At 46.7% G+C, this 72,089-nt stretch overlaps 2 protein-coding genes and 1 non-coding gene across 9 annotated transcripts in view; 1 reads left to right on the forward strand and 2 right to left on the reverse strand.

The window, feature by feature from the left end:
• Positions 1-4,659: 4,659 nt before the first annotated feature.
• LOC144169407 (amine oxidase [flavin-containing] A-like) lies at positions 4,660-36,145 on the reverse strand. Its single transcript, XM_077698530.1, has 15 exons — positions 35,913-36,145; positions 30,971-31,065; positions 29,926-30,063; positions 27,435-27,545; positions 20,324-20,415; positions 18,379-18,520; positions 16,322-16,382; positions 15,273-15,361; positions 14,654-14,813; positions 12,496-12,592; positions 10,799-10,910; positions 10,249-10,346; positions 6,049-6,160; positions 5,204-5,266; positions 4,660-5,011 (listed from the first exon to the last, which is right to left on the reverse strand). Exons 1-15 carry the CDS (start codon positions 35,974-35,976, stop codon positions 4,850-4,852), a joined length of 1,596 nt encoding a protein of 531 aa, XP_077554656.1. The 5' UTR covers positions 35,977-36,145; the 3' UTR covers positions 4,660-4,849.
• Positions 23,803-23,875, reverse strand: Trnat-agu (transfer RNA threonine (anticodon AGU)). Its single transcript has one exon. It is a non-coding gene; the product is annotated as a tRNA-Thr (tRNA).
• Positions 36,146-62,880: 26,735 nt separating the features above from the next.
• Positions 62,881-72,089, forward strand: part of LOC144169408 (carbohydrate sulfotransferase 8-like) — a 64,823-nt gene continuing 55,614 nt past the window's right edge. For 4 of the 7 annotated variants that reach the window (XM_077698533.1, XM_077698532.1, XM_077698531.1 and 1 more), the window contains exon 1: positions 69,246-69,477. In XM_077698533.1, the coding sequence (XP_077554659.1) occupies positions 69,383-69,477 (95 nt within the window). In that variant the 5' untranslated portion in view covers positions 69,246-69,382. Of the gene's footprint in view, positions 63,157-69,097; positions 69,478-72,089 lie in introns of those variants that run through there. The other 3 variants (XM_077698537.1, XM_077698535.1, XM_077698536.1) reach the window with 2 other exon arrangements.

A 72,089-nucleotide genomic window follows, 5' to 3' on the forward strand; every position in this document is an offset into this window, starting at 1 on the left:
ATAGATACCTGTTAAGTGGGGGAACACCACACCGAAACGAAGTGTGTACAGGTGACTATGATGATGATGATGATGATGATTATGATGATAGGGGTAGTGTCAGAAAGACATAGATTGTGGGTCGTACTAAGTAAAATGAGATGGGCCTTGAGTAATATACCCAACAAGGGAAACAATACGGTAACACTAAAGAGGTGCAGCAAGTAAACCGGAACCATTGAACAAAATTATAAAACGATGTAAATCGATCTGTGTTTAAGAAAACGTACCCATCAATCGATAGAACAATTGTATCAAGTTGTCAGTAAACACTTCAAAGGGAGTGATGGCTATACCGCTTTTTACCAACGTCGTTCTACTTCCTCTCGAGTTGTGGAAGCACCGCTTTTTCCCAGAATACAACAATGCTAGGTCACCTTTTATCAGTACCGGGAGGAGTCATGGAGGATGAAGTTATTATTTTACCTGACTGAAGATGGCGACGACAAAGATATACGACATTAATGTTAAACGTCCCCCCAACGTCTTTTATCACGGCTGTTAGTTATCGCGGGATGCTACAGCTACAAGGACAGTAGTAATCAGTTTTATTGTCTTTGAGAGATCAAGGCCACCATAAAGTCAATTCAAGTGAGTTCAGTTTGTTGAAGCAGTGCTTTCTGGCAGCTTTGCTGGGACTAAAGCAGCAGTAACAGCTTGACGAGGCCCAGAAAAATTCTACAAGGCAGCAACGTCAACGGCAACATCAACGCGTCATGGGGTCTAATGATTTAACCGAACAGAAAAATGTACATATCCAATAATTCAAAATTTTTGTATAACGAAAACATAGATCTCGTTACAACGTTCTTCAATACAATGGCAACCCATATTTTGTTGAAACCATTTGACTCGACAGGTACATTATGCAACATAAGTACCAAATATCACAAAATCACAAAGGATAACCCATCAAGCAGCACAAACCATCGCCATCTTGAAAAAAAAGGCGCACATAGTTTTCAAAATATTTGCGAATTCATGTACAAGGTCATCAAATATTCTAGCAGTTCTAGAAAATTAAAGTTTGCCGCTTGCTCATGGCTGTTCAAAAGGTATGTGAGATAGTATTGTATTGATGGAGTTCATAATTATGGCGGAAAAGCAGGATTAACCAAGGATCATAACTGCGGGTTCTATTCAAGCTTTCGCTCTGTGGTAAAGGAGCGTTGCTAGTTATAAAATCTTTTTTATTGCGGTGATGAACGCCGAAAAACCTGCAGAAATTCAGAAAATTGTCCACTAATGCGTTCAATTCCTATGCTGCTTGTGTACAGTGTGAGTTTTTACAGCAACATTTGCGGGTTTTCTCAATTCCACACGTCCAATTATCTCCAATTACGCTGTTGTAGCGATTAAAAGTGTTACTTACGCCAAATCTGCATTTGTGTGTAAATGCAGGGCGTTACATGGTCCGCCATTTTCGCTAGCTTTTATTTCATTTTTTTTTCAATATTCTGTTTCACCAAATATCGCCATTTATTATAACGATTAAAGGTGTTACTTACGCAAAATTTGCACTTTGGGAAAATTCAGGGCCTTACACAGTTCACCATTCGCGCTATTTTTTCTATTTCTCTCATTTTTTCTTTCTTCAAAAATTTATAGCGATTAAATGTGTTACTTCGGCCAAAGCTGCATTTTCGTGGAACATCAAAGGTTACACGGTTGGCCATTCTCGATATGTCTTTCTATTTTCTTATTTATGGTTTTGCAAAATTCTGTTCGACCAATTATCTCTACACTATAAGGTGTTACTTCCGCCAATTCTGCATTTTTGTGGAAATGCATGGCGTTACACGGTTCGCCATATTCTCTGTTGTTTCTCATTTCTCAATTTTTTGTTTTCAGAATTATGTTCGATCAATTATCTCCATTTACGATATTATAACGATTACAGGTGTTACTTCCGCCAAATATGCAATTTTTTTTGGAAATGTAGGGTGTTACACGGCCTGGCTGTGGGGGTACAAGCACAGCAAGCTATGCATTAGAAGTTCTCCTGGAAATCCGAATGGTGGCCTTCAAGCAGCCTAGAGGGTATTCAGGGCCCCTTCGCTGTCGAGTACGCGAGTCTGGTCTGGCTATAACACCACAGTGTAGCGATTGCAGTGAAGATGAGTCCTTTCACCGTTACCTGTTATCCTGTCGACGTTTTACTAGACTCGGCTTCCACCTCCTCGAGATGCCGTTTCAGAGCCTTCGGTTTTCAATATCAGTGCCGGCATTACTTTTATTCTGGGATTCTGGGACGGGGTTCTGCTTGCGGCGGGACGTTTGCTCTGCTCTCCGAAACGTCATTGAAGTACTAATTATTTTTATTGGAATTTGCATTACTTACTTTCAGTCTCAATTTCTCAGTTTTTTCACTTATTTGTAAATCCCGAATGATTCTCAACCGCCCAAAATTACTTTATACACGGGCTCGTAATTTGATATACTCTTATTGCTCTTCAATTACTGATTTTGACCGATCCTCAGATTCGGTACTGCTATGCCGGAAGAAACAACAACAACAACAACAACGAGTAGCAGCATGCGTGTTGATACTGAAAGAATCGTCAGAAAACTGGACAAGGACTGAAGAAACAAACTCACTCCTATAATATTCATTCTCACGTAATGTACATAAAAGTCCCAATAGAAGCACCCTCATACTTTATGTGAAATTAACATTTAAACAAAAACCTACGCCATCTACAATGACCCGGAACTTGTGTTCAGGAACGGAAAATTGCGCGCATAATCACTGTTCTCCTGATAGTTTAAAGTAGACACTCTAAGGGCCGTGAACATAAATTTGAATCACCTGGACGACCCTTGCTCCCCTATTCCGCAACAGACCTTCTGGCCCCCTTGCTATAATTGAGGACAGCCATTCCATTCCTAGTGAAATGTACAGCAGAATAAAAGAAAAACACAGTGGTTGCGCTATCTATAGCTTACCACCGGCGCCTTTTATAAAGGGACTGTGAACACAACCTCCTGCTTAAGTTTTATTTAAAATATTCGATGTTTTCTAGTATCCTCAGCCCTTGTGCAACAGCAAACCATGTTTTGTTTATCGCACTAAGACGAAGTATTAACGCCACAATTTCTATTATTTTGCTGCACACAGGTTTTGTGAGATCAGTAGTGGTATATTAGAAGAGGCACCTAAAACGTAAAGTTTTTATGTTGACTCTATTTCTTGTATTCATTGGCGATGCACGCATGCAGACAACCATGAGAGTGCGCCGTCACTGGTTACGTCGGACTCCGCGAGATGGCGGTACTTGTCAGTGCTAAGCGGGTTGGACGTTCCAAACTCTACACCACCGAACGCAAAGTAATGCCTCCACTCCAATGTGAGGGCGAGTAATAACATCTTTGTTGACACCACCGTTGAGAATCGGGTTGCGACGGAGCAGACGACGCACGCCGGTGTTTTTTTCTTTTCTTCGGCGTGCCGGCGCAGTTGCACAAGCCGCGCCATGTCTGTGGTGCTTCGGCCATGTCCATGGCCGTTTCTAGTATTGCCAAGCGAACAAATTGACAGCTAAACTTTTCATTGCATACCACCTATAGCACGTAGAAACGCTGTAATCTAACAGGGACCGCAAGTGAGCTAAAGAAGATGTCATGAAAAAACGCTCTTTGTTACCTACCGCCTTCCTAGATGGCGCAACGATGCCGCTCAAAAACAGCTTTCCTCACTCGGTATGCTTAGGTACAGACCTATACCTGGCATATTTTTGTTACGGTTCATATTAATCGCTTCGTGAAGCATTGGGTGGGACTCGACAAACAGGGTCACGGCCGCCGGAAGTTGCAGTGTCCCTTGTGCCAGTTTGCCGGTGTCCTGGCAGACATTCACAGCCCGTCCCCGAATCATCTGCAGGATATCGATGTTCCGCAGTGTTTGGCGGCTGCAGTTCTGTAGGCGATGCATATATGTATGCGTATGTATCCAGATTTTTTGTTGTTCATCCAACCACTCTGAATGGTATGGGAAGGTTATGCACTAAATCTTGGGATCACCTAGGAGCTTATAATCCCTGTTCCACTTCCGTTTATTTTCTCAGCTTTCGCCAGACGCACCAGTGTGTGCTGAAATGCGTCATAACGAAGAACGGCAATGTTGTTGGTGAGTAACCTGCCTAGTCTGTTTTCATCGAAATACTTTATTTGAGCGAAGTTTGCATTACATGGGTTATATGAGTGTTTCTCCAACAAGGCAACGGCGCAGCCCGCAACGAGCTGATGTGGTGCGGAGGTTACACGGTAGGCTTACACTCGATTCCTATTCGAACTCCAATGTGCCTATTTTATAAAGGAACCTGATTTAGTTTATACAAGTTAATCCACGAATGTGATTTGGCGCAAATTCTAACATTTGCGTGAGAGGTTTAAACTGTTTTTTTACAGTAACAGATGTTTTCCCCACACGATTGCAACGCCGCTGTTTTTGCACAACCCCTTCGCTCATAGGCCCATTCGCCATTCGTATAAAAGGAATTTATCAATGGTTTTATATACGGCCAAACCGTATTTATCTTGCACAAGCTCCGGATGGTTGAGAGCTCTCGGATATATTTAGTGTGGGGCAAGCGGGCTCGAGATAAATGAATCCGTCATACGTCAAGAAATGGTTATAGCTTCATTTCGAAATACCAGCATCGTGTGAAGAATACCTTCCAGGATGAGGAACTAGATACACATCTTTGTTGTTGGCAAAATTTAAATGGATTCTTCAGGAGGTAGAGTCCTGAGTCCAGGACCAGCCGCAACAGCCCACTCCAGTAGCCAAGGCCGAATCACCAAGGCCGAATCACGGGCTTGGTGAGGCGAGAGCTCCGACAGCCTTCCAGATGCCGTAGGCAGTGGCGCTGACCACGGCGCCAAGGGCGGCTGTGCCGACGATGGCGACAGTCAGCACGTGAGGGGGATGGCGCTCTAAGAAGGTCAGCTCGAAGGGTGTTCCCTTGGCGCCCTGCATCACGAATACCATTAGTATGCAGCCGAACCGGTCGCTGGACACGTATAACGAGGTCCCCTCTCGACCCACGATGGTCGAGGCTGACGCGTAAACAATCATTATATTGAAGCTTCAGCGTATGTAATCCATACGGCAAGTCCTTAAAACTTCTGAAGGAGCACCACGTCAAGAACGAATTTCACCTACCGTGAACTCTGGTTCTTCGATCCAGACTTGGTCTTTTTGCAGCAGCTTCAGGGCATGTAGCGCCTTGGGTGTAGCAGAGAGAACGAAGAACCAGCGAAAATAATGCAAAGATTAGAAGGTAATTTCTTGGCGCACTGCTTTAAAATATATCTACTTCCGATCACAAGTACAACTTACTGGTGTGGAACAAATTATTGAAGTAGCCACCAGCTTGCTATTCAGCTCGTGTACCAAATAAACGGAAGACGCGTAGCATAGGGCGAGCAAAGACTGACTTGTTCTTCGCCGTTGCTGCTGACAGGACCGAGAAATCCGATCCACCACACAACACCGCTGATGTAGTCAGCCCGGACATGGCGCCGCAGCTTATTGGCGCCATTTTGGCAGTGCAAACAGAATTAACGCCGCACTGCTGGGATAACTAGTTCTACCTGCAGCCCGACCCACTTCTGAAGGTCTGAAGCGAACATAGAAAACTTATACGTTATAAAACATATAAAACTTATATAACATATAAAAAACCCAATGCCAGCTTCTGCAGGGCGTAATGAGGGAATCAAGAATATTTTATATGATCAGAAGACTAGCGCTGACATGAGCGCAACTCACAAACCGACCTTGACGCACATTCGTCCGGCGGTGCAATAGGGCTGTACTGGTAATGATGGGCTGTGCACTTGTGTTGCACAAAATCTTACGTACCGCGAAGCACGCTGTGTGTTGAACATATTGTTAGGTTTTAATGAAAGTAATGCATCTGTGTAGGTTGGATCCTACAACGGAAGAGATCAAGTCAGCTTCGCATTCGTCCGGGATCGCACCGGGGCTGCTTCGAGTGCACTCACCTCCCTCGCTGCTCGTTCTCCGGCTTGCACTGCGCCGTTCATGTATCCTGGCCACGAAGTGGCCGTCTCGGTGCCCGCAAAGTACACCCTGCCAAATGGCTCCCGGATCGTCCTGTACCGTGAAAGGTGCCAGGGTGCGGCTTTGAAGTGCCCCTAACAACATGAACGATGTCTACAACTGTTCACCGGTTTGCACTGAAGCTGCGTACGTTGCTTCCCCTGAATGAGTCTAGAACGGTGCCGTCTTTCCTGCTCCCATTGCGATTCAGTACGATATTTTCCACACCCTCCTGCTCCTCCTCCTCCTACGTTGTGGGCTTGGCTGGCCTCGGGCCTTCTGTCATTCTCGACGCTTAAGGTTGTGTTGTAAAAATATTTCTAACTCCTCCTTCCAACTAACGAAGGCTTTATATCCGTCATGGACAAGCAGTGCGGGATGGCAAAGCGAATTTGAAAACAAAATCGCTGGTAACTTTTGCTTTAGCGCACATATCTTAGCAGACAAAAAGAAAGCGATAGCACATTCAAGCGCTGAGACAGCTCTGCATGTGTAAAAATCAAATCCCCTCCGTATAATAAGGACGATGGCGGAAATGGGGAAATTTCTTGCGTGCGAAAATTAAATGGCCAAGTTCCAAAGTCAAACTAAGCGCTGCAATAAAGTAAAAGCGCAAACAATCAAAATGCAAACTACCTAAGAGTCAAAGCCCACGCGTCAATGATCAATGTACAGACTGCCTGCAAATCAAAGCCCGAACTTAGACGACAGCAAACGCATCCCTCACGAAAAAGCGTAGCGCCCTCGTCCCCCCCTCCCCCCCCCCCCCCCCCCCCCCGCCGTCGTCAGATTTGAGTTGGGATTTTCACCCATGCAACCTGCATCAAAGTCAAAGCCCAAAATACAAGCTGCGTCGACCGTATCAGAATGGCGAAATCGGATAGACGTCGGCTTCACAACGCGAGGGTCCCAGGTTCGATTCCGGCCACCGGAAGTGTTTTTCTCAACCGGGGTCATCATCATCATCGTCATCATCATGTGCCTTGCAATTGTGTAAGGTTGGCTTTCCTGCAGTACGTTTTTGTTATGACACAGCCATCACCGAAGCGAGGAAAGCTCCGCGTTCGCAAGGTGCAAACCAGTTTTAATCATTAGTTAATTCAATGGGGAGTTGCAAATGATAGGGAAATTTCTGCCCGCTGTCAAGCACTTCTACGATGCTATAGACAGGTCATAGAACTTCTTAACACACGAAATTATCATCTCGGTCGATGGCATAGGTGATCACCAGTCACAGCTGTGAGGTAAATAACATCACACCACCGCGTGTCCTTCCAGCGGCCTTGACGTGTTTTGTAAAGCATCTGCCAAACAAATTCTAACAGCCCCTTGTTTCTTCACTAGGATAAGACAGTATTGACCCCAAGTAACTTTAGTCTGACGGTTTAGAAGCATGCTAATTCACAAACTCGCAACATTAGCACTAATTGCCCGTGCTCAAACTGTCAGTGGGGCAAGAGAACGGAAAGCGTCGTAGCCATTTAGTGCGGCAACAGAATGTCCCCAGGTCATTCCAATTTAATAGAAAATGAAGATTTGTGTACGTGGACTCCTCGGCGTCAATGGTAATTTATCTTTTGATGACAATAGCCTGCCCAACTATTCTCGGTTACAGGCAAGCTGTGCTTGTAGACTGTGTTCGCGTTGCTTAAAGGAGCCATGAAGACAAAATACAAGTTGGGTTTATTAGAAAGACTGCTTAGTCCCGATAACAATTATACCAATATAATCGCAATCTTCGAACAAATAACGGAGATATTACAGAAAACGTGTGAAGCAGTCGCGACCCCTTAGCCAATTTCCCGCAACTTTTCTATGACGTCATGGAACCTTGTTTGTGCGATTGGCGGCGGCCTAACTGACCTGTCGCGACTACACATGACTCGACGTCTGTAATGGGGCCTCTAGTTCCATTTGACCGCATCACTTAAATGCTAACGTGTAGTTAACGCACTAAAAATTACATTTTGTTGTTGGCCCGTATGACGTCATTCTTGCTCATAACACGCCACTGTGGCGCGAAATTTGAAAAATTTTAAATACTTCCTGCTTTTTTTCCGTTAAAAAAACATCTTTTGTGGCTCTAATGGAACTGAGTGAGGTACTAAATCCTAGTTCTTTCAAATTAAACCAAGTTGCATTTTCTCTTCATGGCTCCTTTAAGGTGGGCTAAAAAGTGTGAATCCGACTGGCTTACATAATTGCAGGCTCTTTCAGCCAACCAAAATAGCGTGTGAGTAATTTGAGGAATTTAAATGAGGAAAAGGTCTCTGGAAAGAGACAAATCAGCGTGGCGGACAGGACTATTCGCCCTCCCAGAGCAGCGCGGGGTTTGCACTGCGGCAAGATAAACTAACGTCGATTCTGGCTCAACTTTTACGATAACCAGTAAGTAGGAGGCAATTGATTGGGGATGTTTATTTTTGTTAACTAGGTGATCCGTGTGCAACCAAGTGGTTAGCGGATTTGTAGGCCCGTAAGCGGGAGCCTCCCAGTCGAAAATGACGACAACAAAAAATTCTGCAGTTTGTTGTATTTTCGCGTGCCCTGCTGTCGTGTTGTCGTATTCTTGTATGTCCTGATTCTGATGTTCTGTCGTGTGTCGTATTCCTGTCCTGGTTTTGATGCTCCTTCGGGCCGAATTCCAGTCCTGTCGCGATCCTGATATTCCATCAGTAGTTGCACATGGTTTGAATGTAATTGCCCATTGTGAAAAGTAGCGTAAATGCCAGTTCTGTTATGACTACAGGAATGTTTATCGTAAGAGAAAATTGACTCGGTCATTACTACATAAATGTGTATCGTAACAACAGCTGGCTTTGTCGTAACAACAGCACTTCTGTTGTCACAACAAAGTTTTTTCGTACGACGGGAATTCTTGTTTGGCTTTCGCGGTATTCTTGGGATTTTAGAGTGGGATATTACATCAACATCAACATAGTCATAATCACCATCATCAACACAACAACCACAATAACATCAGCAGCAATCTGCGTCCATTGCAGGAAGAAGGCCTCTCCCATGTTAATCCTGTCGTTCCTGTCTCATTACAGGAGCCCACAGACAACCAAATTAACAAAACGCGTGATTTTAACACGAATCATTGTATGGAACGGTTCAAACAACCAAATTTATTTGGAGGACTGGCGATGAGGATGAAGAAAACAAACGAAAGTGTCTACTCGCCAGCAGCTTCCGACCGCTCACTGTTTTGTCGCAGGGATAAGATCTGCAATTGTCTGCTACCGACAAAAGGTAATGCAAAAATAAAGGATTTGGCAGCATTAGTGGGTTCTATTATTTTGTGTCATCGCACTGCTTTACCACGTAGATTATTCTCTTTCATGCCCTCTCAGTGACGTTACTGCTGGCCATCTGTGGCGGTAAATTTGAAAGTTTGTGAATTTTAGCATTCTTGTTATGTCCAAAACTGGTCTGCGGGACAGGAGTAAAGTTGGGAGAGTTATTAAAGGCTACTTCTTAAAAAGTAATGTAGGTTATCTTCATGGTGTAGTATTGTCCTCCGCTTTAGGATGCCTCGCTGATGCGGGCATTTGGTACCAGGCGTGGCAACCGTAAGCCTGTGATGAGAACATACAGGTGCAGGGAATGTATTCATTCCAGATTACGAGATGCATTTACCGTGTATTGGAATTGCCGTGACGGCTGATTATAACTGATGTTGCTATGACCATGGTGAATTATTTTTAGTCTAAAAAACACAAATGGCTGCTACATGATACCAGCACGACGGGTGGGACCCCTATCACGTTTACAGCGGCGATGGGTGTTCGCAAGGGCACAAGTTCTGCCCCACACGTCTCAAGCAACGGGCGTTGCATGCGGACTTCGCGCCGCCGGAAGCATAACAGAAAATCGAAGTTGGCGCCAATCGCCCCTTACTTGCTGTAGCTCCTACACCGGCTTTCTTACGTAGCTGTTCCCACTTTTCACACCATTGACGCTATTACGGGAAACCTGTACTCTGTTCATCACGTTTGTGCCTACTCCAGTATTGTGATCATCATCACCATAATCATACGGAGGCAGTCCTGAAGTAGTCTTCCCACTAGCCTGCTTATAGCGAAGCACACCCTACCCGCTACCCCTTCTTTCCCCCCGGAGACTTAAAGAGTGCTTACTTGCCGTACTTGCTGAGGACTCCCGTAGGGAATGTGCAGACGTAACAGCCGCCCGAGTACTGCTCTTCCAGCCAGTTTTTCTCCTCGTAGTGAACCGGCTGAACAACATTCGGGCAGAATTTACTGAAAGCTGCAAAACTATCAATGCACAATGAATAGGTCACCACATGCTATAATGTCGGCTCTTCATGTCAACGCACACTCCACCAAATAAGAGACGGTTTGCACCAACAGTCACTGTGAGCGGAGCTAGCCAACTGTGTATATGTAGCAGTTGCTAACTTTCGTCACAAGTTACATGCTGTTTAATTACCAATTTGTGTACCAAAATCACATGGCAAGAGCATTCCGTACTACTAGAAACTCGATAATCCGTGCACTGATTGCTCCTGATGGCCGAAGATTACAAACAAACGAGAACAGAACCCTATTACTCAGCGCTCCCGCTGACGCGGAGCAATTAATAATCGAGCACGGGAACACTCGTAAATATTTTGTCGCCAGGAAACTAGCATGGTAGGATGCTCATAAATGGTGCAGATATTCTTACGTGATTCGCTGCTTCGTGTCCAAAGGCTTTTGCCAGGTCTGCTGCAATAACCTTGGGTCGAATGTTCTTGGGAAGTTCTTGCAGTCTCAAGGCGTTGTCTCCGATGGCGAACCTGTTCGTCGTTGGTAGAATAAAGCTCGTTTTACATGGTGCGAATTTCTCTGGCAAAATCGCAGATACGGCGCTGCCCATGCGGCAAAATGTTCGGTTTTCGTTGCTGTGACAAATTTACAAATGTTTGAAATAGTCAAAGTTCTCGTGTGAACGCCGCTTGGCATTTTCAAATTTTTCGCAGAAATGAAAATACTAAAATATATTGTTTTGCCACACTTCTGGTGCCACATCTGCGAATTGACAGGCGGAATTCGCACCATCTAGAACGGGCTTAAGAGAATGCCCAGCAGCGTGTCTCCTTATTCGGAGAGCATCAATCGCCGACTACGCGTACACCGTTATGTGCCGTATAGATAACGTATGTACACTGACCACGTAACGTTTATATTCCGACTGTAGGTCTGTGAGGTAAGGTGAAGACAGGCCGACGTGACGAATCACAATTGGATGTCTCGCATTACCACGGTTTCATATATCGCACTGAAATGTTTCTTGATTTGCAACCATAAAAAGGAAGCTTTACTGAGCGGGACTAGGTTCCAGCTTGGCGACGTAGAGGGTCCCCGAAGACAAATTACGGGTATAGAAAATGTAAAAGACCTGTTTCCATTAATAAATATACAAATTTTGCTGCAAACTCCAAAAAAATAATATAGTTATTAATGAAAATAGATATAGGAGTGGCGACACCGTAGCCACTTTCTGCCGAACTCTTTATGACGTCACAAAATCTTGTTGGTGTGCTTGGCGGCCGCCGAGAAAAGCCGCCACCAATAAATATGACTGGGCGATTGTAGTGAGGCACCTAGTTCCGTTTGGCCGCATCACTTGAATGTTAATGTGCAGTCAACAAACTGATCCTTACGTTCAAGTGCGGGCCTGTATTGCGTCACTGCGGCCCATATTGCATCAATTTTGTGCGAAATTTGAACGTTGCCTAGCATGTTTTGCGTTTTTGCGGTTCATAACCCTTGTATAAAGGATGGAATAGAGCTGGGTGAGTTGCCAAAGGGTAGTTCTATCAAGGCCAACAAGGATGTGTTTTATCTTCATGGTTTCTTTAAGTTGCCGCCATGCAGTCTGTGTTGACACCTCAAAAATGTTGGCTGGGAGTCGCAACCCTAAGCAAAGGCTGCAAATATCGCGCGAAGAAAACACCGTGGGGAATCTTGTCTCATTATTTGAGGCAAACCAATGTCACCGAACGTGCCTTCGAAGAAAATACCCGCTCGCGCGTGTGAGGTGGGTTCCAGGAACAGGGACGTTTAAGGGCTTCCGCCGCACGCAACGTTTGCTTATTTGTCTTCATATACGCGTAGTCATGGCTGTGTGAACGCCTCTAACCTAGCACGCAGCAGTGTAGACCACTTTTAGACTCTGAATAAATGCTTTACTGTCTACTGTTTCATGTGGAGGCCACGGACGGTGCTCGCAAGGCCTAGCCATGCCGATTTTCACAGAGAGGCTACCACGGACATTCTAACAGTACTTATTCAAGGAAATGCAATTATAGCAGTCCCGAAGATGCCGAGAAAATGCGTTCGGAGCCATCATTACATCCCCAAGAGAAAGTTCGGCCTTACAGCGTGAGAGCTGCCAGTGAGGCTCCTGGTTTGCAGTCGTCCGTGCTGTTGTTGAAGGCCAGTTGTTGATCGCAGCACGTGACACATCCGTTGTACCCTGCAGCGTGCACCGGTGACAAGTGGCTGTCATGTGGGGCTACGTCTTTCAGAAGAAGGGCATATCTGTGACCGTATTGGCGCCATTCTAAGAAATACAAAACTTACCTTTCCGGATGTAAACAAACAAAAAAACTGAAAAGAGCTTCGGGGGATTACACCCATTGAGCAGGCCGTATTTATTTCGTGTTTTTTTTTCTTTTTGATGCCCCGTCGCCTTATAATAAAGCTCACAAAAGGTTAATTTCTGGAGCAGTGTTTCCAATTCTGTGCAGAAATCAAAGTATGACGAAAAAAAAAGGTAATTTACGTTTGGTAAATTTTGGCTTTTTTTTTTTTTTGATGTGGCAGCATGGGCTGTTTTAGCCGTTGCTCATATTTTGAAATAGTGGCGGAACCTTGAGCATTTTTCTGAGGTGGTATACGGCATCACAAAAAAAGAGGGACGAGACTGCGACTAACAATATCATGAGCGTCAAGTTTTGAACAAATGTTTTTTAAAGCCGAAGGGTTAGTGGTTCTATTTAATGAAATAACGACATGAAAACACGAGTGCACATTATTTTTGTCGCGAACCATTTCTTTTTAACAGTTCAACACTATGGTTATTTTCTTTTTGGCATTTTATGGATCAATGCCGTGTATAAATAAAACGGGCAAAAATAAGCCAAAAGGAGGGAGAATGAGAGAAGCAGAACTCAGACAATTTCTGGTAAAACACCGGAACATGACCCGGCCAAATGGTAGCATGTAGTGTACGCTTACAGGTGATAGTTTAGAGGTCTCTCAAAATTATTCGCTGGTCGATACTCCTGCGCACGTTAAACACACTCATGTGCTTAAAGGAGCCATGAAGACAAAATACAAGTTGGGTTTATTAGAAAGACCGCTTAGTCCCGATAACAATGATACCAATATCATCGCCATCTTCGAACAAATAACGGAGATATGAAAGAAAACGTGTGAAGCAGTCGCGACCCCCTAGGCAATTTCCCGCAACTTTTCTATGACGTCACGGAACCTTGTTTGTGCAATTGGCGGCCGCCTAACTGACCTGTCGCGACGACACAAGACTGGACGTCTGTAAAGGGGCCTCTAGTTCCATTTCACCGAATCACTTGAATGCTAACGTGCAGTTAACGCTCTGAAAATTATGATTTATTGTTGGCCCGTGTGACGTCATTCTTGCTCATAACACGTCACTGTGGCGGAAAATTTGAAAGTTTTTAAATACTTCTGGCTTTTTTTTCGTTAAAAAGCATCTTTTGTGGCTCTAATGGAGCTGAGTGAGATACTGAGTCCTAGTTCTTTCAAATTAAACGAAGTTCTATTTTCTCTTCATGGCTCCTTTAAAATTAACCTTGTCGCCGAAGGCCCCAGCGTGTCTCATAGCGCAGGTGTTACTTCGGCATGTTAAACTACACCTAAACTTTTCAAAACAGGTGTAAGCCACGGGTGATTGTCTTTCTTCCCCTGTTGCATCAGCTAGTGTACGCGCTTTAGAGTGTCACTGGTAATAGAGCGTTTTAGTATAGCGGAAAGCACCACATTAGCGCGCCCATAGCGTTAGCGGGCACGCTAACCGTCGCGTAACGAGGCGCTATCCGTTTGCGATTGCGGCGCGCAAACGTTAACGCCACAGATAGAACGCTATACAAAAACTCGCTAATATAACACCTTCAAAATAATAACCGCGGCATGCGCGCTTGCAATTTTGTCAGTCACCTGCAGCCGCGTTATTCATTCTTCTGCCTGCCCACAGGAGATAACTAGAGCTTTTGCACACGAACAGACGTAATTCAACATTCTATGCAAATTTTCAACACAGAGATACAACTTGATCGCAACCGTAATGGTGCAAACATGCCAATTTTAACATAGCAAGTGTGGCCTCCACTAGATGGCTATTTACTTTCGTATATTACCGCGAGATTCATAGGCAAGATTCGCCAAGTGGGACGTTTGTGTCTTCTGAGGCTATTTTCAAGTGAAATGTCGCGCACGACGGCCAGGAAACGTCAACCTCGAATCCCCTATACCACCATGGCAAGCAAGCTTTTACCTATCTCCCTCCAGAAGGGCCTTGCATAGTATATGTTCGCCTTGATAGCGCAACCGACGGGCGTCCGCTGGATGAGCTGATTTCGCAAAGGTGGCAGTGGGGGATCGTAGTGAATCTTCAGTTGCAGCGAAAGGGGGATGGCCATGATGACGTAATCAGCCTGCGTTAAGAAACGGGGACACGTGTTGAGTCATCACCGTTGGGTTTGTAATCAGGACATCCGGTTCAAACCCGCTGCTTGGCTTGCGCATGCAACCTGGCTTACTGATAATCACCGTAGTGGGAGTTCAAATGGCAAAATAGAAGGGCATAATGCCACCGCGCAGATTAACCGCCACATTCGTCTGAGGAAAGCACGTATAATGGACTTCCTACTATTTGTACCTAGCTACAGTCGTCTCATATCTGTTTCCGCGTAGTTCTGTAAGGCACTCCTTTGATCGAAAGTGGTCGTCCGCATATGAAACCTTCCTCCAGGTCCAAAGACTCGCTTTAACCCAACATAGTCGATGTTTGTGTGTTCTGAATTCAGTTGAACTTAGTGGGTTTGTGGATATCCTGGCACTACAGTGGAATAAGACATTCTAAAAAAGCGAAATTTGTAGTATGTTTTACTTGCCTGGAACTCCCTGCCATCGATCGTGCCAACGACGATGGCTTCGTCGTCCTGCTGAAGCTTGCACACTTGGGCATCAAACTCAACCTTGCCTGCAATCAGCCGTCGGCAAAAGAAGGAACGTCCGAAGAAACCTCCACCAAACACATTTGCAGTGGGACATATTCCGGGTGATTTCTGAGGAAAAGATGCTGAGGCCAGATTTACTGTACCCGTCCTCATTGAGCAGAACATTGCATAAGTGTGAGCCCGAGAGAAAGTAATCGGCGATGGTGGAGGAGAATTTTGTACCCCTCCTAACAACTCTAATATTAAATTTAGGGCACAAACTCCGACGGAAATGTGTTGCCTAAGGACTTTAAGTAATTTTCCGACGCAGTGTTTAATGGCCCTATTAATAGTCACGTGCTCGCAACCGACAGGACTGAAATACCTTTTCAGCTTCTACAGTCACGCTAATCGGCATTTATAAACGCAAATAGCGGACTTCAAATGAAATATAGAGAAATTCCTTCCTCCCTGTGTTTTATGACAATGCTTTACTCACTTCACGACTCCCAGGAAATTTTTTAATAGGCCGGCAAAAACTGGCTATACTCAAGACCACCGTTAGTCTTTTGATTAAATTTGTTGTTATTATAAGTCATAATGACAACTCTGGATTCTGCGAATACCGATAACTGGCCGATGCAAACATTAATTGCAAGTTTCCTCTTTTCGCGGTGGCTCAGTCGCTAAGGCGTTGCGCTGCTGAGCACGAGGACGCGGGTACGAATCCCGGCCACGGCGGCCGCTTTTCTGATGGAGACGAAAACCAAAAATGCCCGTGTGTACGAGATTTCGATGCACGTTAAAGATCCCCAGGTGGTCGAAATTAATCCGGAGCCCTCAACTACGATACGCCTCATCGCCTGCGTTGCGTCGGCACGTTAACCCTACAATCAATCAAAAATAAAGTTTCCTCTTTTGAACAAGGTGAAACCAAACGAGGAAGCACCCCGCCTAAAAGAATACCCGCGCTAACCTTGCGTTGCTGGGCCAGGTACACATACCTTTCAGCCGCTGCAGAAGCTTTTTGCTGACAGTCATGGAGCCGTTCTCAAACTTCCGCTCCTGCACACAGTGAGCGCAATGAACATTCAGGCAGCACACTCCGCGATGTCGCCCTTGTTGTAAAGCGAATGGCGCTGTGTCAGGTGTAGGTACAAATGGTTCCGGAAAAAATGGTCCCGGACAAAATGGCCCCGGAACTTATGGTCCCGGAACAAATGGTCCCAACTCCAAAGTAGGAACAAATGGCCCCGGAACCTATGGTCCCGGAACTTATGGTCCCTGAACAAATGGTCCCGGAACAAATGTTCCCAACTCCAAAGTAGGAACAAATGGTCCCGGAACTAATGGTCCCGGAAGTAATGGTCCCAGGCACCTCTTCGGGCAGAATGATTCTATGAAACTCCACGTGGGTTCTCCATTTAAATTTGTATGTTCTAGCTCATATTTTCGTGTTAGCGTTTGGTTTGTTTATGACTGTATGTTCGCTAGGGAAGTGTATAAAATTTATAATTTTGATCCTGTAAGTTCACGTTTATAATTTATTAAGCTTCTTTATTTTTCTTTTATTCGTTTTTTTAGATGCTGTTAATTAAACCGATTATCTGAATTTACGCTATTCTAACGATTAAACGCGTTATTTCTGCCAACCATGCATTTTTGTGCAAGTGAAGGTCGTTACAGGATTGGCCCGTTATCGAAATTTTTTAATTCGTATTTCTGCCTTTCTTCTCCAGCCTCTTTTATTTGTCTTCGCGTGTTTATACGTTGAAGAGGAATATTCTCTATATTCCTTTTCTGTATGTTTTTTATAAGATTCTTGTTATATTTTCATTGTTTCTGTTTTTGACTTCTTGGTTTATCAAAATATTGTTATTCCATTTATCTGCCTTGTCAGTACATAACGAAAGAATGTGCTACTTGCAAATGCATGGGGTAACATGGTTGGCACGTTTTCAGTATTTCTTATCTGTTTCCGCCCTTCTTTTCCGTGTTTTTATTTTATTCTTCATTTGCTGGAGATGCTTGAAGATGCATATTTATTTGTCCAGTCGTTTTTGTTATATTCATGTTTTTTTATTTCTTTCGTAGTTCTGATTTATCAAAATTCCGCTCCCCAAATTCTCTCTTATTCAATCTTCACATCCGCAACTTTATTTTGTGCAAATGCAGTGCGTTACAAGGTCTCGGTTACGGGGGTTGTAGGCCCGTTCGTCACATGGCGTTTCGTCATAGGCCGGTTCGTAATAGGCCGTTTGTCGAACCGGCCTATGACGAATGACCCTATGTGACCAAACGGCCTATTACGAACTGGCCCATCACGAAACGCCGTGTGACGAACGTGTCGTAACCCCTCAGAAAGAAGCGCCATCAGTTTCTTGTGAGCAAGGACTTCACGGGTGCGTGCCTAGTGAGTTCGCTCCCCCCCCCCCCCCCCCCCCTCCCTCTTCCTCGGAAGTTTACTAAGTCACCACAAATATTTCCAGGCAAGGCCAGACTTAGCGCTCCCTTCCCGTTTAAGAAGATAGTTTGTGAGTCCGGCCATGTTCCAGGAAGCCGCACCTGTCGCGAGACGCCTCTAGTACGCGAGGTTGGTGACAGGCAGTCTCGAGACATACGGACGTCTGATCGCGAGCGTCGGCTGAGCCGCTGGTCAAGCCAGGCTGTCGCGACAGTCAGCACCATGGCTAAGGCGGCTAGAATTGCTAGCCACCTTTCCATGGCCAATTTCTTCTAAAGAGGACAATACGGCCACCTCATGCAAAGAAATGTGCTACGGAAGTGAGTGCGCTACACCACCCCCTCCTTCCTGTTTTGACCTTCACGAAACAGAAACACAGTGACCCCCTTCCCTCTCTTATGCAGGCGCTCGTGCATAGGTGCAGTAGCGGTGGGCCCATTTTTTTCCTAGTTTGAAGTTGGGGCCATTTGTTCCGGGACCATTAGTTCCGGGATCATAAGTTCCGGCGCCATTTGTTCAGGGACCATTTGTTCCGGGACCATTTTTCCGTGTCAGGGGACATGTGCCTCCGCGGCATGCAGGTGGAGCTCATGTTACCTCTCCGCCGTTCGCCACACTCCACATCCTGCGCAATCCTCCGCAGCCCTTGATGTACCACAGCGCCCACAGCAGGGACACTTGGCTGGGTTCGCTGGACAGGTTGATCTGCGCCAAGACACTCAAGTAGTCCCGGCAGCTCCTGCGTCGACGGAATTCCCAAATAAATTCAACTAGTCTCTGCACGCCTCTCTATACGTACAAGGGAAAGAGGGATATAACTCGTTGTGGAAGGCGGAGTGACTGCGGCAGCTACGAAGTATTAACATGATGATGAGGGTCAGCTAAGTAGGTGGTGAAAGGGATTGCATGAGAACAAAAAATGCCGCGCCATCTCCACTAACGTGAAACCTGGGGAGGGGTGAAGCATGCTGTGTATAGATGTATTCTTAGTGCCTTAGCGTTTCTGCCAACGGAAATCGAACCGTTGTGGGGGTAGAGGTATACAACTTTGGTGTAAAAGTCTCGCGTTTTTGAAGCACGAAGCGTTCCAGCGCGAGGCGTAAACGAGTGACCCGCTGTATTTTAGGACGTGCTACGAAGCGTTCCAGCGCAAGGCGTAAAAGAGTGTCCCAGTGTTTTTAAAGACGATAGTCTTTCTTGGGCTACTTAAACCCAGAAATTTTGGTCTGCCTGTATGTCTGTCTGTCCGTCTGTCTATCTGTCTGTGACTCGATTCAGCCACCCGGCCAAAGTGAAACAATGCCTGCGCAATAGTCTTATATAGTCACAGCTAAATGCACCCGTCTAAGTCCGGTGTAATGCTAATACTTGTCAACATTGTTGAAGAGGAACAAGACATTACGCAAATATGAGACAACAAATTAATATAGAAGTGATATCTGCAGTGTTCCTTTATAAAAAAATTATACAAAGCTTGACTTTTGCGAAATTAAATACTTCATAAACTGCAGAAAAAAAATTCACTCCGCCGTCGCCTGCTGTCGCTCGCGCCACTATAGCTTCTGGCGGCATTTTAAGAAATCAACCAGCAACAGTTACGAAAAATTCCACTAGATAGGTTCCACGTTCTGCTTGCAACGCACGTGGAATAGGGAAACGCGGTTCTATAAACGTTGAAGTAGCGCGCCTCGATTCACGCGCGTCTTCGCCGTACGGCAGCGTTGGCATCGAGACACCCGGTTTTGAGCAGTGGAACGCGGGCAATTTAAAATGATTTAAGCAAACCTTTGGCGTCTTTACCCTAGGGGGAGCGCGACGCAAGAGGAACAACATGAGAGGTGATCGGGAAAGCGAAGGGAGGCATTTACTTGGCAAAAGTGAATAAAGACTCTCGTCTTTTGACGACATTTGACCCGGAAGGAGCAGATACGCGGCCAATTTTTTAGTATGCGTTACGTTCTAACGCGAAGCGTCAACAAGTGTCCCGGTGTTTTAGTATCGTGACTACATGAGACGATGGTTATGACGACAACATTTAACGCTGACAGCCTGAGCCCCTAAGGGGTTTTGCCCCTAAAATAACGCTAACTAAAAATGTAGGTCGAGAATGTTGAATTGCGACAGAGAATGTGAACCCCATGGTGTTCATATACACGCAAATACGCGTTCCTCGCGTGTGAAGGAGAGGGTGCAAGTGGGGTGGGTTGAGGAAAAGCTGTCCTTTAGGCTGCTAAGCCAGAGGATACGGGTTTGGTGTCCATCCCAGCTCCTGCTTTTCTGATGAGGCGAAACACGGAAACAGCAATATGTCCTGATTGCGGCGTACGTTAAATATCTCTAGGTGGTCTAATTTGTCCCGGAGATATGAACAACGGCGCAGCTCATATTCCAAATGTAAGTTCGGCGAGTAAATTTAACATAAATATAAGCCCCATTTACCTGCTGTTATACTGGTTTAATAAGTGAAAACGCGCTGTTCCAAAACAGGGCAGAAAACTACAAGTTCTGTCAATGAATCATGTGCGGCCGTCTCCACACGTACCTTGTCCACGACTCCTTTTCGAAGAAGTGTTGCAGTGTCACGGCGTCCCACTCATCAGCATGAGGACTGTTCCACGGATCGACGACAGGAATCTGCACGCGCGCATCAAGGCATGTCTGGTAGGTGCTTCGCATTGTTACGCGCGATTGCAGCACAGAGATGTTGAAACCATGTGTGTAGCTGCAATAAATATGTCGGTGCAGATCCCGTTCCTATCCATTGATATGGTGTGGTGCCTTTCTGGCACTAAGGTTGTACGAAGGATTCATGCTGCGCAAGTAACATATATATATATATATATATATATATATATATATATATATATATATATATATATAGAAATAAGGGTTGGCAGTCAAGAAAACCTCGGAAAGCAAAGAGGAGGATATGGTAGGTCATTGAAACAGATAAAGAATTCGGAAAGACAGAAAGAAAGTGGAGAAAAATGCCCGCCAGGTGGCATCAAACCAACGACCTCCAGAATACCGGTCTGGTGCGACAATCACTACGCGTAGTGGTTGTCGCGTACGCATAGTGGTTGTCGCACCAAACCAGTATTCTGGAGGTCGTGGGTTCGGATCCCACCTGGCGGGCATTTTTTCTCTACTTTCTTTCTTTCCAAATTCTTTATCTGTTTCAATGACCTACCATATCCTCCCATTTGCTTTCCGAGGTTTCCTTGACTGCCAATCCTTATTTCTGTCTTATTTCAATGAGCCCCTTATTTCCTATTCTGATTCGCTACATATATATATAACGTCATTAACCATGCTTCCTTTGGCATTGTAGACTGCCGATCTATCTTTCCGTATATATATATAGTTGAGAAAATGGTTGACTCCCGATTAAAACCAAAAAAATTTCTCCCACCTCCCCTCGCGGGAACCCCTGTGTAGATGCGACGCATAGGGGGTTCCGTTGTTGTTTCCGTTAGGTTGATTTTCCCATCGCGTGAAACGTGCCGTGAACCCCCTGCCGCGGCTATGGCGCAACGTGGCGCGGGTATCACGCAACACAATCCAACACAATCCACTTTAATCCAATCCAATCCATATCCAATGCAATCCAAGCCAAGCCAATCCAATCGAATCCAATCCAATGCCCCTCGCGAGAGAGTGTTTGCTATCGGAGAGGAGAGGGGGTGAGCGGCGGAGAGCGCAGCTCGCGCGGCGAGAAGAATGGGGGAGGGGTGTGGACGGACAACAACAACGCCGTATGGAGGGACAAGGCGAGTGAATGAGATGCAGTCGCATCTAAAACAGTGGGTTACTGACGTTTCGACTGGAGGACCAGTCTTGCGTCATCTGACTAACATACAACCTAGAAGCACGCACGCTTATATAGGTGCAGAAGGTGTGCTACAGTGCACCCTTGTTAAGGACATTGGCGGTTTGTGGCTCCAATGTTCTTAACAAGGGTTGCGTACGAACACATGCGACCTGGCTTCAGCCCTTCAGCCGCCGCGGCTTCACGCTTTGCTAGCTCGTTCTCACAGAATATTGTTTCCTCTATGCTCCTTCGTCTTTTATGAATTGGATTGGAAGCGGTCTTGGATGCTTGTGGCTTGCGGTAACACGACTGCGGAAATTTGAACACAAATCCGAGAATCTGTTAAGGGAAATTAAAGAAAGCAACAAAGTAATAAATGATGCGAGGTCCGGTTTACTGACATTACTCTTTTTTTAACAGCGGAGCTGTTGTTACTAACCCTAAGTTCGGGGCTCGTGCGCGCCGAAAACTTTCCGCAAGGAACGTTATCACCTAGGCGCCGCGCAGCTGTCGCATTACCCACTCTACAGAAAAAAAAGACACGTGATAGCGGCAGCCGCAACAGTCGAGAGGAGCCTTGCGCATGCGCTCAGTATCGTAGGAGAGCCCTTCGTGCTAGAGCTCGCATCATCGTCCGCATGCGCTCAGTATAGTACAAAAGACCTCGCGCGCAACGACTTCGCAGTTCTCGGCATGGCCCAGCCGCGGATAGTTCCCATGGCCGCGGAAGTGGCCGTGAACCAAAAGGCAGAGCGTGCTACTGAAAGTACCTATGTATCCGTCAATGCTCACCTACAACAGCTTCGCGATTAAAGTCTTGCGCATGAGTGCAAGCTTCCCTAGTATGTTACTCTCCGACTCATAAAATTCCCGGAATCTATTAAAGATTCCCTATTTTCCCTTTTTGGCAAAATTATAGCAGGAAATTCCCCGAAAAAGGGAAAATTCCCCGCACGGAACATCACTGCCCGCTAGCAGCCAAATCTCAAGCCCTCTTTCCCAAATAAATATTTTAGATGCAAGGCATCTCTTACACTCGGCCTGTCCCGCGTTGACCGGCGTAGTCCGCACTCCTCATTACGCATGCGCAAACTCCTCTCCGTTCTTCTCTCCGACAGCTGTGCGTTATGCGCTCTCTCCGGCTCATTATCATAACAACAGCTGGCGCGCCTCGCCTACTTTCGCATGTGCTCCGGCGCGCTTGTGCGGGCATGTGTGCGCATGCGCATCTTTCGTCCGCTGTCTCCTCTCCTTCAAGCGCGCATATATAAAGCGGTGAGCGCTCGGCACCCGTTCAGTTAAGCGCGCGCTTTCGCTTGACGCAGTTGCTCGACTCCGCTCGACTTTGCTCGTGCTTCGCTTGACGATGACGACTACGTTGAATCTTCCGATGAAGACGGTCTTTACATACTTGGAACTCTACGTGTGATTGATCATCATTTAAGGTTGACTACACTTCAACCACATTTGGGTAACCAACATAACGGAAACGTCAATTGAACCCCGTCAGATGCCTTGCCAGGGTTCCCCTCGTGGGAAGGTGGCGGAATTTTTTTTTTCTATCTGTCTCTCTCTCTCTCTCACACTAAGTTTGGGAGAGAAAGTGGCGGGTACGTCGTCATCTGTTTTCTCTAATATAAGGCACAGTTGTGTAAAATTGCCTTCAAAATTGCGCCACTGCTATCGGAAAAACGCATTATTTAGAATTTCTGTTTGTATTTAGTCTTTATAGTGTCGCTTTATATACTGCTAATTTTCTAATTTTTTTTCACATCGCTGACACCTAAACTGCTCGAACTGGTTAGGGAACCGGTTCGGCACGTGATTTAGTCGAACCATAACTGAACCGTAACGCAATAAATTCACCTGAACCCGAACCGTAACCAAACCGGAATATTTCTCAGCTGGAAGGCCACACACACACACACATACACACGCACATGTATATATATATATATATATATATATATATATATATATATATATATATATATATATATATATATATATATATATATATATATATATATATATATATATATACACATACATACCGATTCAGAACGGGAAACGGGAAATGAGGGGCTCGCCGAAAATAAGTCAGAAATAAGGGTTGGCAGTCAAGAAAACCTCGGAAAACAAAGGGGAGGATATAGTAGGTCATTGAAACAGATAAAGAATTTGGAAAGCAAGAAAGTGAAGAAAAAATGCCCGCCAGGTGGGATCCGAACCCACGACCTCCAGAATACTGGTCTGGTGCGATAACCACTACACTACCGGCGGGGCTATTTTCCCCCCTCACTTTCTGGGGTATTTATTTCAATGTAATTTTTTCCTGTGCTTGGGGGTGATAGCCAGCGCCACTCTGACTTCTCGGGGTGAAGGGGACCTTCTTTTTTTTTTAACCCCCGGGCCGTGACTCGAGTGTCTACGACATGTCGAGAGTGGTCGACGAGCATTGAACCCTCCTAAGCTCCCTATGGCACCAAGACTGCCAGAACAGAGGCCCTCGCTATGCATGTAGCGAATCAGAACAGGAAATGAGGGGCTCGCCGAAAATAAGACAGAAATAAGGGTTGCCAGTCAAGAAAACCTCCGAAAACAAAGGGAAGGATATAGTAGGTCATTGAAACAGATAAAGAATTTGGAAAGAAAGAAAGTGAAGAAAAAATGCCCGCCAGGTGGGATCCGAACCCACGACCTCCAGTATACCAGTCTGGTGCGTTAACCACTACGCTACCGGCGGGGCTGTTTCCCCACCACCTTATGGAGTATTTATGTGAAGGTATTTTTTGTTTCCTGCACTTGGGGGCGGTAGCCAGCGCCACTCGGACTACTTGGGGTGAAGGGGACCTTCTTTTTAACCCCCGGGCCGTGACTGGAGTGTCTACGACATGTCGAGAGTGGTCGACCAGCGTTGAACCCTCTTAAGCTACCTTTGGTACCAAGACTGACAGAACAGAGGCCCTCGCTAAGCATGTAGCGAATCAGAAAATTGGAAATGAGGGGCTCGGAGAAATAAGACAGAAAATAAGGGTTGGGAGTTAAGAAAACCCCGGAAAGCAAAGGAGAGGTTGTGGTGGGTCATAGAAACAGATGAAGAATTTTTTGAGTCAGAAAGAAAGTGGTGAAAAAGTGCCCGCCGTGTGGGATCCGAACCCAGGACCTCCAGAATACCGGTCTGGTGCGATAACCACTACGGTACCGGCGGGGCTGTTCCCCCACAACTTTCTCGGGTATTTATGTTAAGGTATTTTTTGTTTCCTGCACTTCGGGGTGCTAAGCAAAAGCAAAGTAAGCCAAAGGCGCCCAGAGAACAACAGCGAGTACAAACACGGATGCTCATTTCAATAATAAAGGTAACACTTTACGACGTCCTATAGGTCTCTGCAGTGAAGACCAACCTCTAACAATTCTGCAAAGCAAAGTAAATCCCTACGAGCTTAAACCTGCCTCCAACTTTTTACTCACCATCATCAGCATATTTATGACCGCTGCAGCACAAATGCTTCTCCCATAGACGTCCCCCTTATCCTATCAAGCGAGGTCCGAATCCATTGTTTGCAACCGAATTTTCGGAGCTCATAAATCCATCGACTTATCCATCTTCTGCCCTTAGCCGCGACTTTCTCTAGCCACTCCTCCTGCCTGGTGACCGACCGGTTGAGCTGTGCCCATTAGATGACCAACCGAATTCCCACACTTCCTCTAAATTAAGCTCGCATGCGTTCTCCCCAATATTGCTCCTGAATCCAAGACGCTCGCTTTCTAGACCAAAGGACTACTACTATCATCCTTCTTTATATGGCTCATTGGGACGGCATCAGTGTTTTTGAAGGTTCTTAGTAGGTCCCAGTTCTTTTCGCTTAAACGGGCCATGCAAACAAAACACAAGTTTGATTAATTGGAAAGATTGCCTCGTTAGAAACATACTGACACCACTTTTAATGTAAACATCGCTCGAATGAGGTATATAATTAGGAAAAAAGGGGATGACCGTGCGACCCACTAGCTCATTCCCTGCCACAGAACCTATGATGTCATACGTTTCAGCTCTGAGATTAACTGAGGCCGGCAAAAGCAAACGCAAATTAGGCGGAGCTTATAGGCTTCCCCAACAAGCTATCGGCGCTTAAATTTGGGCACATTCTTTTTATTGCAGTAAGAATGGTGATATCAACATTGTAAGTTACGAAAGTGCACATAAACATACAAGTACTGATGCGTACTGCTATTGGTACCGGAACTTATGCTTTATTTAGCTGCACAGCACTGCGGCGCTTTGGGGATGTCTCAGACGACACTGGCCGATGACCATATTTGTTCAGCGAACACCATGTTTCACGAAACGATTATTTTCTACCACCCAGGTACAAATACGGTCAAATACTAAGCAAAGGCAGAAAATGGCCCGCCGTGGTATGGTGGCGCCATCTAGGTTGACAAAGGGTAAACCAGGCTCGCAGCACACCAAGTTTAGCTTGAAGACCTGCCCTGGTGATGTCAGGGAAGACGTCGTGAAAACCCCCGATTTGGAGGGAGAATCAATATTTTAACTTAAATTGATAAATTTCTCAGTGAATGAAGCATCGTTTGCTTCCGGAAAAACGCTGGGCGCCCTATAAAACATGAAATCTTTCGAATAAAACAAACTTGTGTTTTGTCTGCATGGCCCCTTTAAGTCATTACGCGAGTACGGATTGGTTGTATGCCTTTCTGTTTAGTGGCAGAATATGCCAACCACCTATTATTACCTCCAATTGTATACCGAGCTCTGTCAAATCCCCAACAACTCTTCACCTGATTAATAGTTCCGACCGGCCTTCATAACTCGTCCAGGGTAGTTATATTCATTTACCTATTCTGGTATTTTATTGTTTAGGCTGAAGGGAGGGCTTTGAGGGTGTATATTTAATATCACTTTCGATTTGCGCGTAATAATCGCTAATACTACGGTACAGGGTTCAGTTCGTGAAGCATCCCTTGCAGGGCTTATACCGAATCGCTGAATAAGGCCGTGTCAACCGCAAATCTGTAGAGGCAAATCTGTAAATCTGCAAATCTGTAGTCTATACTCGTATCCCTGGCATCTGAAAATCAGCTTTCCAAAATGTTTCTTGTAGGAAGTCTGTAAATAATTTTTTTGAAATGGTGTCCCCTTGTCTGACGTTCGGTGTAATGGAAAGTCCCCGCAGCGTTGTGCTTCGCTGCAGAAGGTATTCCAGCAAGTGCGGTGAAAACGTGCCACTATTCTTATACATTTGCGGCTGGGATATTCTGTGACACGCTTTTGCTGGGGTCTAATGCTTGCTGCTGAGCTGAAAACTGAAAGGAAGAATATTATGTCAAGTGATGCTCCGAAACGTCGTCGCCGGAGACATCGTGGTAAATGGCTGAAGCCATCTATTGAAGGGACAGGTGCGTCTTATATCGTTGTTGGCATAGCTTACAGTAAACGTGAGTGAAGAAAACTTTACGTTTTCTGTCGTGGAATGTAGGCTGGATTTCAATCAACCGACCTATTATTAGAGGCTAGCTCATTTATGTTTGAATGCGAAGGCTTCCTTTGTTGCAATCATCGTGCCTCAAGTGTCTCTCATGAGTTATTCCAGGCTTGCAAAAAACGAAACCTTACCGTGAGCGGCCGGATTATTAGTGCAGGGATCTCGTAACCCTTGTTCTTAACTCACAAAGAACTGCTTATCATGCCAACAATCAAGAGTAATAATTTGACTTTGAATTTGAGAACTTTTACGCTTTCTAGCATTATGAACAATTGATTGACTACCCATTTATACGTATCTGTGCAATCGCATAAAAAGGGCGTGGGTTGTTCACATACCTCCTTCATCATCTTTTCCATCTTGTGCATGATGCAGTTGATGTCGAACCAGGCCAACGGGTCGCTTAGGCCGAAGTGGGCCCAGCAGCTCTTGTACGCGTATGGTTTACCCTGGAAGGAACGGGTGTGTGACGGTAGCACCAGGACGCGGATTACAAAGCGGTAAATGGCAATCTGTGTGAGGCATCCTTGTTTGGTGAGGCACTAAACATCTGATAGGACTGGGAACTAAGATTAAATACTTTGGCTTTCCGCACCTAATATGCTAAAGACTGCGGGAACCTGTGTGGTATTTTGGCCTTCTCCGAGTAAGAAACCTGAAGCCACTGACTTCCTTTTTGAGCGAAAGCGCCATTACTCCAGGCACACACAGCCATAAGCTCCTCTTTCCGTCAATCCGACATTAAGGCTCAGCTAGGGGGGCTAACTCAGCTAAGCTGAAGCCAGCGCCTTGCATATAAATAGAGGCAGAGGCTATGGATGTAGTCAACAATGGCCAACAAAGGGCGGTGACTGTGAGCACACGACGCTGGAAGATCTGTAGTTGTGGACTGGAAGTAATTCAAGGCGTCGACCACTGTGTAATGGCACTTGTATTTTTTTGTTCTGGCATAACCTTGGCTTCGTTGTGTCTTAATTTTGTTGCCTGCGTTCTTAAGTGCGTTTTTTGTTATAATAACTACTATGCACGATGCCTACACAAGCGCAACCTTTATTTCTTTTCTTCTTTTAAGATTGCGCTATGAAATACAGGGACGCTGCCTGAGTGGCCAGAATTGCGACATGTTGGCAAACTTCTACGGCGTAAGCTTGACCTGAGCCATTCAGTTGCACCGCCTTCATCTTACCTTCATAGCCCAATACTCGATGAATAGCGGTTTGGCGCTAGCAGCCTACAGCTGCGTGTCTCCTCCCCACGCCAACTTAGCCCACACACCCGGCCCATGCTCTGGTCATAGAACCACTCCACTTGAACAGTCTCTAGCTTAGGCTGAATCGACGAAAACATGGAAGCATGCCCCTTGAATGCGGATGCCTACACCTTCGTGGACACATACAAGGTTCTTGCTTTATATTACCACAGAGCTCCACTCCCACATGCCACCACACCTCTCTACAAATGGACCTCGAGTCTATCCTCCCAATAAAATTGTTCCTCTCCCTCTCCCTCCTCCTCCTGCTCCTCCTCCTCCTCCTACTTCGGATGTCGGCAAGTGAACAGGAGGAAGAAAACGTAGGACGCATGTTTGTCAGAAGTGTGGCCATTGACTACCTCATCCACGAAGCATGCGCTGCCTTCATAATAACAACTCTGGTAGAACATTACTTTGAATATGTGCTTGAAAATGACTGGTTAAGTTAACACAGCTAGAAAAACAGGGACAAGTGTGAACAAAGTCCATAACAGCGCTCGTGTCGCGCGTTCCTCTGCTTTTGTCCGCGTTTTCCTCGCAGTTTTAATCAAGGCCGTGATGAACCAAGTAGCCCAAAATTTAACTTTGCTGTTAAAACTGATTCCAATTCGGTACCTCCAGCCCGTTTGGGCATGCGCAGATGATAGCACACCGGAAATTCCGCGTTAATTTGGGAAATGGGATGAAGGCCCGCGCTGTGCAGTGCCCACGGAGTGCGCAAAGTATAAAGTTTCACTACAGGCCACTTTCACATATGCACGCATAGGCTTTGGGGAGCTTTTTACTGGTTGCCGGAAATAAAACTCGCCTCTTGAACTTTTTTTCAAGCCGTATCACAGTATTATTCCAGGTACAAACTCCGGAAACGCTTTGTTTGTCAATCTGGCCTACAAGCTCGGTCAAGGTAAAGCCAGCGCTTCGTAAGCTGGCGCATACCGATAGGGTCTCGTCATTCGTTCGTTCTAGGCGAAGGGGGGGTGGAGAGGAAGATAAGAAAGAGAGTAAGGTTGTGTGCTACCAGAAAATGTGCGCGTTCAGCGCGGGCTCTTGGCTTGTTGATAGAGGTATGGCTCGACAAACATAACTTCGCACTCGTCGCGTTTATTGGGCAGTTAATTGCGCGTTGGTGTCCACGGCGCCGAGCAGCTTATATAGCTTATGTGTGTTGCCTGTGGTGCAATTGCAGATGCGGTAGTTGCTGCTGCAAAAGCGGCTCTTTGGCAGTCACTTCGCCAAAACCGAGCCACGGCCGCTCGATGGAAACTAGGTCTAGTTTCCATCGAGCGGCCGTGACCGAGCTAAGGCCGGGCTCAGGCTGTGGCCGCAACTTCGTCATGTCTTTAAAGAATGACGTCATTTGAGTTTAGACTACCGACGTAACAGCCATATCGTGCGCTATGGACGTAAAAAAACGGCGTTTCACGCAGTTCGGTTGGCTCAGACGTGAAATGATGTCATTCTTTAAAAACATTACGAAAGTTGCGGCAACAGCCTGAACCCAGCCTAACGCTCGACAAACTGTTTTCACTGCGTTCAACCACAACACTTCTTTTGTGCTGCCCACCGAGCGCGAGTACCTGTCCGAAGTGGATGCGCTTGAGTCCGTCGAAGACCTTGTAGGTGTCCACTCCGAGCTCGTGAGCCAGGCGTAGAATGTAGTTCTGCGTGGGGCCCACGTACGCGCCGCCAAGGTCAACCCAGCCGACCGTGTCATTCTGTGTGTGGAGAACAGGTGGCAGAGAAGGCGAGGGAAAAAATGATGGTTGTTTTACAAGTCCTCGCAGAACTGTCATTTTGCCGGTCGCGGAAGGCTCTGCACTCTCCTTATTAAGAGGACTGCAGTCGGTATGCAGGCGGCTGCTCCAGATAAAAACGCTTTTGACAATAACAGACCCCCCCCCCCCCCCTAGACCTTACCCCCCCCCTACCACCACCAACCCCAACGATGATTCTTATTTACCGTTGGCAAATAGAAAGGGGGGGGGGGGGTAAAGTGAGATCGCAAAAACTCGTAGTCTTTACAACCAATGCCGATAACATGATGAGTGAAGCTGTCGAATGCACACATAACTAAAATGTGAGCCGGAAGCCCGCGAAAAATTTTGAGATTTCATCTGAAAAGATGGATTCACGGATCATTTTACGAGTCCGTGATACCAGCTCATGCGTATTCTCCATCATTAACTGAGTTATAATCATTTTTCATGTGGCTGCATCGAAAGTGAGAATCGTAAACAGTTCCGTGCATCTCCACGTCGACAACGCGGCCGCGAACATATTGCGCTCCAAAATTGGGACCGGCGCTGCAGATGCACTGCGGGGCTCTTCCGTGGGGGTTTTTCGCACGCATTGTCGCTCATGGGCACAATCTTTTGGAATTTAGAGTGAAGGCTTGACTACACTATGGATCGCAAGGTCATTCATGCAGCCGAAATGACCTTGAGCCGCCAGAGCGCCAGTGTGCCAGCTGTGACGTCACGCCACGTGATCTGCTACGGAGAGAAGTCGTAGCTGCGCTCTCTCAGAGCCTCACCGTTGCTATACCACGGGACTAGATGGGGGTTTGATGGCTGCCACCACGTGACGAATTTCGTTGTCAAAAAATAATGACATAAATCTCACCTTGACGGTGAAGGTGCGTCCACCGACTCTGCCTCGAGCCTCGAGGACAGTAACGTCGACATCGTGGTCCGTCAGGAGTTTGGCCGCCGACAAACCTGTTGTTTTGTCGTTATTTTTCTCCCCCGATGCATACATTTTAGATGAGGAAGTGCGTGTGGTTAGGGGTAAAAAGCAAAAATTCAAAAGAATCAACGTTTAAACCATACTTGATTTTTTCCAGATAAAATTTTCGTTTAAAGCAGTCGGTTATCACAGTGCAGTATAAGTTGCAGCTTTGGTAACCACTTAAAATTTAGTTACACAGTGCTTGGAAGTAACTCTGTATAACAGGCGAATCGCACCTGGCGGAGATCACTTGAAACAAACCCTGTATGGCCGTGACGTTATCCATCGATTTTTTTCCTATTGAGCTCCTGTTTTTTTACGGTTAATTGGGTTGATTGCAGTTGAACTGATTAAAACTTTCTTCAAAAGTTTCCCTTTGCTATAGGGGCGCCCCTCACCCGTCCCCCATGAAGGTAGGCCTGCTGAATGCCTATACATTCATGCTACAGCTGACATTGCCTCTCTGTGTTTCCTAAATGCTGCAAAGTTTACATTTTGCTGCTCGCGCCAATTGTAGATGCTGAATATATTCCTGCTTAATAAAGCGTCGCCCTACACCCCGCGGCGGGTACGTTGACTTTGGTGTGTATGCATCAATTTCCTAGATCATTACCGTTGAGGCAGTGGCGTTTGAAACGACGTCTGAGTCGAATGTCGCCGATCCACACTGCATTATATCCAAGGGCAGTTGAAAACTTTAGTGTTTGCCCGAAGTGTTTCGGTGTCGCTGCTGCTGTCAAGTTTCCTTCTAGTAACACACAAATAAGATATATTGAACTGCAGAGTTAAACTCAACCAGAAAGACATCCTTTCTTATAGTAAAGCTTGTTATAATTGTAAATACACGGGAGTTTATTGGCTCAATGCCAACATACTTTATTGTTTTCTAGCTACATATGGTCCTTCCTTGCTCTGTTTCGCTGTTGTTTAAATTGTTCTTGGTTTTTAAACTTGATTTCTTCTGAAATGTCCTTAAGAACTTGCTCCTCGTACCGCAACTTTATTCGCAATAATCACCTTTGTTAATGTAATGTGCAGAAACTGGACGCGGGGTCATGAACGATAGCGTTTTGAAGGTATTTGAGCACCTCGAAGGTCGCCAAAAGTGCTCCTAGATGCACCGATGAGACCCCAAGGAATGCGATCTGTTTCACATAAGCGAGACGGGCGAGTGCCGTATACGATTCGTTTACGTTGATGGGGCTACAGTGTCCGTTTAAATGCGGTAGGGCATGCAGCCTTGTGGAACCAGCCGGTGCCACGAACTTCGCTCTTTCCTTATAGCTTTGTGCAAGGGATGCACGCCGGGTTCTGGACGCGTCTCCTGCCCGTTGTGACTGGCTATGATAACTAGACTGGTGCTTCTTGTGGCCAGGAATTCACCACATTTACGTTTTTTTAACAGCGGAACAGTTGTTGCGGAACAGTTGTTGCGGCGTCATCAGAAAACACCAAAGCATAGTTACTCCCGCCGCTTACGGCACTCATGAGCCCGCGTTTTACGAGGACCGCCCGGCGTCGTCCAGGCTTGCGCGTGGCGCTCGCAAAAAAAAATTACCAATAAAACAGTTCACGTTCGTCCGCGCCTCAAGACAGCTCGCGCTAAGGAAGCCTGTTTTCGCCGGTTCTAGGGCGTGCTGACGCGTTCCACTTTAGGAGAAATGTGAAAGCCTGCGTACAAAACAATCCAGACCCGCCAGTTATGCATGACGAAGACGACAATGTAGATGGATATGACGATGACTGCTACTACCACAGTGAAAAGCAACGACAGAACGTGTAAATAAACAATTCCAAACATAATGCAATGCGTGGTGGTGTGTTCTTCAGTGCTTACATAGAAAGAAATCCGGCAGCCTCGCTATGGTTCAAGCCTTGCGCGACTTAGCGCAAGCTTCGCCAATTTTCTTTTTCTTTTACAGTGTCTTATCAATTTTCTCGTGAGTGGCAAACAGTGCGTGCTGCCAATCAATTTAAGCAGTAAAATCCTCCTGACCAGTGCAATAAACATTTCCGCCTCGAAGGCAGATGATCCTGAGTTAGACGCTTACAACCTGGAAACTGCCATAAAGATTTAATTTTACGGAGCAGTTTTCGTTCGCGCATGTTGCATGACACCGGTGGGAAGGCACGACGATTCTCTCACCGCGATGAACACAGAGTAGCGCACTCGACGACGAAAAGGCCGAGAAAAGGTACCCGATTATAGACTATGGTCTACTGTGGCCGCACTAGTACCAATGACGTCACTGTAAACCAGTGTACAAGGTACTGCTCTTACCGTTTTGCCATTCGAGCGTTTTGTGGGTACCAGAATTTTTGCCTCGCCCCCAAGTGCGGCCTAATGAGATTCCACTTAGAATCATAAGACTGCGCATTATCGCGGGGCTAAATCACTCGATAGGGTTAGCAAGAGCAAAAAATCTTTACTTCCACGATGAATATAGGAAATTTTTACAGTAGGTCTAGTGTCGATAGGTTGCGTATCACTGGTAACCTAAATACGTACTACTTTTGTCGCTCCGCCGGCTCTCGGCGTTGGGAGTAATGTCTCCGTTATACGTCTACCTTAGTAAACGTTGGCACGATTTTAGTTTGTGTAGAGCGTCCTATAGCCAGAATGCTATTACAGCTGAGCAATGCTGGGATTTAGCTTACGTGGAAAGGAACCCGGCTATTTCGTGTACAGGTTTATACTTTGGGGCCCAATTTTCCCTTGCTTCTAACTGCAGATGCGTTGAAGGAACAGACAACATACATGTTTGGTTTATAAATACACTTATTGCATGCCTCGGTAACAACGATACCAATATCAATGCAAACTTCAACCTCTAAATGGATATTTTGGTAAATGGAAGCAATGGAGAGTTTAGCTGACCGTTTCTGACGGTCCGCTCCGCTCTCGACGACCCGCTCAGCACAACCGGAGCGTCAGCAACAGAAAGACTCTTAGCTAGCCTATAACCGTATCAACCTGGACGGGCAGTCATTTGCGTCACCGTTCGTGCCCTGTGCCTGCGTAAGCAAAAACTTCATCCAAAAGGAAGTGTAGGAATTTATAGTTTGGTCACGAAAATCAAACAAGACACTGGGTTTATTTCATTTTCCAACTTTTTATAATGTTGTCACTGAAACGATAAAATGGTCCGAAATAACTTTAAAGAAGCCGTTGAGCTTTAGAATAGCCAAGACAAGGCTGTCTTTCTGGAAGCTGCATAGAAGTAGACTGCGTATATGCGTTTCCTAGTCAGTACAGCCAGCCGCCACCTGAGCTTGCGGATAGGAGTTACATCACAGCATAAACGTGTCTAAAGCATACAAAACCACCCGAACTGAAATAAATAACAGCCAAAACGGAAATGCAATGGCTGAAAACCAGAGTGTAGAAAAATATTCAACAGAAAGAGCCGAATCCGACCTAGAGGGGGGAAATCCCGCAAAAACGTACGAAGCACTAGCTGAAGCTGACCAAAAGGCAACGGAAATACCTGAAATCCCATTTATAACGCATGAAGATGTCAGAAATAGATTATATGCGTGATAACAAATTTTAATATTCAAATATGACAAACCCTTGAAAATAAAAAGAAGCGGTGTCGAAATTTGAATCCTGGTTAGGATGTTCGCTTTGCAGGAGCGGAAACTACTACACTACGAGACCAAGCGGTTCTGAGCGAGTAAATTGAGGGCCACATACACATGGACAATGGCACCATGCGTCGCTTGACTGTGCTGAGTAGAAAACACCTATACGCGTTCCGGTAACCCCGCGTGCCTCGCAGCGCGCCTCGCATGCGCAATGGCACTCCGACTAGCTATCCGGGGGGAGCGGACCGTCAAGAACTGTAAGCTAAAACTCTAATAAGGAAAGCAGATGAAGCGGAAATGACTCCCCATCCACTTTTTTCTATGACGTCGTAGAATCTTCTTTGTTCTATTGGCGGCTGTGGACCAAAGCCGCCACCAAAAGACATGACTAGGCGATTGTAGTGGGTTCTCTAGTTACATATTGCCTGTGTCATTAAATGTTTGCGCGCTGTTAACACACTGATAACTGTTTTTAGTGCTTGCGCTAGTACGGCCCAGCAGCGCGAAACTTGAAAGTTAACATTATTTCTTGCATTTGTCTAAAAAACGATTTTCGGATTTTCGAGGCTGCAGTGGACCTGATCGAGTCACTGAAGGCTGGTAATTTTAAAGTTAACGACGTTGCATTTTGTATTTATGGCTCCTGCAGCGACACTGAGGCTTGCAAGTCATAATAACCCAAGCAGGCTTCCCGCGCTTTCACGAGGATTTCTCAAGAGGATGAGAGCTGGCTTGTCGCATAAAAAAAGCAAGACGCTAAAACACACTTTCAGCCATTCGCAGGAAAATTGTTGAAAACGTTGTGAAAGGGTAAACGTCATTTCAAACATAAAAAGCCCCCTTCTTTAATTAAGAGGAAGATGGCTAAAACGACAAGCTTTCTACCGTGTGACCTGCGCCGAAGTCAAAGTCCAAATTTAAACCGCCTCAAACGTGTCGAAATGGTGCAATCGGAATGAGGTTGAGGAGGAGGAAAAGCGATTATTCTAGACGTCGGCTTCATAACGCGAGGGACGCAGGTTCGATTCCGACCACTGGAGGCGCTTTTTCTTTCTTTGTATGCGCTTGTGGAAACCCATTGCATAAGTTGGCTTTCCTGCAGTGCGTTCGGGCGAAAGAAGCGACGGCACAAGTCAGGCATAGAAAGTTTCGCTTTAACAAAAACTAAAAAAGTTTCTTGCTTGTTGAACGATAGTCGCGCAACTGGTGCCGGGACACCTGAAGAATGGCTTCGACCAGTGCCCCTTACCGCTTAGTCCCGCTCCGATTACGAGTACCGTGGTCCTCTTGGAGGATGCTCCGTTCGTTGACATACCGTCCTGCGACGCAAACCACTGGCGGCGACCACTCACTCGGTTGCAATGGTGGAAGGCCCTTCCCCCCGGCGAAGCGCCGGTACCGTGGATTGGCTTTTCGAACTCACTGTGCCACTTTGCGAGCACACCTGTTTACTATGCCGTGCCTGTCCGTATGAAAGTTATGCACATTCCTTAATGATAGAGAGGCAGAAGGACAGAGAGAAAGAGGGGGAAATGCACGCTCAAATCCTGTTCGCCTTTTTAAACATGTATGATGGTACAAGGACGCTAACAGTAAGCTCTGAATCTATCGTCAGCGAGAAGGCTCATGACGGATGCCAGCGGTGTAAGCAATTTGTTATTTCCTCGCCCAACCTGCATCTGTTGCATCGGTTGCGGATTGCTAGATGCTATTAGTTCGACGCCGTCGACGTTAGCGTACTGCGGCGTACGCTCGTCGCGACGCGCTCTGAATACGTTTAATACCTTTACGATTACAACGGCCACGCAAATGAAAACATGTGTGCCCTGTTTTGTAAGGCGATCCGGAGCAGAGCCAATGAAAGAGGGGAGGAGGGGGTGACCGAAGCGTGCTGGAACGCGGCTTCTCTCAGACGGAAAACTGCGCAAAACAGATGGCACTGTGACGAAAGACAGGACGAGTGCAGATTCACAACTAAACCGGATTGATAACACCAACGCGAAGGCACCGCGCAGTGGCCGCGAAGTCGTACCGCCGACGCCGCCGCCGGCGAGCAGGCACTCCCGCGCGGATAACGCTGGGTGAATTCGCGGTGCAAGTGTTCTCCGTGAGTAACCCTCCGCCCCCTTCCCCCCCCCCCCCTTTTCCCCCCCTTCCTCTCCCCGCCACCGCCTCCGACACGTTAAGAGTTTCTGTCCCGCATGCCACGAAAGAACCGTTGGCTGGTAAAGCTAGAAAACTTTGCTTTAAAAATCCTTCGTAATTATCCAAAGTTCTCTAGCCAAGTTAGTACTCTGAAAAAAAGGCGTGCCACGATGCGGGCAATATCGACAGCATGAAGTGGCTCTATTGGGTTCCCGAAAATGCAGTGTATTCAAGACCACATCCACGCAGGCCACTTCATCTCATTTTGTACCAATTCGTCTAGCTGTTTCAAACATTCCTGTAGAAATTCCGTTACAGCCCCGATACACTCGTACCATATTTTAATAATTTCCCAACTCGCACGCGACACAAGATTCACTGGTTCGCTCACACCGGGATTGTGTCGCTTCCCACTGCCAACAATGATGGTGACTATTAGGTTCAGCGCGCAGAAACTACACAGCCTATGAGGCGTGCTGTAGTGGAGGGCTCCGGATTAATTTTGACCACCTGGGGATCTTTAACGCGCGCAGAAATCTCGAACACACCGACGATTTTTATTTTCGCCTCCACCAGAAAAGCCGCCGCCGCAGTCAGGAACCGCACCCGCGTCTTTGGGCTCACAAGCACAACGGCCTTTTGGCGTTTATGCCGACGGAGATGAAAACGTTGGAGGGCAGAGGTATACAGCTTTGCTGTAAAAGTCTCTTGCCTTTGAAGCACCAAGCTGTCTAACGCGAGGCGTAAACGAGTATCCAGGTGTTTTTTAGTACGCGTTACGAAGAGCTCCAGCTCGAGGCGTAAACGAGTGTCCCGGTATGTTTTTTAGTACCCGATACGTTCTAGCGCGAGGCGTAAAATAGTTTCCTGGTGTTTTAGTACCGTGACTACATGAGACGAACAACGGGTATACGACGACGACGACAGGAGACTCCAACCGCCCCAGTCCCTAAGGGGCTTCGCCCCTAAAACAGCTTCCGGGGGTTATAACTGCTTTTATCTCCGCCCTCTAACCACGCCTTCTAGATCCAATTGTGGTACATTCACGGCGCCGTCACTCATAATGACTTTGCACAGGCATCTGGAAAAATTTCATTTTTCAAAACAACGTCCGTTTATTTAAGCTAGGCTTCAGCGCTTTGAACGCTTTAACTTCTCAGAGAACGGATGTACGCAGAAGCATATGCCACTTCTATAACCCTTGAAGCCACGCGCACCCAACGACACCAACCCTGCTACCCGAACAATCATTCTACACCTTAAAACATAATTTTACTTGCACGATGATGATGATGATTTCTATTGGTTTCCCCTTTGTATCGGGGTGATGACATGTCATCTTACCAAAAAGGACTAATATACCTATGTTTTACACTTTTGGTTCAATACTAGCGCTGCTTAGGGCAGGCACAAAAAGCTTATTAGGCACAAAATACTTTTTTTTTCTGTTACAGGTGGTAACTGTCCTAGGCAATATTCCCCTCTCTGCTTTTCGTCTACCAGCATTCTAATCTTCTTTTCGTCCCCTCGACAGCCTTGAAGTTAACTTCCTCTGTGATACCCTTAAATCCTAGGGCTTCTGAAAGCCCAATATTCCCTTCATGTAGATTTGGATGGATACCCTCACATTCTAACACGATGTGCCGCATAGTTTCTGTTTCTTTTCCGCAGACCACGCATACCCCATCATTTTGTGAATACTTCCCCACAAAACTCTTAGTTCGCAGGCAACCTGCTCTAGCCTCAAAAAGCAAAGCACTGCCCTGGGAATTATCGTAGAAATTTTTCTTTCTGATGTTCATCTTCTGATGTTCAACACTGCCCCCCCCCCCCCTTCCAGAGCTAACTCCGCCTGCTATACCCCAAGCTTCACGCAAGTATCTTCCCCTTCCTCTCTCGCAGGTGGTGCGAGAGGAGAGGGGAAGAGCATTATGAGAAGGGGAGGCAGGAGGAAGGCTTACGAGGAGAGGGGGGCAGAAAATTACCATCTCTAGACGATTTTCCGCGAAGCGAGCAGACACGGGGCCATTTTTGTCCTTCCTGGCGTCGTTATGCAAACGAATTTGGCTTGTTAGATGAGAAAAGAACACAAGAAAGGGTCAGGGTATATGAAGGGCACAAAGAAGAGCACGCACGCGGTGGAGCAAAGACATTTAAAGTCGTGGTGAGCCCCAGTTACTACCGCAACGTCGGTGTTCAGTTTGGGGATTTGGTATAGCGCAAGTTTTCGACGAATAAGTTGATAGTCTGTTTAGCTTCAACCTCAAGAGAATTAAAATACGCAGGATAGAGGTCGGAAGCGTGGTTACGCGAGAAGTGTTTTTTAAAATTTCAAATTAACCGCATCCAACTGTCCAATCGCCATATCGCCTTCATTGCGTTACCGCGAATGTACGAAACGTTCTTCATGCTTTTTGGTATTTACCGACGGTCAATGAATCCAATGTGCTGTTTTTATCTTTGCTTTCGTTCCTAACTTCACGAGCGAGATATCAGACAACATAGGCATGTTATTGGCTGGCAACGCCCGCGATAAACTCGCAAATTCGGAGCCACCGTCTCCAACCAATGTCATCGCCAGGAAGTGCTAGTTTTGTCAGGTATAGAAAATAAGGTACAATTTATGTTGAAAATAGACGTGTTCGGTTCCACTTGCCATTGAAAAGGTGGGATTGCTGTGCCATTCAAACACTAGAAAAGGAAAAAAAGAATCCTATTAACCACTTAACATGCATGTAAATGCCGTAACTGAATGCTGTGACCGAGTGAAGACAAGAGCTAAACTGAGGCAGTTATGTGAGACGCCCCCATCTTTTGCGAAAGCTATTGGGTCCGTGGGACGACGTACGAGGTCAGAACAAAGTACTGCATTCCGTGCCATTAGGGGTTCCTTCCACAAAAACACTGACCTGCGAACATTGTTAAATGCACGCACGTTCCGCTGGGTGACTGTTACAACACTTGACGGAGTTATGATTTGTGCAGTATATGGGTAAATATTTGTATAAACCTTTCATTGTGGCATTTTTGTGTAGCTTGTGTGTAGACGTATATACGTATAGTATATATGACGTTCCCGGGTACGTATGTGTATATATCGTACACAGCATATTTTTCCCTCCACGCACTTGAGATTTTTCAACGGTTGTCACTTCTATTGTGATTTTTATTACAGGAGGGATTTTTTAACACAGTCACTATACATTTTCGCTACTCCAACGCTTGAAGTAGCCATCTGCAATGGTTGTAGCTTACGTCTACAATAAACAAATACTTCACTCTTTCCCTCTAGTTTATTTATAATCCTAAGGAGCACAAGTTATTCATTCACTACGCATTTTTGGCATGAATAAAAACATTTTTATAGCGACAAAGAAGATAAACTGGAACATCAACAGGATTAAGTTGCCGAAGGTAGCCGACCTTTGTCGTGCATAGCATTTCAAGTGACCCGGTTAATGACATCAAAGCTTGCATGTCGTTCGTCATCTGTACAGAGCACAAAGAGAGCAGGCATTATCCCTCGCGTTAGTAACGCCCGGATAAACTCCATTTGCAACAGTTCTCCGCTGCAAGAAACAGTTTTCGGTTGGCAGGATGCACACATCGCCCTGCCCGGATATTTCTTTCTTTTTGGATGACCAATCGGGCGCACCGCCTTTGAAGCTCCACTCATTACCGTCGTAAGCAGCGAGCTCCATCAGCATTCAATAGAGAGTTTTAGCAGTCTGTCTGTTCCTCCGTGTACGTAGTTAGCGTGTTCACCGGGACCCGTCTGGGCACATGGGCATTCGTCGCGGTAGGGGGATTAGTTCCGCGGGCCTGCCTTAGCCATGTCCGCACCTCCTCGCCCTTCCTCCTCGCCTTCCGCGCGCGCAGGCGCAGATGGGCCCCGGTAAACCCGGTAACAACGTAATTAATGGCACAGAAGGACGGCTAAAACTCTCTATTGTCTGGTGATTGTTACGGTGTCGGAGGAAACAACGGGCTCCTTTTAAGAGTACCATCCTGACAGTTCACTCAGGTCTCTCGCAATTTTCAAACTTACAAAACTAACTAGTTTAAATCGGTATAAATGGGAACCAGTAAGCTCTGATTGATTGTTGGGGTTTAATGCGCCGACGCAACGCAGGCGATGAGGCGCGCCGTAGTGGAGGGCTCCGGATTAATTTTGACCACTTGGGGATCTTTATCGTGCGCCGAAATCTCGTACACACGGGCGTTTTTGCTTTTCGCCTCCATCAGAAAAGCGGCCGCCGCGGCCGGGAATCGAACCCGCGACCTCGTGCTCAGTAGCGCAACGCCTTAGCCACTGAGCCACCGCGGCGGGTACCAGTAAGCTCACATGCCGATTTGTTTCGGTGTGTGCGCTTGTGTCGCGTGGTGGTGTAGCACTAATCTAGCACATCAGGATGGCTAGGTTCCGCTGTCTCACCCTTCGAAAGACGCTCCTCTCCGTTTTCTTTCTCCCGACTCAAGGCCGGGCTACAGGCTCCGTGCACTCGTAGGGTGGCGACACCGGCGCCTGAAGAACTAGCGCCACCTACGGCCACTGGAGGCATTTATCGTATGTTGTTGACATCGCTTGCGCGCTTCCACTGCCCGTTACTGCCCGTGCTACGCTGCGATGAGTGATTTCTCAAACCAGCGCGCTTGTTTTAACGGCTTTAGATAAGAAATATTGACACGTTTTTTTTATATATATATATAAGAAAACAGCAAAACGTGGCCGCTAGGAACACGCCGCATACGATGTTGACTGCGTTCGGGAGGAGCTAGCGAGCGCAACGGAGCCGTCCGAAGTTTCCAGCAAGGGCGTTGGGCACATAACAGGCGTGGCCCTGGGCTACCTACGACTTTTAGTTAAAGGCGGGTACAGTGAATGGTTTGAGTTCTGTTGTAAACACGCGGCTCACGCATCACTGCACTTTATTAAGAGTTCAGTGAATCTAGGTGAGGTAGGCGGGGCAAGCTGCACGCGCAATGCCGGGTGCCAAGGCTCGTGTAAACAGGCTGATGCAGTTTCAGTGTTTGTCAACTCCTAGCTGTGAACAGCGACAGCTACTTCCCAATTGTATCACCTGTATCAACGCCAGTCTTCCCTCGAGCCCCTGTAATCCAGTGTGGGAGGAGGCCAAAGGCTGGGGGTGGTAACGCGCCCCTGTAATCCAGCGTGAGAGGAAGCCAGCGGGTCAATGTTGCAACGTAATCACTGCGCTCAAGCGGTACAGTTCGCACGTAGTGTTGGCGTACCATTGCTGAAGCAATGGGTAGACCACTACCGAGCCGGGGGCGTGCACACCCCTGTAACCATAGCTTGGGGCTCGTTCTGTTGAACTTGCGAACTGGTCTGCAGGCCGGGGGTTGTGACAAACTCCTGTAACCTAATGTCATAGGGGCCAGAGCGTGGAAGTACGGTAATTCCACGATACCTCCTCGAGGAATCGGGGAGGCCGCACGATCCCTGCCCAGGGAGCGTGCAAAACGGCCGCCACTGCGGAGGTTCCTGGTACAACTGGAATCAGGTCCTACGCGGATGTCGGGCGGTCGCGTGTCAACCCGGCACTTGGCAATGCGATTGAAGCAGGAAAACGTGTCGAGATCGATCAACTATGACTTTCTTTGGCTGGGGGAAGTAACGCACCCCTGTAATCCAGCGTGGGAGGAGGCCGGCGAGTCAAGTTGCGAAAGTAGCAAGTGCCGCAACCGTACAGTCGTTGTATTGGGAATACCGATTAAATTCGGGAAACCGTTACGGGCCGGGGGACTGGCGACCCTTGTAACCGCAAGCTTTGGCGGGGCCAGCGACCTGATCGCTATAAGTCGGGGGAAGTGACATACCCCTGTAACCAAATGTCATGGGGGCTAGATGTTGTACAGTCCGTAGAGGCCGGAGGGGGGTCGCGCCCCCCTGTAACCTTGCTGCGAGGGGCCTATAGACTGATCTTCTCTGGCTGCCACGGGACGTGCTACCACGAGCTACTTGGTGTTCCGCACGGGGAAAACGAGCCGGGAAAGGTGAGGTTAGTACACCGACCGGGGAAACTCTCCTGGCTTAGTAACGGCTAGTAGGCCCGGACCGATCTCCTCTGCCGAGCCGCCACACCACGGCAATGCCAAAAGACTCTTGTTCCATTGAGCGAAAGAGTAGGCACAGAGGAGGACATAAGTACATGGCTCTCATAACCGCTCCCGTGGGAGCCTGGCGAACGTGGTTGGCTTGCCAACATGGATTTCACTTCACGTTCGCATACAAACTTCCGGTGTCCGGAGACCGGGAAAAGCAGGTGTTGCAAGTACCCGTGTATAGTGGAAAGCTTCACTGGTGATTCATGAGTACCTTGTGCGGGACAGTTGATCGAGGACGTTAGTACGCATCGGCCGCAGAGCTGGGGGTCGGTGGGGGACCCGGCCGTCGCCACTAAATAGGGTACTTCCTGTCTCCGACAGTTGGGGCCCAGTTATCGGACCGTATGGGTGAGCGGTAACCCGTGGTAGGGACCGCATATTTGGCAATTGGCACTGTCTGATGCCCTCGCTGAGCAATCAGTCTTGGAAGAGAGTTAGACAAAAGTATTGGAGCAAAATTGCTTCCCTCATTCCCACCCTTTTTCCCATAACCCATCCCGATGTTTAAGTTCCCGTTCCCAGCAACCCACCCTATCCGGCTTTTTCCTAGGGGGGACAAGAGGGGTCCCCCCGGGCTCGTCCCCCTGGCGGTGGGTCGCAAGAAAGTCTTTCCCGTTAATTTCTCTCCATCTTCGTGTGGACAAAATTCTCTTTGCCGGTTGGCCCTATTTTTGTACTGTTGCAATTGGGTATAACCGGTTGTACTTCGTGTGGTACCGGGGAGCTATTGAAAGCTCCATTTACTCGATGTCTGAGTCAACGAAACGTTACTCGTACGGGGATGGCCGCGATATCTAACTGCGTCAAAGCAGCTGCCGAGGCCGCACGTGCAGAAGATCCGCGCGTACACGTAGGGAAGGGGTAAGCAGCGATGAGCACCTTAATGCAGAAGAGGAATAAACCATACAGGTTGTTAAAGCATAAGCAAGACGCAATACTAAAATGCCGGGATAGGCACAAGCTCAGCGACAAAAGAAAAGAAAGAAAGAAAACGACAGACACCATCACTGCTTCAAGATGATTGACGCGCATATTAATGGTCCATTCGTTTAGCTGCGGGGGTTGCCTGTGGAATCACTGCAGTTTCGTGTCAACCGTTACTCTGCGTCATATATTCCACAGCACTCAGAGAAGATTGCTGGGCGTACGCTCTGGCGCTCTGTTTTTGTTCCCGACGAAGTTCGCGTTGCCTATGCAAGTTTCACCGGGCACCGGCTGTCACAGGTCCCCCCCGAAGCTGATAGCGAGCGTGCACAGAAACAAGATCCCCGAGTGTAAACCACATTCACACAAGATAGCAAAACGAACGTTTATGGATAGAAGTCGATCGGCGTTGTTTACATTGTACGTCACACTGCGCGGATTCATAGCTGTCGCCTTTCAACTTAATTTGAAGAGAACCGAGATGAACTATTAGATGCAGAGCATCTGATTCACTTGCCTTGTCCCTCCGGCGTCGTCGTCGTTGTCGTCGTCGTCGGCGTTGTCCACCCCTCCCTCATTCTCCTCGCCGCGCCAGCTGCGCTCTCCGCCGCTCACCCCCTCTCCTCTCCGATAGCGAACACTCTCTCGCGAGGGGCATTGGATCGGATTCGATTGGATTGGATTGGATTGGCTTGGATTGGAATGGATTGGATTGGATTAAAGTGGATTGTGTTGGATTGTGCTGCGTCATAGCCGCGGCACGTTGCGTCATAGCCGCGGCAGACGCGTTGGGGCCGGCGCATGTGCAGTACTCTGTCTTCCGCGGTTTCCTCTCCTTCGGGCGCGCTGCGCAGATAACCGGTGTGCCGTTCTCCGGCGAAGCAACATCCACACTTGGCTCAAACACCTAGAGTCCACGCCGCTTTACAAGTACGCCAACGTCGTCATCGACTGGGACCGGCTTACGCAGTCCCCTCAACGTTATGCGCGCTATAAAACGCGGTTCCTTTGCCGCTCCGCCTATGCGTCGCATCTACACAGAGGTTCCCGCGAGGGGAGGTTGGAGTTTCTTGATTTTTTTTTAGCAGTCTGCTCGCGACCTTTTTACAAATGTTGCGGGAGCCGTGGACCCAACAATACACAGAAATACGCACTATACTCGGTTACAACTTACGAACGGCACCACTTCATGTAGTGTATCACTCCGCCAAAGCGCCGGACCCGTGATGTCAGTGCGCGCGCGTTTTGAAAGGGGTTTGCCACGAATGCGTGATATCGTCTGCCTTGTCTCACGAAGTTTGCTTGTCGACACTGGAGTTGTTTATAAGCATATTAAGTCCAAAAAAACACGGGAACAGCTCACACCATGTTCAAAATATTCCCAGTAACGCCCTACTTGCGCCGCGCGGAGACACATCCGGATACGGTGATAAGGCACAGCGGCAACTTCTGGTGCCGTTCTGAAGTTGTCACCGAGTGTAGTAGCTCGGCTTTTTCGCAACGGCTGCGGAATCTCCGCCCCGTACAGCCGCTCCTTCGGGCTGACCAACATCCGATTTTTGACGGCGCCGCTGTTCGGCGGCGCTGCGGTCGCGCTCGAAACACCAGCGCACGGAGCCTACAGCGGCGGCGCCGCCACTCTATAGCCCGGCCGTGGCCGACGCTGCTGCTGCGTTCGGGACGCCGCCCCCGCGAATTCCAGGTAACGGTTGGCAGAATCTCTGGTTTCACTCTTTGTAGAGCCACTTGTGTGAATTCAAGTGACATCACATGGCCAATTGTTGTGTGTGTCGTTTAAACTTTTGCTTTCCAATCACTTTCACAGCGTGGATTGGAGCCAATATTTTTTTTCGTTAACTGTTTTTTTTGCATGTCTGTTTCCTTCATTTATTTTTTAAATGCAGAGCATTTCTTTAACTCACGATGTCACCCGTTCTAGTTGTCCATCGTAGTCCTCACCCCTCCCCCTACACTATATAAAAAAAATATTACTTACCGGCGCCTGGTTTCGATCCCACGACCCTGCGGGCGGAACGCAAGGTACATGGTGCTCTACCCACTGCGCCACAAAGCCGACACAGAATGGAGGGCTACGAACGCGCCTTATATCCTTGACTCCTTCAAACTACGTCAAGAAGCTGCTGAAACAACGCATTCACTACCTGTCGGCGGAACGCGAGGTACATGGTGCTCTTCCCACTGCGCCACAATAATCATACCCACCTGCTAATAAATGATGTCACGTGACCACGTAATTACGTCTCCTCATTTTATTACAATACAAGAACCAACAGCAACAAGTGCAACAACATTAACGTAACGCAAACTACTTAACGTCGTGCGCCCCCGGAAATGCTCTGCATTTGATCGTGCCCCTCGCGAGGGAAATGTTTGGTTTTCTTTATTTTCTTGAAGCCGCAGGTCACTGGTGTTGATCGCGGTGGTCTGCCTCGTCAAAGCGTCCCTGCTGGGCTCGTACTACCTCTTCCTTTTTACTGTTCAGCGTGATCGCCATATTAACTGTATCTATAAATGTAGGTAATTCTTTTCTACGTAGGTATTGTACCGACCATCGTTTGAAAACCAATTGAATGAGGCTTTATAGTCGCGTGATTCGGAGCTTTAGGGACAGACACTTTTCTATAGCCGGGTAAAAGTTGCTAAATGGTCCCACGTCGAAAGGTGGAAAGTCATATGTTGCTGTATAGCCTGCTGCAGGAGATTTGAAAAAGCCCCTCCCCTTTGGTGTACGGCAAACACTTTCCTATAGCTGGAAAAAGAAAGCTGAATGGCCTCAAGGCTCTAGAACTAAAGATAAACACAGGGCTATTGCCAGCCAAAGGAACTTTTGTCGCGGCTGGTCTACAACAAAACAACGAAAGACGGCATATATATTTCTTAACTGACTAAAGTAGCACAAATATTTGTAGGACTGTAGCTAAATAGAAATAGCGCGTTCTGGAGCTATTTCTCTCACTGTAGTATTTTTCTTTTCGGCCTGTTAAGGTTTTGGCCACGGTGTAACCGTGTTGTCGGCTCAGTGCCAGACAGATCCGGGCCACTATATCCTCTTACTCCAATCCATCTAAAGAGAATTTTCTCGTTTAGTCTTAAGCCTCATATACATAAACACTCTCAGGGCTGGTTATAGCCTATTTTATGCTCTTTTGTTGTTGATCATGGGGACCCATATGCCGCGATAGGTCCCATAAAATTTTTCATAGGCGCACATGAACCACGACATTGTTAGAAAAAAAAAACTACTGTGTAGGCAACCAAGCCTCATGGGGAAGACAAGAATCAAGTCGTTTCCGCCACATGAAGGGACGGTGTCGGAACGTGCTGAGAACAACAATGAAACCGCACATGCTCGTGAACGAGAACTCACTAACGCGCCGAGCAAACTGTCCGAGAGCATTTGTGGCGCAGCACACGAGACCGCATGACTACATACAAAGAAATTACTCAGGCCTATGTACTTGCCAGATGCACTCTCCCGCCGCCCTTTAAAGGATTGGGTGGGGAACAAGCAGTCGTCTATAGGCAACTCCAAACAAAGACGGTCCCGAGCCCCTACCTAAAGCACAAGATGTACCCGGAGACATACCCTGTTGCCACCTGTCGGATGTGCCACAAAGCCCCAGCAAGACTTGAGCACATCGTCTGGGATTGTCTCGTGTACCCGGACGAATCGAACACAAGGAGGATGCCGCCTGCCTTCGAGAAGGCGGTGCGGACTAAAGACCAAACTCTACAACACCAGGCTGTCCGGCGAGTCATCGTGGCGCTGGCCAGAAGGGCACCCCGGCGACCCGGTGACGGGGAGCGGGGGAACCTAGCCGGGTGGCTACATCTGCGGTGACGATTCCAGGGCAAGTCACGAAGACCTAGCAATAGAACTTTATTCGCACGCCCCAATGAAATTTTCCCAATCCAATCCAATCTGACGGGAATATTGCCAGCGACGTATCCCTTTTACAATTTTTGCATCCTTCTTATAATTCACGTGCATTTAAGTCGCGGCTTCTACACAAAATCTTAATCTCAGCTAGCCGAGCGTCACATTTGCTCGACCCGAGTACACAGTAATGACATTTCATGTTCCCTTGCTCGATTGTCCACACAGCGTTCCGCATCGCCGATGTATGCCCTTTCACAACACAGCTGGAGGAGCCTGGCGAGCCTTTTTCGCATTCACGCAACAGAAACGCGTGCGTAAAGTAAAGCGAGCTTCCTTTGTTCCAAAAAGACAACGTGGTTGTCGTGCCTTTCTGCCACCTTGTTCAGGGATGGGAAACTTGTCGTTCGCAAAAGACTCGTCAATATCCCTCAAGGAGCATTGTCAGTTCCGACAAATTGGCCCGTTCTTTCCTCCCGCCGCCATTCGTATTCTATAGCAGCAACTCGCATACCGCTGCAACTACCGAGCCCGGTAAGTCAGCTAAACGCAGCCTTTCCCCCTGTTTTTGAAAGCTTGCACGTTTTTGTGACGGCACGACCTCGTCAGAGCGTATTCTAGGCACGACCGGCTGTATAGATAGCGACCTGCTCACGTGCGCCGATGCGTGCCGAATGTGTTATTGCTTGTTTCGTGTTTCCTTCTAACGCCACCGCACCCGCTCGTGCTGCATTTAATCTCCATTTCACCACTGTATTCGATTGGAGTATGAAAACTTTGTTGATGCCTGCAGCGCGCGCTGCGCTTTCGCGCGTAGTATGGGCCACGCATTTTTTCGGCTTACCATCGTGTTGTTATTTCATCGTTGTTTATTTATTTATTTATTTATTAATTAGTTATTTTTATTACAAATATACGTATATAATTTTTTATATATAAAATTGACAGATAATAAATAATTTATTATAATAAATCAATTAGTTTGTTTATTTATTATTATTATTATTTATTATCGTTGTTATTTATCGTGATTTCATCATTGTTATTTCTCGGTCCGTGGGGCTCACTCTTTGCCGATTCACGCTGTGGGAAGTGTACACCTTCTGTGGGTTCGACGTAGCGCTGAAGTAGAAGATTTTAAAAGGGCACTGTTACTTGGCTACACTGACGGAACCACGCACCGTACCGGCGCCCTCCGAACGCGCACCCACCCGGATATCGCGAGCAAAAAAATTTCCACAGCTGCGAACCTTTTGCTAACGAGTTCCACGGTATTCCACGCGTTTGATAGCGAGCGTACATCCGAAATAATAAAAAAAAATATTCAGCGAGTTTTGTTTTTTAGCATGGGACAGCAAAATGGCTGCCATCCCGCCATGGGAAAGTGGATGTCCAGTGAAGCTGTTATAAACCACTATACGTGCTGCATGGGAAGGGTATGGAAGGTTCATGGCCGTCTCGGCGGGCTTGTCACTTGCGCTCGGCTTCTCTGGGGGCAAATGCTGGATTTTACGTAGCCTGACGCATGCGCTTGCCCTCGAGTGACCTCACCAACCCCCCTTTTCGAGAGCAGCTACAAACCTAATCTTTACCAGAACACATTGTTCACAGGCGCATTATAATCCATCATGTGGTTTCGAGGCTTGTTTCGTGGTTTTTTTGCACAAATATTGAGCTATATAATGTCTGCCTGGCTAGCCTGACGCATGCGTTCGGGGTCTTGGTCGAGACTGCTGGGTCCTGCCTGTTATTTTTTAAATGCAGAGTATTTAAGTAACTCACAATGTCACCCGCGTTGACGTCCGTAGTCCGCACCGTCATTGTCCCTAAAAAATACTATCCAGCGCCTGGTTTCGATCCCTCGACCTTGCGGGCGGAACGCAATGTACATGGTGCTCTACCCACTGCACCACCAAGCCGACACAGAATGGGAGGCTACGAACGCGCCTTATATGCTTGACTCATTCAAATTACTGCTGACTCGTCAGCAGTTGCCACAAGTGCAACAACATTAACGTAACGCAAACTACTTAACGTCGTGCGCCCCCGGAAATGCTCTGCATTTGATCGTGCCCCTCGCGAGGGGGATGTTTTTGTTTCGTTTACGACACGAAACTTTCCGACAAACTCGAGGCTAACAGCTTCGCTGTAAGAAATGAACAGGAAGAAGCACTCCGCGCGCATTTCATGTGAATAAAAAAAAAACAGGAACAGACACTCGGCGTACGTGTGGAGAATACCCATTGGATTACAACGCACAGCACGAGCATAACAGAAAAAAATAGCCTGTGCCTGAAATTTATCGTGCAGTCTTGGTTGGTCTTCCTCTTCTGAGGAGGCAGTGTAGCAGTTCCGTGAATAGGGATTCTTGGAAGAGTAGCGACAGTGAGTCTGATGCCGAAGTTGTAGGTTATAGACGACTAACGCAGGAGGCTTGGCTGCAAACCTAGCCAAAAGAAAAGCGTTCGTGAAAGAATATCCAGAAAAATTGTGCAATATTTTTGCATCGTACTATCATTCAACACATCGTACGCGATGATATTTGTAGCGTACAGCTGAGCAAGCAGGCAGGCGTACAGTAGAGGGAATTTGGTTTCTTCACCAGGGTTTGCCGCTTCGGTACGGGGGCAGTGGCTCAAAAAGGTATCCCGAAGATAACTGTGCTTCTCAACGTAAGCATTGGCCTGGGATGGCTGCCATACTCATCTTTGCAATTTGTTAGGCTTGTAAGCCGCACCGACAGAGCTCCTACAAATGTGGCGATCCAGTTATGAGGAAAGCGCCGCAGCCGCTGGAAAGGTTGCCGTCGGTCAGTGCTCCCTTCTCTGCAAAACAAACAAAAACAAAACAAAAGAACCCCAATGTTTTCCCGCAAGAATGACAGGCTTCCACGCCCTAGATTGCCCTGTTTTGGTAATTATACCAATTCCAGCCTTCCCTGTGAACTTTTGCACATGCACGGGCGAGCTTCACGTCAAAACTAAGCTCCTCGACGTAAACCGAAAGTCGACGATGTTTCCGCATGTTTAAATGAATAAAAATGCTCGAAAAGAAAGGATTCTAGCCGAGAAGGCGCATATGGCAGCAGGATGGTTTACTTGTGTGCGTTGAAGCACAGCCGGGCTCGAGCACGCGCCGCCGCTCTAGCCCGGCCGTGGCTGAAGTTTGCACGGTTCTAGATTTACCCGTGAATTCTCGTTGCTGGCTGGTGTTATAGGTAGTGGTCAGTTCCATCTGCATTGATTGGTACAACCGCTACTTTTTATGCCAGCAGTCGCATGCACCGCTGCGAGCGAAGCGAAGCTGGCGAGTTTGGGGATTAAACTTAGCCCCACCTGACGGAGAGCGCCTTCCCTACACGGCAAGTGTTCTGCATGCTGACTCCCATTATCGCTCTCATTATCCCGTTAGCCGGTCGTGATTCTAGGCATAAACTTGCGATTCCTCCGGTACCTAACTGTTTTCGAGTGAGACAAATTGGACCGCGTCAAAACTTTCTGTGTCCGGAGTGAATAATGCCAGGAGGTGTGGTGCTTCTGCATATAAATGTTGATCTCTAAGAACTGTAATGAGCCGTCTGACATTGACTCATGTATAACTATCAGGCCTTGCCGTGTTGTGTAAATGTGGATAAAAGAATGTAAACAACCTGCGTATGCGTCATTAGTTTGCAGTGAGTAAGTAAAACTAGGACGTCTTCTACATACCTAAAAAACTTTTCAAGCAGTCTCACCATCAGAAGCACCTTCGAACGCCCTGCCAACAAAAGCAAAACTAACGGTAGAGCGATACGCTTTTAAAAGAGGGACAACACATGTAGGTACTAATACATATGCCATCTCGTTGCAGGTAAAAGACGTCGTTGAAAGCTATGAAGTTATGTATTCTTCATTAAAATTCTCGTAACGTTTTTGGGATACTTGTAAATAAAATCGTGGACCAATTTATCGCCTTGTTAGAGTTTATATCCCTACACATTCACCAACCGTCTCAGTTATATAAACCAGCACTTGGAAGGACCCACCTTTTCTGTTTAATTAAAGATTCTTTTTTGTATGCCTAGTTTGATCTGCAGGTATATCGTATTCAACTCAGGCATATTATAAGACTTGAAGTGGCCTTGCATAAAAGCTGAAGATGACCCGCGGCGCCCAGTGCTTCATTCTGCCCTGCCCTATTCTACGTGGCCCAGTGTAATCATTTTTAGGAAGAAATTGCCCTATACATGCAATTCTACACAATTGGTAGACTCTAGAGTTGGGATTAGCAAAGGAAGAGTAAGCATGCTTTCCAAGGCGGTTTGCACGGATACACCTCTGAACTCGTTTTCGGTTGCGTAACTCGGGTTTATGGATAATCAGAAAAACTAAAATTAATAACTCGTTTTATTTAAGATGCCTTATTGGCCCATGTATTACAATGAAGAGCTTCGTGTCGTGTCACGCGTTAGGGATGAACAGTGGGACAGACATGCAATTTTTTCTTGGGGGGGGGGATGGGGGGCGGGCGTAAAAAAGAATTCTTATGAATTAAAACTCGGTACCGCTCATATAGCGGAAGCTATTGCTTCTAATTAGACGCACTAATTAATAAATGTAGAACTTTAAAGGAACGAAGAATATGACATACATCTCTATTTCGTTGTAAGGAGCAAGACTGTGTTAACTCATTGGACTCTGTTACATTATATTGGTGCGAACCATACATTCTGTTTATTTTCTATGTGGTTTGTTTTACTTGCAGAGCACTATAGGCGCTCGCCTTGTCGTCGTACCTCGCTCGCTGAACCCAAGCAGAGCAACACAGCGTTCCGTTGTAGCGCTGTAGTCCCGGCGTACCCCAGATGCTTCGAAAGCCAACCGGTTTATAGCAGAGCTCAAGTTCGCGCAAATAAACTTTTGTTCGTTGAGAAAACCTGCGTCGTCCTTGGTTGCGCGACAATATTAACCCTTTTTCCCTGAAATTTTTATTTTGCGAAAAAAGTTGTTTTCCTGTGTCTTTTCCTAAAGTTTAGCACTCCACAAGCCTACAAACGAAAAAGTGAGTTTGTAAAGCAATTAGTTATTAATTTATAGGCGTGCAACTTATTTAGCGTATTAGGTAATTAGAATTTTCCTTCTGAGGCGAAGACATTTTATTTTCGTAATAGCAACAGTACCCTGAGCACGCAGACAAAAGAATGAGGCTGATAGTGGAAGTATTTATAGATATACAGATATATTCGCAAACCAGGATTTCAGTTTCCACACCTCTCCCGTCGTCAAGCCTTGTCTCCACTTGAGCTTCTTTTTACAGCAAAGCATTCAGCCTTTCATTGATGTCGTCTGTAGCTCACAAAAATGCAGTACAGGAAAGCCAACTTTCTTTATCAATGAGGATGATCGTAGGTAGAGTAGCAAAATTGAAACGCCCCCGTTATACGAATCGAACCCGGGTCCCTGGCATTATGAAGCCGACGTCTATCCGATTGCGCCATTCCAGCACTTTTTGTAGCGTAAGCTACACTGGCCATAGCTGAGCACTTTCGCGTGGACCTTGAAGGGCCGTGCTGCGCAAGCGCGAGGAGCATTGGATTGGATTGCAGTCAACTGGATTTGGATTAGATTGGATTGGATTGGGTTTGATTTGGATTGGACCGGATTGGATTGGATAGGATTGAATTGGATTGGATTGGATTGAATTGGAAATCCAATCCAATTGGAGTACGGGTGTGTAGAGAATTGGGTTTGCGCATTCGCCGGTCTGCGCATTCCAGAAGATGGACGTCATAGCCGCTGCAGAAGCCCTGGCGCCGGCGCGTGCCCAGCTGTGCGCCTCGTTTGCGCAGTAGTAAAGTCTGATGCTGCGCAGGAGCTGCTTGATAGCCGTTTCAGGTGGCTTCTGGAGAGCCGTGCTGCTCATGCGCGAGGCGCAGTGACTGGACTGGACTGGCTGGACTGGACTGGACTGGACTGGACTGGACTGGACTGGACCGGACTGGACCGGACCGGACCGGACCGGACCGGACCGGACCGGATTTGATTGCATTGGACTAGACTGGACTGGATTGGAAGTCGTTTTAGCAGCAGTAAGCATGATAATCAGCTAATCCTAGACAATCAGGAAACATAAGAATAACCAGCTGAACCTTAGCTCACGATACGTATATCCTGGCGTAGCCGAGCTAAGCCACTGCTGATTTTTTTTTTTCAGTGTGCGCCACTCTGGCATGGTCGGATCAGTTTGGATTTTGAGAGGGGTGCATGAACATGCAAAGTTAGAAAATGCACCCCTCTGTCTAACGACGGCGATGGTTGTACGCTAGCGAAAGCCAATGAAGGCCCGTGCTGTTGACTCCCTTTATTACGAAGTCCAAGGTGATCGCGAAAATCTTTGATGTAACCAAACTTCCAAATAAACAAAATACACAATAACAGCATTGTTAAAAGTCCACAACACGTCTCTCCTCTCGAATACGTTCAGAGTATCGACTTCCGCCCCCAAGTGGAGCGTGTGACGAGGGCTGCCGAGGCAGTTCAGACTTATCTCTAAAATCGAAACCTGCAGCGTCCACCTCACAAACACTTCACACGGCGCCGTGCACACAAAAAAGGCGGAGCACCCCAGAAGATAGAGATGAAAAAGCTGGCACGAGTCTGAACTGGCCTGCCAAATCATCAACTGTGCGTTGCCTCAGTTGCGGTGGCGTGGTCCCCAGTGAGGAACACCGCGCTGTTCTTCCTCTGCAAATTAATTACCCGATTACAAGGTTTTTAGCTTCACGTTATCCAGTAATTTCATCCATTGGATTGCACGTAAAATTGCCGGTACCAGCACATCACTACCAATTAACCGAAAATTCTAATTTCTAATTCTAAACTTCTAAGGCGACTGTATCGAGAGCCGACTATATCGGGGAAGCACTAGAGGCAACAGTCGCGGTGCAATAAACCGTCCCGATAGGAAACAGGTACTCGCTTCTAGGTTTGTTCGTTCGGTGTTGGACTTGATTTTGGAAAGCTTCCCCTCCCCCAGTCGTTGTCGTTTCGCTAGAGGGGTAGTTGATTTTTTAATAGCGTCCAGTTCCCCGAACCCGCAGGAGTGATGATGTCTATCGCCTGCCGTAATTCTCAAAAACTCTCCCTCAGAAAGCTAGCAGTCTCCATTATGTTCTCGAGGCCCTAACACACATGGCTAAATGCTGAATAAACACTAAAGGCTGAATAAAATTTTGTTTTACTTGAAAGATCATACGTTAGGTAGCTCTCTCGGCTTTTGTTCGACGAACAACGATGCGTTATTCGCTGACAAATAAGCAAACGAAGCTGGCATTTCTCTCACCCGTTTACCTTTCATTTTTCCTGACTTTAGGCATTGCGTCACAAAGTAAGAGCGAGCCACCGGCAGCGCCGGTGCAGTCTAGAGCGTAAACGCTGGCAACGGTAGCTTTTACGTCTCCGGGCCATGACCCACTACGGCAACGTTTCTCTGGCCGAGGAGGCTGTCTTGGGGGTTTATGATTTTTCACCGACGGAATGAGAAACGATTTTAGCTGCTCGAGTGGCCGGTGTGCCCGCCTACTTCGGATTCACAGACCCCATACAGCCGGCTATGAGCGGAGCATCTTTTGAAGCAACAAGCGCCGTTTCGAGTATCAAGCGCGGCGTCCAGGGCTCCCGGCTGGCGCCGTTCAGGAGGGCGCCTTCACCTCACCTGCTCTGGCGATCACAGCCGTCTCATATTGTATTCTGTTGCGCGTATCCAGCGTGAAATAAACTTTCTCTTCACAGCAGCCGTGTCCAGTAGTCGTCGTTGCCCGCACGCTTCCTCGCTCAAACCTAACAAGGGCAGAGCGACGCACCGTGCTGGAAAACGGCGGCTCGAGGCGAATGCAAAAGCACAAGGGCGGATCGGTCAGCTAATCGTCGTTCGCGGTAAATTCATTTCAAGGGTGATCATATTCGAATCCGTTATGGACACGCTTTGCCGATAGCAACATCTGCTCGCGGAGAACGGGAGCTTGGAAGGTCATGCGGTTCGCTTAGCTACCTGCAGTGCATCATGTTCCTCATGCCACCGCTACTAATGAAAGGACTTTAGCTGCTTCTTACCGGGTATATTGCTTTCATAAGCTCGGGCGATCACTGTAGTAGGTTATTGACTTCGCTAATGGTGCACCAATGCTTTTCGAAAACGAAACTGAAAGCATGATGGCTGACTGAATAGTGAGGGAAGGGTCTGCCACGCAGTGTATAAAAGCTGTATGTTTTTTTAGGTACGACGAGCTCACGGAAAGCTTTGATTTACGTTGACTTTACGTGATCGATTACTTATGAAGTGTTTGTTGCAGAAACCATGTATGCATGTTTCTCCAATAAGCTCTCGCCGTCCACAACTTTTGCGGCCCCACAAAGCCTAGTACCCAAAATCGTACGTGGCGTCTTCCAATGTTTTCACGTTTCTGCCGTTTTCGGCCTTATTAAACAACTGCTATTCGCGAGAATGGTGCACCTCGGCGCCGGAACCTATCGATACAAGCCACTTTTTACCCATTAGTGTCCCTTTAACGACACACTGGATCCGAAAGGGTCAACAAACTGAAATTTCACCCTACTCGGCAAAACTCAGGCGTGAATGTAAATAAAAATAGTAGTCATTGTGTTAATTCCATGTTAGCATACATTAAATCTCTGTCATCTTGCCCGCCTGAGCGACAGGGCTAGGGATTACTTTAGCACACCCGGCGATCTATGACGTGACAGAAATGTTGAAACACCGGAAGTGTATTTGTCTGCGCCATAAAAAAACAGTAGCCGTTGCCGGAGTCGAACTTGCTGACTGGGGCGCAGCAGCACATGAGCTTTGGCACTGGGGCACCACTCCCGGTAAAAATTCAATGTTAGCATACAACACTGCTGCTACGTGACATCCGGTGTCCCGCAGGGCAGTGTCCTTGGTCCGTTATTGTTTCATATTTATATTAATGACTTCCCCACCAGCATATTATCTTCCATCCGTCTACTTGCCGATGACTGCACATCATTTACAGCACCATTAACGGCTCTGATCATCACATAACCTTACAAAATGGTCTTAACCTTATTTACAATTGGTGTAACATGTGGCAAATGACCCTTCATATATCAAAAGTGCAAAATAATGTCTTTTAGCCGCAAAAAAAACAAATTATAACTTTTCCTACTTCCAAACAATCAACAGGTTTTGCGACCATCATCGCACAAATACCTTGGCGTATATCTATCACCCGATCTATCCTGGTCTTTCCATATCACAGCCAACAGGGCGAAAGCATCACAAACTTTAGGATGTTTCCGTAGAACTTTGCTAAAAGCTCCCTCTGACGTTCGCAAATTAGCCTGTTTAACTTTTGTGCGCCCACAGGTTGAGTTTGCCTCCCCATTTTGGAGCTCATTTCGAAACTATCTAAGCATTATGTTAGAGTCTGTGCAAAACAGAACAGCTCGTTTAAGTTCAGGCACTTTTTATCGTTATTCAAGTTCAACAAAAATAAAACTGGATTATTCTCTTGGGCCTCTGGAAAAAACGGCGGCCCATTGCTCACCTCTGCCTATTTCATAAATATGTTCATAATAGTGGGTTGCCATCATTACCACTAGTAACACCAGTGCGCATGTCGAGACGACTTCATAATCAGTGTAGTTTTTCCCGCATTTATGACAACACACGCGCATTTAATTCATCAGCACTCCCTCTGGCCATTTCCATGTGGAATGATCTACAAGACACCATTGCTTGCATAGCTGACAATAAAAGATTTCGGGAACGTGTGTGTCAACCTTTTTCATATTAATGACGCACAAAACAACTTTTGCAAGCTTGTCACATTTTGTGGCTTATTTGTTTTTTGTTGTGTTTGCTGTTTACTTGCGAAAAAAAGCTGTTCGATTTTCTGTTTGAGCTCCATTTTGTAATCAAATTGTAGAAATCATCGTTTTCCTTTTTTGTGTATTACCCCGCGTTGATATGCATGCATCCGCTGCATTAATGCACATAGCGATTTATGTCCTGTTGCCTTTCGGTACAACACCGTCTTTAACCTTTCATTGTATTCAAATTCTCTTGTAAATAATTTTGTATATACCCCCCTTACTCAATGCTCCTATAAGAGCCTGTAAGGAACTGTGGATAAATAAATAAATAAATAAATAAATAAATAAATAAATAAATAAATAAATAAATAAATAAACACGTGGGTTTAAACAGAGGCATATGCCCCACTACAATTGTAAGATCGCATTTATGGGAGGTAACTGCTGTCTGTGCCTGCCAACCACAGTAAGTATAGTTGCTGGGATGTCACAAGAAGGGACATTAAGTCGCACGGCACTCAAGAGCATTTGATCATTTTAATCTGCTTTCCTTATTATGCAACTGCATTGGCTTAATTTTGCTTTCAAATGCTATTATTGTTATCCTCAGATGAAACAAACTTAAATTTCGTGTTTACTGTTCCTTCAACAAGTATATTTTTGCGCTTACAGAAAAAGCCACACGTTGTTCTAAATTTTTATTGTCTCAATTCCTTTCACTTTCTGATAAAGTCCCTTTTTGTGCATCTCTACCCCCCCCCCCCCCCCCCCGCCCCCCCTACCACAACTAACGCAGGCAACGTTCGTGAGGCATCCGTTCGAGCGGCTCGTGTCCACCTACATCGACAAGCCGCTGAGGGGTCGGTCTGAGATGAAATGGGCCTACAAGAGCTACTGGGACAAAATTCCGGGCATCAAGGCCGAGAACCACAACCCAGCTTTCCCGGAGTTCGTGGAGTTTATAGTAGCGAAGCCGGTGGATCAATGGGACTAACACTGGTCTCCGTATTATGCTCAGTGCCAGCCCTGTCTGTTGCAGTACGCCTTTGTCGCTAAGCTGGAGACGGCGAGCAGAGACTCTCCGACGTTCCTTTCTCTTGCCGGCGACGACAGCAGCGACTCCTCGCTGGCCCAGGACAACGCGCGTCACACTGTCCGCGGTGTCGTCACGATGGACTCGAAGGCCTACTTTGCGCAGCTGTCGTTTGACCAAGTGATGAGTATTTTTACGACTTTGAACTGTTCGGCTACGACTTCAGAGACTATGTTTTTTACATTCTAGAAAAGAGAAACCTTACGGGGTTTTTTTTTGTGTGTGATTTGATAGCCTTTTGACGCATTAAAGGAGCCATGAAGAAAAAAAACAAGTTTGTTTCATTCAAAAGATTACCTTGTTAGAATTATACTGACACCACTTTTAACGTAAACTTCGCTCAAATAAGCTACATAATTATGAAAAACGGGAATGGCCATGCGACCCACTAGCTCAATTCCCGCAACATAACCTATGATGTCATACCAGACAGCTCTGCGATTGGCGGCAGGCAGCAAAAGCAAACGCAAATTAAGCAGAGCTTATCAGCTTGCCGAACTAGCAATTTGTGCCTAAATTTAGAGCACATTCTTCTGAAAGCTCTAAGAATGGTGGGACAAACAGTGGAAGTTATGAAAGCACACGTAAACATAGAAGTACAGATGCGTATACTGTTGTTGGTACTGCGCGCACTATGCTTGGTTTAGCTGCACAGGACTGCGGGGCTTTGGAGTTGTTTCAGACTACACTGGCCGATTGACGCAAGCGACGATGTCCTACGCGACCGTATTTGTCGAGCGAGCACCATGTTTCAAGAAACGATTGTCTCCATGAACAAAACAAGCCAGGTACAAATACGTTCACAAACAAACGAAAGGCGGAAAACGGCTTGCCGAGGTGTGGTGGCGCCATCTAGGTTCACCAACGGTAAACAAGGCCCTGTGATGTCATTGCAGACCACGAAACGTACGATTTAGCGGGAAAACCAAAATTAACTTAAATTAAATTATTTCTGAGTGAATAAAGCGTCGTTTGCATTCGGACAAGCGCTGGGGGCACTATAAAACACGAAATGTTTCGAATAACACAAACGTGTTTTGTCTTCATGGCTTCTTTAATGCCTTTGTTTTAGTAATAGGCAAGATCCGTCATGGGTTTAAATTCTGAATCAAGCTCACGTGTGAGTTTGAGTCCGAGTGACCCTGAACCCGATATGGAATATGAGACTTAGCCCGAGTAACCCTGATTTCCAGTTAGCCCACGTGAGGCTTAAGGGAGTTGGTTGTGAGACCACGTGAAAATGCGTGAGCGTGAGCTTGAGTCCTGGTAAATATAAGACCGAGTGAATTCGAGCCAGCGTACTTAAGAAAACAGCAGCCGCAGATTTGACCTTTCCATGTAGTCGAGGGTTATCCGAACTAATTTTTACGACCTGGGTACCTTTAAAGTGCGCCGATGAAGAACAAGGTAACGCGAGTATGCCAAAACATCGCGTAACATTTATGACCCCCAAGGAAATGCTTCGGGACACTCTAGAAGTGATCACAAGGGCCAGACAGAAAATTCACCACGTAGGTGAGCGAACTACTCGGCAGAGGAAAAGAGGACCATGCTGATTATCTTGAAGTTCTTAGGTTATGAGGGCAAAACAACGTGCAGGTACAATGGAGGGCTCTGCGGGTGTAATTAAGAACCTGTCGGACACCATCTACATTGTAACTACGTTGGGAGAACAGCGGGTGCAAATTTGACGCAAAAATTTGCAAAAATCGTAGTGGCAATTTAAAGGGGGGTAAAACATGTCTGTAAATTTGCCCTGACTAATCTCCCTTCGACGTTGCCGAGCTCGTTTCTGCAATAAACCCCGACAACAGCCAAGCGGGGATTGACGACCTTATCATGACAACCGACAGTAGCCAAAAGCATGAGTGACGAGTTCCCGTAGCTTTGTTCCAAGGCGTATTCTCATATTAACCAGGTACAATTTCCCTGGCTGTCTGCGATGTAGAACCTATTTAATCGAAACGTAAAGGTTCGAAGCACTGCCTTGCGTCCACACGCCACCTTGAGAACATGGAGGCTGAAATCAACTGCCGCTGTCGTTTGGCGTAACTGAGGCGGGCAAGAGCGATTATAGTTCACCTTTGGTAGAAATCCCTAGTAAAGACCCGGGTGCTTGTGTAGATTTCAGGCAGCTAAAATGGTCTCTAGGATCCCTTACCCGTACATCACATCCATGATCGCACGGAAGGGTTAGCAGCGCCCGCTGTATCTCTTTGCACCTAATTATATAGCCTATAACCAAGCACACGCCGATAGCGCACAGCGAAAGTTGAAAACGGTGGTTGGCTGCAGCCATCGGTGCCACATCAAAGTAGGTAGCTTCCGGCGCCGGCGTTGTCTGTCCCTTTCCACCCTCTCTCCCGACGGCTTTTCCAACGGCGTCGATCTCCTCGGAACAGGCATTTATTTGTTCCAAGCAGACGGTCGTACAGCCACCGCTCGGTATCGTTCGCCACTTCTACGGCTACTGCACTCGTTTTTCACGGTATGGAGGTCGAACTTTATGGTGACATGACCGACCGCGTCAGCATAAGACTATGAATAAGACTGCTCGGAGCAGGCTTATTCACAGTCCTATTGCGTTTTTATTTAGAGTCTTATTCGCTGTCTTATAGGTTTCCAGAAAGCCTCTTATAGCCTAGGGAACATAAGACCCCGAATAAGACTGCCAATAAGATTAGCCTGCGAATAAGACTGTCTTATTTGGCTTCGAGCAAGCGGGCCCTGGTCATGGAGCGTCCCGAAGCGCAAGCACGCTACCTAACTTCAGTTGAAGTTGAGCGTTGTTTTTTCGACCATAATTATCGGCTGAAAATAGGTACAACTTCAAGCAGCAAATCATTGAAATGGGTCTGGTTTGTCATGTCTTGTAAGATTTTCTTTTGTTGTCGAATCACCCTGCATTTGAAGAAAATCTGGTAAAATAGCGACTTTTGTGTGGCCTATTTTCACGAACAAAATAAGATTATTTTACTGCAGCACAATACTTGTGCGCTGTTCTATCGCAAGTCAAAAATTTGTCATAAGATACGCTGCCGAAGTAAACACGACTTGTGCCTATAAGCACCTTAACGACAGTATTTGGTGCCTATATTTGCCTAAGTGGTACTGTTAGTGCCTATTATAGGTGCCTAAAACCTTGATTTTATTCGTGCCTAAAGTTCCGGTCTGTATTTATGATAGTAAACTTGCCTAGTTGTTTACATTTAGGTGTTTTTGTTTGTTCTTTTTATTTCCCCACTTGATATTCCAAGTTACGGAAATTTACTTCAGGAGAGAAACCACTTCAAACAGAAGGAAACATAGACATGGTACAACTCCGACGAAAATGTCAGGTGCCTGCTTGCTCTACGGTCTTGTACAGGGTGTTACGACGATGATTGGACAACATCAAAACTTTTTTTCTGAGTAAACCGCTGCTCGGTTCGCGCTCAAATTTCATAATAAGGTCGCATTCTGTAGTCTATTTTGTTTGGCGCCGAGAACAACGACGGCACTTTCCGATTTATTCCGAACATAAATAAAAACGATTTTCGCCTTTTGGAAAATGGAGGCCGAAACGGACGATGTGGAGAGCAAAACGGACGATGTGGATTCACGTTCTTTTCACGGCAAAAAGACGCCGAATGGGGTAGCAGCTAGACGATCAGAAAAGGTGAAAACAGGTTTTCTAATTGGACTATCGACGGCTTTTCGTCCAAACCCGGCCGGTTATACGTAATTGAGTTGGGTCCAAGAAACCTGTTTATGTCGATTCAAGTCTCCCTCGTTGGGTCGATGTATACAAGACTACAATGCATGCAACATTGGGATAGCTTGTTTGCTGACACTCCATTCTGTACGCAGATGTTCAAAGGCTAATGACATTAAGCGAGCTGTTAACAACAAGAGCAACACTAAAACCCAATATCTTTTACGCGAACCTAATTTTTAGCTTGAAAGCCTGGATCTTTCCGAGGGGCTTGCTCAGACGCTTTTACAATGCGACAGCTGGTGTTAGAAACCACCTGAAAGATCAGTCACTGGAGCTAAATCACAAGAGAACAAATAAAAAATTGTCGCGCGATTTTTTTTTCAACTTTGTCAGAAACAGAATGCCATCTTCCAGACGTCGGTTCAACAAAAAGAAGCAACAGAAAATAATTCTGTTCTGAAACATCTTCTGAAACATCTGTCTGCACGAAGGAAGGCCCACGCCCGGATCTGCATATTCTACGTGTTTATGTTTCAAGCACTAAATGTCACTAGCACGATTTTCACCTCAGTTGCGCATAGTGCGACGGCATGTTCTCGATGAAGTACTTAATATCAGAGGGCTTTTCAGTGCGCAAGTTTGCCTGGTACGTGAGTGCGTGCTGCGTTGCCGGAGTCGTCTGTGGCGTGTACTTGTTTTTTCTGCCTGAAACGATATTCTGGCGCGATGGATACCCCTTTTCATGTCCCTACTTGAGCACAAACCGAACCCTGGCAGGTAAGTAAGGTACTTGTCTCGCGACGGGGAAACACGCTTTATTCTGGATTTTCCGGGGGCCAGCATTTACGTAAAATGCAGTTGCCAATACGCATGGAAACGCCATGCTGCGCCCTCTGTTTGATGCGGGAAAAGAGCATTTGAACAGTACCATAGTAAAATATGATCGGAATACGGTAATTTCCTTGTTGCAAAAGTGGCACGAGAAGCGAAACAAAACGTACAATCTATTGGAAGAAATGGTATGCGGTAGGAAATAATGCAACCACACGCTGGAGAAGTACGTTTAGCAGTAATATCCCTATGCGTAACTTCCCTTAATAAGGGAGTAACATAGAGCACCCTCTAGACGCGAAGCTTTCACGGCTGGACTAGTGTCATGGCACGCCTCTGTTTTTAAACTTGTGAAGTAAAGCACGGTCGCCATGATACAAATTCCGTGCATTCTAAAAACAAGGGCTGCAAGATTTCTCTGCGCAAAGCAGTTTGCTTGAAGATTTTGCTCAATGATGATCATTCGGAAAAGTCGAATACAATTCCAAATAAGGCTCCCCGCAGACATTGCTGTGCTGTATTTTCGTTTCGCGAGCAAACTAAAGTGAAGTGCTCTGGGATGTTGCGACTGCACAGAGGGGCACGATGATCGTTGGCCCTCGCTGCACAAACGGTGCTCATTTAATTGAAGGGATTTGGTCGTAACTAGAATGAATGATCTTCCGCCTTGCACAATACAAACCAAACTAGTTTCAACACCAGCAAAGGCTGACACCGAGGACGCTCGTTGGATTTTCGGCCGCTGCGGCCGCTTGTCAGATTGAGGCGAAAAGCGATTACGCCCGTCTGTTGAGATTTACACGCACGGTAAGGATCTCCACGGGGTCCAATTTAATCCTGAGCCCTCCGCTACCGCTTGCTTCACAGTCCACGAGTTGTTGGGCCCATAAAACCTCCAGAAAGTTTGAAAAATAAAACTCAACGAAAATATCTGTAACCCGCTGATGGCCTCAGTTGTTTGCCATAATCTCTGGAGGTTAATCCATTCACTTGGCAGCAGCAGTTGCGGCAACAAGGACCATATCCTAAGCGCTCTCTGCTCTACACGCAGTCAGTTCGGTCGCCGGTTTAACACCCCCCAGTTCCGGAGTTCCGCGTTCCGCGCCTGCGCCGCATCTTTGCGTGTGTGCGCCAAGCGTTGGCCCCCAAGAATCCCTGCTGCGCATGCGCCGTCTGCAGCCTGCTGCGTCTGCGCCGTCGACTCGTCGCCATCCCCAAGGGTGCTCAAAAGGAATTCGCAAGGCACGGGCAGCTTCACTTGGCAGCAGCAGTTGCGGCAACAAGGGCCATTTCCTGAGCCCTCTCTGCTCTACACGCAGGTTGGTCTCTGGCTACATATGTTCTCTGGTATTAGTTTTGCCGCAACTGCTGCCCAGCGTCATTTTGTTTTCTATGTGCTCGGTGGTCCCAGCCATGCCTACAACCGCGCAACTCACTAAGAAAATCGCCGATCTTGAGTCCCTACTCGATCAGCAACTTGAGGGTCTGGTCGAGGAGCTTACCTTGAAGGTTAAGGCTAAGTTGGAAACGCTAGGCCTTGCGAAACAAGTGAAATTTGCAGAAAGTGTGTATTTCGTAAGCAAGGAATATGACGAGATGAAGGCGAAGCAGGAAGAACTAATGGCGTCGAACAGACAGCTTGTGGCACAGAACGCAGCTCTGGAAAGAAGGGTGGCTGAGCTCGAGCAATACTCGAGACTCAACAGCATCGAGATTAAGGAAATTCCTGCAACCGAAGGCGAAGACTGCGTTGCCATTTTGCAGAGTGTGTGCGACGATATTGAGTGCCCTGACGAACCTTGCGAAATCGATGTTATCCACCGCGTCCCAACTATGTCGAAAAACAAGAATGAAAAGAACATCATCGCACGGTTCGTTTCGCTTGAAAAGAAAAACGACCTTGTCCGAAAGGCGCGGAAAGCTAGAATCGACACGAGCAACATCAGCTTCTCTGGTGTTACCCAGACCCCTGTTTTGTCAACGAGCACCTCACTTTCGAAAACTAGAAACTTTTCTCTAAAGCCCTGGAACTAAAGAAGGAATTTGGCTGGCGATTCTTGTGGACGGATAACTGCCGTATCAAAGCCCGTAAAACGGAAGAAAGCAAGGTCTATCGCATAGCCACAGAGAGCGACCTGCGCGTGTTCACGTAATCCATGCCTAATCCCATTGCTTCTTATCTATGCCTACTCGCTTCGTAACCAATGTCCTTGCTGTCCCCAAATGAAGCGTAATTCCGCCTTTCTAACCACAATCGGTCACTGATCCACTTTAATGCCCGAAGACTTCGGAAAACTTTTGACACAATCAATAGCTTTATTACCTCACTTAATCACAACTTCACATTTATTTGCATTTCTGAAACGTGGCTTTCAGATTCTGATGGTAACCTGCTCGCTTTTCCCTCATACCAAACCGAGTACTGCCATCGTTCAACAGACAGCCACGGGGGAACTGCAGTTTTTATCTCGCGTGACGTCTCGTACATGCGCAGACATGATATTTCGCTAAATGTCAGCCTCTGCGAATCAGTCTGGGTTGAAGGAGACCGTTCCTTCTTATCACATAACAATAAAAGCTTCATTCTTGGTTGTATCTATCGTTCGTTTCATCTTCCCTCCCCGATTTTCTGCTTGGCCTTGATGTTATCCTCAACAAATTGACTATTGAAAATAAGGACATCCTTTTAGTAGGCGACATCAATATTAACTTGTTCGATACTGATTCCAACTTGTACACTGCTTACACTGATTGCTTTTCAGGGTTTGGTCTTGAATCCTTGATTAATGCCCCCACTAGATGCACGTCACAGGGATCGCACACACTCATAGATCACGCATTATGTAATATAACGCCGCCTCCCCTGTCCGCCGTGGTGGACGTTGACGTAACTGATCATTTTCCTATTTTTCTTACCTTTGACACTGAAGTGCCATGTAGAAACACTATGTACTACACATCCCTATTCGATTCTGGCAAGTTTGTTGAAGCCATCACAGAAACTGACTGGTCAGCAGTTGATTCTTTGTGTGAGGCTGAGGAAGCTCTGCAGCAGTTTTCTTTGTTATTTTTAAGGGCGGTATCTTTAAGCACAACCACGGTCAAATGTAAAAGGAAATATAAACACCCGGATAACCCTTGGATGACTAGTGGGCTTTTAGAAAGCATCAGAAAAAAAGATAACCTTTACCGAAAAACAAAAAGGCAACCCTTCAATTCTAAGCTTGCGCTACGTTATAAAAAGTACTGTTCTCTTCTAAACATTCTATTAAAACAGGCAAAAAAGCGTTACTATGAATCCGAATTCACTAAACATAAAAACAATCCTAAAAAACAGTGGTATCTACTGAACAACTTTCTTGACACATCCACAACTAGCACTGCTACATGTAAAATTATCCATAATGGCATAACCTTGCATCAACCCATTCACATTGCCAATGCTTTCAGTGAATACTTTTCCTCTTGTTGCACGCACGCCCATCAGAATATAAATGTGCGTCATAACATCCCATCCAGCGTGCTAGCCAGTCATTCTTTCATTCACAAGTTTGTGCCACGCTTTCTTCTCTAAAAAATACAAGTGCTGGCCTGGACAGGATTTCTATACGTCATTTAAAATTGGTTGCTCATCTCGTTTCCGACACGCTCAGTAACATAATCAACCTTATCTTCAAAACCAGCGTTTTTCGCTACCTCCTTCGGAGGTTCAGCATGAAGAGGTAGCAGGCGACGTGCGGCAGACCGACGCGACGTTTAGGCCACGTCACATCTGCAGGTCTCAATAAAGTTGTTTCCTCCTCCCCCTCCTTCCTCCCTAAAAAAAGCAAAGGTGATACCCGTCTTTAAAAAAGGCGACCGGCTGCTAATTTCCAATTATCGCCCAATCTTCATTCTTCCCACCATTAGTAAATTAATTGAGCAGTTCTTTGTTAAGCGCCTTAACAGCTATTTATGTAAATTCAATCTTCTGAGTGATTGCCAGTTTGGTTTCCGATCGGGGCGTTCTACTAACCTAGCCTTACTTTCCTTAACAGACTATATAAAAAAATCAATCGACACCGGAAATTTTGTGGGTTCAGTTTTTTTAGATTTCAGTAAAGCATTTGATACGATTAACCACGCTGTTTTGTTCCAGAAATTAGAAGCATATGGGGTAACAGGGCCACCTCTAACATTATTAAAAAGTTATTTGCTCAACAGGCAGTACACAGTATATGTGGCTGACACCTTCTCTGAAACCAAAACATTTAACCAAGGTGTACCCCAGGGTTCCATTTTGGGTCCGCTGCTCTTTATTTTGTATATTAATGACCTTCCAAATGTACTTCATTCCTTTAATTGTGTCCTATATGCTGATAATACCACAATATCCTTATGCGATAAATCTATAACTTCTCTCACCTCCAATTTGAATACTGTGCTCAATAAAGTCGTTAACTGGTGTAGCGACAACTACTTAGTTATTAACCCACAAAAAACTAAATTCATGATTTTCAGTACTTCCAAGAGGCACACCAGCCTCCTCCCCGCCGTTATCCTCGGATCTCACACTATTTTTCCGTCCGAACATTCATCATTTCTCGGCATCGAACTCGACCCTAGCCTTACGTTTTGTTTTCATTTTGCACAACTCAAGCAGAAAACTGCATTTGGCATTCGGGAATTATTGAAGGTATACGGCCTTTTTATTCTCATCATGCACTGCTATCATTGTATTTCGCTTTCATTCATAGTCATATTAATTATGGCATTGCTTCTTGGGGTAATGCATATTCTTCCCATATCTATTCAGTCCAACACATCCAGAATCAATCCATTCGCATTATTACATGTGATTCAGAGCGTTCTTCAGCTCCACCTCTTTTGCGCGAGAACAATATATTACCAGTGAATCAATTATGTAACTATAACTTAGGCATATTTTCTTACAATTACATCACTGTTACGTTTCATACGATGCCATCGATCTTGTTCACTTAAGGACAAGAAATTTCACCAGGTTTGCAGCCAATAACAACTTTTTATTACCTACTGTGCCTACTAATTACGGCAAGAAAACTTCTTGCTTTGCAGCAATTTCATTGCGGAATAGCCTCCCTCTCAACACAAAGTCTTCATCATCCATAACCATCTTTAAAAAACGCCTCAAAGATTTTTTGTTGTCATTAACATAGGAAATCTATCTATATTTCATGGTTGTCTGCAAGTGTTTGTTCTTGTATGCCTTTATTTTGTAATGTTGTAGTTCATGTTCGTTTACTGTTGTTTATTTGTCTCTTTGTTTAATTCAGTGTTTGCTGATTCTCAAAGTTGTGTCTCTTGATATTTGGGTTTCTTTTTATTGACTAGGTATGGTCAGGTATATTTGTTTTGTTTTGCTGCCTTATATATTTGCGTTGTGCATTTCTCATCGAGGGTTCCGTTACAGTCGTCAGACTCTGGAACCCTCGCCTGTATAATAATTTGCTTGTATGTTTCCGTACAAAATAAAATGAATTTGAATTTGAATTTGAATTTGAATTTAAGAGCGTAAGTGAATTTTGTACTTGCGGGCTAACTCAATGAGTAATGGAGGCGGTGATATGTCAGTTTGACATTTACGTGGCGTAACTTTTCAGTTATCCGTAAGTGAATAGCGTCTTTAACTAGCAGAACCCGTTAAACACCCCTTTTCCCTCTATCTTCGATATTTATTCTTTCTAGGAAGCTAGAAAAATAAAGAATTTGTTAATGAAAGAATTGTGGCACACCAAATTCCTTAAGCTGAACATGGCATTCGGAAGGTAAATGTGGTTACTGCGGCTCTTAAGTGCCTTTGTGTCTTCCAGCGAGTGACATGAGCACTTTATACATCCCCACCATTTCTTGTGGTCTCTTCCCTTAGGGCAAACAAAAGTACCTCCCTTGCATGACGACAATGCAGCGAGGAGGAAACAAATTAAGAGCGTGTGCGAGCGATACCAAGGGTCCAAGCACCTGCACCACCCAACTCCTGGCTGGGGTATGAGCGTGCCGTCTAAGAGACGCGGCCATCGTCACTGCCATCCTGAAACATGCCCGCTTTTCGTCGATGACTCCCATTCCCTGGCCTTCTGCTTCATCGCCAAGGTGGCCTCGACCACTATAAAGCGCCTGTTCGCCCCTCGTTTTAACGTCACGGTGATCGAAAATGACACTGATTCCTTGCACGGATCGTTCCACGACCAGACGTACCGATTTGGACCAAGGACACTACTCCAAAGCGACCGGAAAAATTATACTAAGGTATGTGACTTACGGGGCGATTATCCATTTTCGCCTCCAGGGGTCCGGCTGCCCATATTTTTTTCTTCCAGTGCATTCTGTATGTCCACTTTCTTCAGTTTTTTTCTTCCGCTCATTTTTTAAGCGAAGAATATTAATCTAGGTAAAAACAATAGAACGCCGGGTAGCGCCCCTCTGACCTTCAAGCAAGCGCCAGAAAGCGCCATGCGCTACTTGGCGACGCCGACGAAAGCGCCAGTTCAAGCCGCCGCTTTGTACGCTCCGGCAGTGAAAGCGTCTAATTTCTAGTTTGTTCCGAGGGTAAGGGTGTGTTAAGGGGGAAGGGGGAAAGTGCAAGAGCGCGTGTCATTCCAAAATAATACCAGGGCCCAATGCTCTAAAACGAGAGGCTGTTGTTTTGAAACGACGCGGCGGCGCTATGCAAATGCATGCGTTCTCGGGTAGGGGCACAGCTGTTAGGGCCGGAGACAGAGAAAAAACCCCTGAGGTGACACGCAATACTGCGTGCCGCTTTTACAGTGCCGCAGGTCGGCTTCCGCACTTGTTACAAAGCTGCCCTCAGGGTTTTTCGCTCTTCCTCCGGCCCTCAAAGTGGCGCCCCTACCCGAGAAAGCATGCATTTCCATAGCGCTCCGCTACCGCGTCGTTTCAAAACGACGGCCTCTCGTTTTAGAGAATTGGGCCATAGAAGGCGGTGGCTTCATCAATGTTCACTGCGCCGAGCTCCGTCTGTGTTAAGTTTTACCGCGAAATTGTGAGTGTTCACTGCGCGCTGTACCCCAGAAACCGAGCTTTTCTCTCTTCGAACTTCGCTTAGCCGCGTTCAAGCTACGGCAAAATTTATGGCTTCGGTTGCAGGTATGCATCATGTCTGGAATGCAAAACTCTTCATAAGAGATGGCCGCCGTCCAACATACTTTTCGCCTAAATAAGGTATGACCGCTACATCATGTGATAGGAACCTTTGCTGGTCCCCGCCTTCACAGAGTGGAAGGGCTCCTAATTTTCTCGCGTTTGCTACTTCAGTTTTCTTCCAGAAAACAATAATAATTGGTTTGTTTAAATAAAACGCCCTCGAGCATGTTCCATCCGTAAATTCCTTTTTTCGCGCTTTGTAACTCTCTGAGTTCTACTCTTTCCTTATGTTTGTAAGAGAACTTTCGTGTGATGACCAAGAAATAGCCTCGTTTATTGTTCGGCCACAAAATATTCACAGTCTGAACGGTCACAGGACTGCCCTGGCCCAATGAAATGGCCACACACACCAGGGCCCCGCACATCACGATGACGTCACATCTCCCTGGTTTGGAAGCACCAGGCATTGTCCACACAATTCAATTTCAATCGTTGAAGCCGAGCCTTTCATGTGGCTGAACAACTCGGCCGCATCTCGTCCTTCTCTCTGGGATAGGGATAGTAGCATCAGTTCATTCGGCGCTCTGCTGTCTAACGTTGGTTGGCTGTTACACCATGCTGGGTTGGGCCGACGAGCTTGCTGGTTCACTGTTGACCCTTTCGGTTGCGTCTGAAGGCTGGTCGCCTCCCTGGTCTGTGGGTGCGGCAGTTTCTTGAGTATCAGAGGGTAGGAACAGATGGCGTGGAGTCCTAAGCAGAACTGCGTCCTTCGTCCTGACCCAGAAAGAACTTGTAGTTTCTAAAGGACCCATGACTGTGCCTGTGGCACCTCGGCCCTGAAGCCCCTCCTCGTTGCCAGTGGATAACCTTTCAAGAGTTCTGGCAGCATGACGCTTGTCAAAGTGCAGCTTTTGGTTGTGCCTATATCTTTCATTGTGCTTTTTCTAACATTAGCCTACAGGGCGTGGCTTAGCATATCCGGCGCGCATAGCACCCTTCACCGCAAACGACGGCTGATCAAAAGTTGCGCAGGACTGTAACCGGTGCGACGGGAAAGAGGCAAACATTTATTATACTGGTGAGGTGGAGGATGTTCGTCGGGCCTCCACCCAGTCGGAGGAATCCTTGGCTGGGTGCCTTGGTGCTGGCTGCCCGTCCGGGCCCGTTCCACCAGTCGGCGCTGGCACGAGAGCTCGGAGCTGGTCAGCTGCTCGACCCGGTGTTCACAGGTAGGGTTGGGGTTCGAGGTTAGAGTAGGGATCCGTTGGTACTCCCATACCACGTGGTACAGGGTGCCGGCAACGGTGCAGAAGTTACAGGTGGCAGAGTAGTTGGTGGGGTACATAGCGTTTAGTAGGGCGTCATGGGGATATTAATTGATTTGTAGGTGTCGGAAAGCGGTTTCTTGGTCGCGTATCAGGTGTAAATCAGGTAGTGAGAAGTGACGGCGGTCTTTTTGTAGTGGGCTAAGATTTCGTTGTATGGGTGGAATGAGCTGACTCAGAGGTAGAACGGTCGTTGTTTTCTCCTTCTTGGGTAACGGCCCAGTGTGTATGGGCACGGTCAGCGGTGTGCGCCACCTCGTTCCCTTCGGGGGACTGGTGGCCGGGATACCAGATGATATTAAGTTCTGGTAATGGTTTTCCTTGTCGAAGAAGGCAGAGTGTGGGCTGAGAGATGCGGCTAATTAGACAGTTTGTGCATGAGGTCTTGGAATCGGTATATTCCTCGCCTGTTGTGGCAGCAGGAGCGATGGC

The sequence above is a fragment of the Haemaphysalis longicornis genome, unplaced genomic scaffold, assembly GCF_048455015.1.
Source record: "Haemaphysalis longicornis isolate Haplotype H1 unplaced genomic scaffold, Haemaphysalis longicornis Haplotype H1 scaffold_2, whole genome shotgun sequence".
Classification (NCBI taxonomy): Eukaryota; Metazoa; Arthropoda; class Arachnida; order Ixodida; family Ixodidae; genus Haemaphysalis; species Haemaphysalis longicornis.

Bases quoted from the DNA above. Each gene is read 5' to 3' on its own strand.
- LOC144169407 (XM_077698530.1), bottom strand. From the start codon at position 35,976: ATGTCAACGAACGGAGCATCCTCCAAGAGGACCACGGTACTCGTAATC. The intron at 16,383-18,378 runs GTAACATGAGCT...CACTGTGTGCAG, and splicing joins GTGTGGCGAACGGCGGAGAG to GAGCGGAAGTTTGAGAACGG. The intron at 12,593-14,653 runs GTAAAAGCTTGC...TGCACGCTGCAG, and splicing joins GCCCTTCTGGAGGGAGATAG to GGTACAACGGATGTGTCACG.